The sequence below is a fragment of the Nelumbo lutea genome, chromosome 5 (genome assembly GCF_056320005.1).
Source record: "Nelumbo lutea isolate HS-2025 chromosome 5, American lotus-T2T, whole genome shotgun sequence".
In the NCBI taxonomy this organism is placed as follows: Eukaryota; Viridiplantae; Streptophyta; class Magnoliopsida; order Proteales; family Nelumbonaceae; genus Nelumbo; species Nelumbo lutea.
This window is the reverse complement of record NC_142688.1, coordinates 22,333,152-22,405,240: the sequence shown is the minus strand read 5'-3', so window position 1 is coordinate 22,405,240 and position 72,089 is coordinate 22,333,152. Positions and strand designations below refer to the sequence as shown.

Below are 72,089 nucleotides of genomic sequence, written 5' to 3'. Positions count from 1 at the left end.
TGAGTCTCTATAAATGTCCACTTTTAGGGTTTTACACAGAATTAAACCAAACAACATGAATCAAACATGCACTTTATTTATTTCCACTAAATAACAAAAGTACATCAAATCAGATTGAAGCTAAGGGCATATAAAACTGTCTAACACGTACCCCGAGCTTGATATTAGTGCAATATCCACTTCGCGTATAACTCAGGAGATGGCCAACACTGCTGACGGCGAGGCAGGACCTTCGGGTGTCGTTGAAGTGCTTTCTGATGAGGAAGAAGTAGCTCCAGGCTTGTGAATATCTTTTTTTTTTTTAATGTACTCTTCCTTATCTTGCAATGGAATAGATAATCTTTTGGTTAAGTGTTGTTCTTTCTCCCGAACTAATAATACGCCCGATCTGTTTCTTGCCCGGGTTATTGCACTCGCGCGACCTGTTTCGGTGTTTTCCGCTTTGCTTTAGTCTTTTGGCTCTTTCCTATGCCGAAGTTCCTCTGTTAGCTCGGCATCCTGGCCCTTAGGCTCTTGTAGCGATTTCGTCCACTTCGCTTGGCGGTCTATAGTTAGTATCGCCTCAAGTTAACGATGTTCCACGCTCAAGGTACTTGTTTGTCTTCTAAGGTTTCGAGCTCGTATGCCCCTTCGAGCGCTCTCTTTACTATGTAGGGGTCCTTCCCAATTTGGTCTGAATTTGCCCACGCCGGGTTCGGGCACCATAATCTTACGGAGAACCAAGTCGCCAAATCGGAAGCTTTGCTTCTTTACTCTGGCATTGTAGTACCGAGCTACTTGCTGCTGGTAGGCCATTATCCGGATGTGCGTGAGGTCTCTTACCTCATCCAGTAGATCGAGGTTGGTACGTAGCTCGTCTCCGTTTGTTTGATCATCGTTTGCTTCTAGTTGCAGTGTAGATATTTCAACTTCCACTGGGATTACTGCTTCAGTGCCGTAGGTGAGGTTGAAGGGGGTCTCTCCCGTGGCGGTTTTTTCTGTAGTCTAGTGAGCCTATAAAACAATTGGTAGCTCATCCACCCACAACCCTTTAGCTCGGTCTAGACGTGCTTTCAGTCCGCGCATGATGGCTCTGTTCATTACTTCTGTCTGACCGTTTGCCTGCGGGTGTGCGACCGATGTGAAGTTCTAACGAATTCACATATTCTGGCACCATTCTTGGAACTTGATATCCTCGAACTGCTTGCCATTGTCGGAGATCAGTACCCGGGGTAACCCGAAGTGACATACTATGTTCTTCCAAAAGAAGTTTTGTATGTTTCGGGCTGTAACTATTGCTAGAGGTTCAACTTCTATCCACTTTGTGAAGTAATCTACTGCCACCACTAGGAACTTTCTCCCACCTGTTGTTGGCGGGAATGGCCCCAGGAGGTTGATGCCCCATTATGCAAAGGGCCATGGGCTGGCGAGGTATTTGAGGTCGGAAGCAGGCTGATGGTGGATATTGGCGTGCTTCTGACACTTGTCGCATTTTCTGACGAGCTCGACGGCTTTTGTCTTCATCGTTGGCTAGTAGTATCCTTATCGAAGTGCCTTTTGGGCGAGTGCTCTGCCCCCAAGGTGTCCGCCGCACAGACCTTCATGATTGTCGCAGAGTACGAGCTCGGCTTCAGCAGGTCACAGGCAACGCAAGTAGGGGAGTGTGTAGGACCATCGGTACAACCATTCGTCTATTATGACGTATTTGGCTGCCTGGCGCTGCACCCTCTTGGCTGCATTGCGGTCCACAGAGAGGGTTCCATCTAGCAAGAAGCTCGCGAGTGGGTCAATCCAGCTCGGCTCTGCTTCAAGGACGAGAGCGATCTCCTCTGCCCCACCGAGAATGCTAGGCAGAGGTAAGTCCTCTATGTACACGGTTCTCATGGTGTTGTGACTCGTGCTGGCTAACCGGGATAGAGCGTCGGCCTCAGTGTTCTCTGACCTCGGGATTTGCCTGATGAAGTGTGACTGAAAGTTGAGCAGGGCCTCTTTTACTTTCGCTAAGTATGCGATCATGGAGAGCTCGCATGCTTCGTACTTGCCCGTAACTTGGTTGACCACGAGCTGGGAATCGCTGCAGATGACTATGTGTTTTGCTCTTACCTTTTGCGCTAGGTTTAGCCCGGCTATCAGTGCCTCGTACTCTGCCTCGTTGTTGGATGCCACGAACTCAAAGCGTAGTGTGTATTCCAATTTTGTGCCACCTGGGCCGCATAAGACTATTCCAACCCCGTTGCCCTGCTGGTTCGAGGAGCCATCTATGTGAAGGATCCAGGGCTCCTCATCCCAGTTCGCGCTCGGCCTAACCAGGAGAGATGCCACACTGGCTGCTACTTCACGAGGTTCAGACTCTATTGGCTTGGGAGCTCCGGGTTCACCCGAACTGGGGATCTCGGGCTCAACCTGCTCAGGGGCTTCGAGGCTGAATGTGCACTCGGCGATAAAATATACTAAGGCTTGGGCCTTAATGGCAGTCCGTGGTTTGTACTGGAAGTTGTACTCGCTGAGCTCGATGGCCCACTTCGTCAGCTGACCGGAAACCTCGGGCTTGAGTAAGACTTGTCTCAGAGATTTGTCAGTCAATAAGACGATAGTGTGAGCCTGGAAATATGGGTGGAGTTTCCGAGCTGCAATCACCAACGCGTATGCTAGCTTTTCTATCTACGGGTATCTCGTCTCTGCTCCCTGCAGAATTTTACTGACATAATAGATGAGTCACTGGACCCGATCTACTTCCTTTATTAGTACCGAACTGACCACCTCGTCGCTCGTTGAGAGGTACAATTCCAAGACTTCGCCCTCCTCGGGCCGGGCTAAGGTTGGTACAGTGGCGAGGTAGGTTTTCAGCTCGTCGAACGCGAGCTGGCAATCTCGAGTCCATTCGAACCCTTTTCCTTTGATTGCCTTAAAGAAAGGCAGGCAGCTGTCTTCCGATTTGGACATGAAGCGGCTAAGGGCGGCTATGCGACCGTTTAGCCTCTGGACCTCTTTTACTTTTCGGGGTGGTCTCATATCTAAGATGGCCTTTATTTTGTTCGGGTTGGCCTCAATACCTCGCCGGTTGACAATGTACCATGGAAACTTACCCGAGGTGACACCGAAGACACATTTGTTTGGGTTCAGTCTCATGCTATATTGACGCAGAATTTGGAAGACAGAATCTAAGTCTTTTATTAATTCCTGCGAGAACTCCGTTTTGACAACCATGTCGTCTACATAACATTCTATTTTCGTGCCAATTAAGGGCCGAAAAAGCTTATTTACAAGTCTTTGGAAGGTCGCCCCAGCATTCTTTAGTCCGAAGGGCATGACCTTGTAACAGTACAGGCCGAACTCGGTTATGAAGCTGGTTTTTTCCTCATCGGACTGGTCCATCTTGATTTGGTTGTAGCTTGAGTAGGCGTCCAAGAAGCTTAGCAGCTCATGTCCCAAGGTCGTGTCCACTAGGCGGTCAATTCGGGGCAGGGGGAAGCAGTGTTTTGAGCAAGCTCGGTTCAGGTCGGTGTAGTCGATGCACATGTGCCGCTTGCCGTTTGCTTTTTTCACCAGCACTGGGTTGGCTACCCAGCTCGGGTAATGAACTTCCCTTATGAAGTCCGCTGTGAGGAGCTTTTCGACTTCTTCGTCGACCGCCCTCCAGCGCTCCGGGGCTAAGTTGCGTTTCTTCTGTCTAATGGGTCTGACTACAGGGTCAGTGTTAAGTTTGTGAGTTATAAGGCCAGGGTCAATACCGGGCATATCGGCCACGGACCATGCAAAAATATCTAAAATTTTAAGTAAAAAACTCACCAGTTCAGTTCGTAGGGGCTCCTTGACGGAAGCACCGATCTATAGCGTTTGTGTCGGATCTGTAGCCGAGGTCGGGATCGCGACCATTTCCTCAGTGGGCGAAGCTCGTTCCTCGCCCTGCTCCGTAGGCCGCTTCAGTTCGAGGTCATCGACTGCTTTGGTTTTTCCCTTCAGGGCAGCAACATAACATTTGCGGGACTCAAGCTGGTCGCCCCACACTACCCCCACACCAAAGTCCGTGGGGAACTTCACTGCCAGATAGTAGGTGGAGACCACTGCCTGCAGAATATGCGTGATTGGCCGCCCTATTACGGCATTGTATGGAGAGAGGGTCGCAACCACCAGGAAATCGTGGTTGAGTCTTACCGCGCAAGGCCATGTGCCGACTTCCACAGGTACTGTTATCTTCCCCAGGGGCCTGACTTCCTCTCCGCTGAAGCCCACCAGAGGAGTGTTTGCGGGCTTCAACTCGCTTCTCTGCAACTGTAGTTGGTCGAACGCCGATTTGAAGAGGATGTCCGCCGAACTGCCTGAGTCTACAAGAACGCGCCGGACTTCAAAGTCGCTGATCCTTAGTTTTATGACGAGCGCATTATCGTGGGGATAGTAGACACCTCGCGCGTTGTCTTCCATCTTCGGCCTCTTTGGAGGGTTCTATTCTTCTCGGGCTGCCTTGCGAACTGACGTCCGTGCTGCTGCCGAAGTGTAACCTGCTACCACCGAACCACCAACTATCACATGGATGGTTCCCCAAACTGGCCTCTCTTCTGGAGGAGGTCGTTGCAAGGCTTCGGTCGGTCTATTGCTGGACTCGGGGGCATCCTTTCCGTGCTCTCCTTGCCGACCTGCTTTATTATTATTGTCATTTTGTACAAAATTTCTCAAGTATCCGCGACGGATGAGTCCCTCTATCTCATCCCGGAGATTATTACATTGTTCAGTACTATGACTGTGATCTCTATGAAAACTACAGTATAGGTTTTTATTCCTCTTGTTTGGATTACTCTTTAGGCGAGGTGGCCACTTTACGTAGGGGGCATCCTTGATCGTCATCAAGATCTCGGTCCGCTTTGTGTCCAACGACGTGTAATCCGTCTGAACTGCTAAGGGAGCTCGGGATGGCTGGCTTGGCTTCGCCTCTCGGGTCTGGCTTCTTCTGTCACCTGGGTTGGAGGGTTCACCTTCTCTTTTTCTTTTCTCGCCCCCGCCTTCGGTTCTTTGGTTGATTTCTTCCTCTGTTTTCATGAACTTGTCTGCGAGCTTGAGGAAATCGGCCACGGCTGCCGGCTGGCTGGCCAGCATGTGCCATTTGAACTCTTTGTGCGTTACCCCTCTTTTGGCCGCCGCGAGCTGTACCGCGGGGTCTAATCGCGGTATCTACAAGCATGCTTCATTGAACTGCTTGATGTAGCTCTGGATGGATTCTCCTTCCCTCTGGATTACCCCGAAGATACTTTCCTCGGTTTTGGGGCACCGCTTGTTGGTAACAAAGTGTGCGGTGAAGATCTGCACGAACTGGGCCCGGCTTCTTATTGACCCGGGAGCTAGGTTCCGGTACTAGGTGCGGGCCACCCCCCTGAAGGTGGTGGTGAAGGCCACGCACATGCACGACTCACTGGCCCTAGCGAGATGCATTTGTGACTAGAAAGCATCAACGTGGTCGTTGGGGTCAAAGGACCCATCATACTTGTCTAGAGATGGAAGTTTGAAGTCTCTGGGCATGGGGACTGCTAGAAGTTTTTAAGTGAGGGGGGAAGGAACTGAGAGAATTGAGATAGTTTTTACCTCGTCCGAGCTCGTCTCTTCCTTGCCTCTGAGCTCAGGTAGGACATGGGTAGAAGTTTGGCGACTTCGCCGGTGCCTTCGTTGAGCGGGCCTGGTGCTGGCGCTGCTGGCCTCCATGTTGCTGAGCTCGATGGGCCCGGAATGTTGGTTTGCTGCTAGGGCGCTGAACCGGTTCTCCGTGAGTGGGGGGAACTCAGGCTTGGAGCATCGAGGTGACTTTGTGGGCGAGGTTTCCGACCCACCTGCGAGTTGCGAGACGGGGGTAATTTTTCTTTGCTTTCGGCCTAGGGATGAGGCCTGACTATTAGGGGGGTTCTGGAGTTGGGAAGCTTCTCCTCGGTGAGGGCGTCCACCTTGAGGGGAGGCCTTAACCGGCTTCAAAACAGGGTGCTGGGGGGGAAGTAGTGACTGGTTTAGGGGTAGCTGAGGGAACTGCTGCTAATAATGGTGTTGGGAGAGGTGGTGTAGTACATGGTGTTGTTGGAGTTGGTGCCGCTGGAAATGTTGCATTTGGGCTTGCATTGCCCGCATGCATTGCATTAGGTCGTCCAGCTGGTTCTGGCGGGTCGCCAGTGGGACAACAGTTGGTTCAGTGAAGGTTGTTTCGATAGGGAGCGGAAGAGGGGTGTTCAATGAAGGAAGGTTCAGGGGCGCCACTGCTTGTGGCACATTCAAACTGGGGATCCCATCCACTGAAAGAGGGTTGGTGAACTGCCCAATGCACACTACGGGAACTTGGAGTTGCTCTCCGGTGGTGGTCGTTTTTGTGCCACGTCCGGCATTGGTGGAGGAAGCCATGGGTGTTGGAGTTTTTTTGGAAGAAGAGTAGGTAAGAGAGGTAAGAGAGATTTAGAGGGAGGCTTTTAGAAGCGTTCCTACAGACAGTGCCAATTAATGGAGCGCAATCTGGCTGGTCTTAGCTATCAACGGTTTTGCCTCTGACTGGAGCAACGGGGAGCCTGAAATGGAGAAGATGAGGGAACTCTGGGGGGAACCCGGTGTTATAACTCCGAAGCTCAAGTTAGTATTCTCTCAAAGGCAAAGTAAAGACCAGATGGCGCAAAGTTCACATACCTTGTTGTTGGGGGTAGGGGGTCTTTTATAATTACTTCGCGCACTCACTCTGAGGCCTCTGACAGGTCGGGTATGATTATCTCTGTTTCTGCCAGTTCGGGTGTCATCATTTCTGATGGAACAAAACCGCCACTGCTCCTTGTCGGAGCCGTCTCTGTAATTGGAGATGGCGGTGTCAGGTGGCGATGGTAGGTGGTCGTTTGAAGTGCGACCGTCAAGCGTCAGATCCCAAGTCGGTTAGGTGCACCGCCCCTGGGTACGAACTTCTTCGGTGTCAATCATGGTATGATTTGTTCAGTTTGGCGTCCTGGAGGCGAAGTGTTGGAGTGGTGAGTGAGGTGAAGTCTCGAGTTCGTAGGTATGTCCTGAACTGTCATAGGGCAGGCCAGTTCGGTGAGGTGTGTCCCAAACTGTTTTAAGGCAGGCCAGTTTAGTGAGGCGTGTCCCGAACTGCTATAAGGCAAGCCAATTCAGTGAGGTGTGTTCCGAACTGCCATAGGGCAGGCCCGTTCGGGTTTTGCTTGGGGCCTAAGGGAGAGTTCGGGTTCCCAGTAGTGAGTTCGGGCTCCTAGTAGGGAGTTCGGACCGCTGGTTGTGCTCTTGCCTTAGGCGCACTGTTTGTGCTGAGTTGTTGCCTTTGCCACGTGTTGCGTAATTACGAGGTCGGGCCAAATCTTCCTTCATCAGGACCTAATCACTTTATAATATAGTATAGATAGATAAGTAATGTAGTATTTTTTCTATTGTTTTTATTAAGCTTATATTATTGAATTTTAAATTTTAAATTACTATTTGAATAAACAACTATTATTGAAATTGAAATTTTAAATTGCTATTGAAATTTAAATTTTAATTACACGTATTGCGTAATTATGAGGTCGGGCCAAATCTTCCTTCATTAGGACCTAATCACTTTATAATATAGTATAGATAGATAAGTAATATAGTATTTTTTCTATTGTTTTTATTAAGCTTATATTATTGAAATTTAAATTTTAAATTACTATTTGAATAAACAACTATTGTTTTCAGTATAATTGGGTCTATAATTTTGTCCCAATTAATTAACCAAATTGGGGCTTTTTCACTATAATTATTTATTATTCATAAACAATATAGTTATAATTGTTTTATTTAATAAAAAATTATCTAATTTATTATTATATATTCCAATGGCATTTCCCCGCTAGTTGTATGTAGAAAAAAGGTAAAATAGATCGTTTCGGTTGAGAAAAGAGAGAGAGGGGAAAAAATAATCTCGATTCAGACAGATGATATATCTACCACACTGGCACACGGGGACAACTGACGAGACCTGTTCAACAGTTGGGTATTTGTTCTCTTGTCGCACGTATGGTAGTCCACACACATACAACTATCTCAATTCTCAACGATCGCTTTCCTTCGCCCGGAAATATCGACACATCACTCTACGTGGAGTGGGCCCTATCTGCTTCTCTCCCGAAGGGCGAAGAAGAGGCTAACGATGAACGCCAAATTCAGTCCACCAAACAAGCCTCGACAATTTATATCGGATGATTGTTGATTTATTTGAAGTTTTGAAAATATCGACCATAAGGCATAAGATTAATTTTATTAATAATAAGTATTAAAAAAATGAAAAGAATAAAGACAAATGTGATAATATAATGGGTAAATTGCTGAAACCTCTCTAAAGTTTGGTAATTGCCATCACCTATTCTCTAAACTTTTTAAAAGACCCCTTCTTTTAGAATCCTCTAATATGAGGCATAAAATGTTTAAGATATCCATACAGTTATTTTAATTAAAATGTTTATTTTTAAAATTTTTTCTTTATATCAATTGCTACCTAAAACCTTTTAATTCTTTTTTCAGAAATGATTTATTTTTAAATTTTCCCTTATTAATAATTGTTCAAAGGTAAAACAGCAACTTAAGCTTTTGTTTTTTTCCCATAAAGTTTATATTGTTTTTCGGTAGAAACCAGCCTCAATAATAAGTGCATGGATAGTTTGGACATTTATGTGTCTTGTATTAGAGGATTCTGACAAAAAAGGTCTACTTGCAATTGTATCATAGTGTTTAGGGGAGGTGATTGCAGTTACAAAACTTCAAAGGAGGCATTTGCAACTTTGCATGAATAGGAATGGCATTTCCCCATTTGAGGGAATGGTCATTCCCTCCCCACCCTTGGGAATTAAATCCCATTCTTGCTTATTCCAATTCCCATTCCCATTTTTATTTGAACCAAATAGACTATAAAAATAAACCATTTCGATTATGATTTTCAATGATTCCTATTATAATTCCAACTACAAACCAAGCATACCCTAATTGTTTATTAGCATTGTCTCGCTATATGTTACTTTGAATGCTTAGGGGATATTGGAATCTTCTTTCATCTACATGCTTCATGCAAGGTATTAAAAAGCACTAGAAAGTAGAACACAACCGATACTAAAAAGGAAATTTTAAGAAATTTTAGCAAGGCTCTTGTGTGATGCATGAATTTTGTTAAATCTAAGTTGAAAGACTCTTATTAGGGGTGTCAATGGGTCGAGTCTTCTTGTTCGTTCCAAACTGATTCAGACCTGAAATCAATTATTTTATTATAATATATATGTATATATTATATATATAATCTTTTTTCTTATTTTTATAATTTATACCATAATTTATGTTTGAAACGGTAAATTTGATATGCAACAAATAAGATGACATTAGTTAAACATGTTTAATTTATTAATATATGAATAATTTAGTATTTTTTCCATCATTTTTCTCAAGGTATTATCCAAATTTAGATTTTGAGTTATAGGTTTGTGATTTTATCCCAATTAATAATTGATGAGGGATAATTTGGCCCTTCAAATGGTGTGGCGACACGTGGAGTGACAGAACGATGTGGTGACACTTTAGTGGCCTCGGCGACCCTAGTCACCTTGCGCACCTCAAGTCATCCAACTAGACTGAGGCTCAAATATCTCAATTATATGCACTGATCTACCAAGGTGTCACATAACCTCTATCTAGAAGCAAGCCAATTGTATCCGATCTCCTTGGGATCATGACACCACATCAACGGATTTCATATTCTCCCCGCTCGATTCAGATGGACCTGGATAAGCCTTATCAGGTTACGTGGAATCCATTTTTTGGTGTGAAACCAACTTTGGACTAGATGGGCCAAGGATTCCAGACACACATCGTGAGGCCCATGACAACTCGCCTATATAAAGACCTTGCCACTAATCTCTCAAGGTACGCGTGACTCAACTCTTTCAATTCTCTAGCAACATTGTTTTCAACTCTCTCAAAACCTCTAATTCGCTAACTTAAGCATATGAGTGCCCACATCGAGTAAAGCACCCCGGACACTCTGACACCCTTTTCTTGCAGCTCGACCAAGCAGCTTCACTAGCCTGACGTCTTAATTATCCTCTAGTAGGAGGCACCAGATCACGCACCAACAATAATCAATTAAAGACTGGTTCTATGCCTAGACATGATCTTGTCAACCCGTTGACAAACCTAACCTTTACGATATTTTCAATTGTGTGAAGCAAACTAATTCCAAACCAAATTGTTAGATGAACTTGTATCAATTTGCATATCACTACTTGTGTGATACATATACATTGTTAAACAAAAATGAGGTATGGGATATGTTAAATGAAATTGTAGAAGGAACCCTATGATATTCTCAATTTAGCTGAAGTGCTGAACGCAAGCTCAACTTAAGCTTTACTTTTTGGGTTATACATATAGTTTATATACATATATGTCTAGCGTTATGCAATCAAATTACTACCCTAGCAAGAGTGGCCATATCTTGATTTAATTTTAAATGGAGCTGAAGGTTTTGACGATCATGTACACAATCACGAATGAAGTAAACTTTGGGGTTAAGGCTGTATTTGGTTGCAATGTAAATTTATTGGTAGTGCAGATGATTTCAATGTAAATTATAATTTATTTTTTTATTTTAAAATTTATGATATTTTATTTGATTACAATATAAATAAAATAAAATAAGATTTAAAAACAGAATAAAGTAAAATTCAAAACAAAATTATATTAAAATTTGTATTTTTTTCTTTGCATTCCATGCATTTATATTTATGTAAATAAAATTGCACTGCAACCAAATACAGCATAAGGCTCAATTAGGAAAGAGTACAAATGCAACCAAACACAGCGGGGCTGTGGTGTCATGTAAGTAGGGTAATGTGAATAGGAGATATATCGCTCATTTGTGGGCTCTGTATGATATTATACAAGTCATTGTTCGCGCAGATCCCAACGCACGTGAGGGTGACCAGTATTCAACTTTTGATGCTTATAAAAAAAAAAGATTCTAATCCAAGCATAACGTGAAATTGGACCCAGAGTAATAACGAAATCTTATATCCTTATTGGGGCGCACATCTCACTAAGAGTTGGTTTATATAAAGATTCTAATCTCACTAAGAGTTGGTTTTTAGTATTTATTCTGTCATTGATTTGGGTTTTATTTTTCAGGCTTTTCATTTAACTGTCATTGGATTGGAATTGCTTATTTCCTTATCAATGTTATCTAAAACTTATGTTTTTGTTTTCCCTGCAGCTGTCCTTATAATTTTTTTAAAACCATCTAGAGCTTCTTATCACTGAGTGTTATTGCCTAAAATTTTATTAGATTTTTGTTAAATGAGATCATCGTTAATGCTTATTTAAAAAATTATCCACGTAGGCATTTGAATATTTTACACGATTAAGCTACCTCTGAATAGCCAACAGTTTTGAGTCCGAATTTTCTGCCCACAAGAACTCTGTTTATATTAATCACAGCCACACATGAAGAATATCTCATTCTCTATATAATATTATGTAGGGAAGATGTTTCCAATTCACAGAAGATGATGTATTATGAATAGGCGTGGGCAGAACATCTGGAGTCAACAGTTTCATGATAAAATTGTACCTAACCAGAGTTCCAACTCACACCAGGCCCACAGTAATTAGGGGTAATTTTATAATAAAAATATTTTAATAAGAAATCATTCAATGATAAATTGATCATGTAAAATACTCAAATACTTGTATAGAGATAACTTTTTTTTTTGATAATCACTAACTAACGAAAATCTTAAATTCTTAATTGAAGCCTTCAAGGTGAATGTGGGACAATAAAACTCACTAACAGGGGCGGGCTGGCAGGTTTTGAAAAATCAACAGAAATGTAAACAAGTCAGTGAGTCACGGTCAGTTTTGAATAATATCCAAAAAGCAGAATCGCTTTTTTTATGCTTGCATATCCAGAGAAACCTGACAGCTGGACACCTTTTGTCGGCCACGTGTCAAATAAGAAACCCTAGCTCACAGAGGATTCGACTGAAAGACTGAAATGGGAGATCAAATGAGCCCTACAACGTCCCACAGTACATCTCCGCCGTGTATCGAGAATATCTCCCGATATTATCATCGGGAGATGTTTCCAATACACAGCAGAGATGTGCTGTGGGATATTGTGGGGGCTCATGTGAATTCCTGAAAGGGAGTCCTGTTTCTTACAAAAAACAAAAGAAAAGAAAAGAAAGGAGTCCTGTTAGAGGAGAGAAGAGAAGAATTCGGACTCGGACTGACCTGGGACTGCCGGACTGGGGTCGGAGGGTCTGAAATTGGGGGAATTGCCTCGGGGAAGGGGGGTCTCTGTGGCTGTTGGCTTGGGGCCTTGGCAGTTGGGTTTGTTTTATTTCGGAATTGGAGTTGGACTCTCGACCATTTGTTGCCTAGTTGGGTTGAAAAATGAAAATAAATATAGTATTATTCTAAGCCGTACAGAACAATTACAGATCCAATTTCGTTAGGACTGGACAGCTGCCGCTCTGATTCAGCAGCCGTTGTCTCTCAAATCAACGCAAAGTCAAGTAGAAATCGTTTACGGCCGCTCGTCACTTCACTTGTACTCTCTAATCTCTATCTCGCTCCTCGTCTCGTCTGTCCGTCCGACCTGGACTTCCACCTCACTTCATCTCCTCCCTGTTTACGCCATGAAGACAGGTCAGTCTTTCCTTCTATCTCTCTATTCGTTCTTTTTTTTTTCTTAATTAATAATTAATTATTCCCCTTGCGTAGTTTTATGGTTTGATGATCTCGTTTCTTTTTCTTGTTTCCTGAATCTGGATCTGAAGGATGGATGTTGTTTTTAGACTTGGTTCTAGCAATTTCTTCTCGCTTCGTTTTGTTTTGAGGGGAAGGCGATGCTGTTAATGGTGGCCTTTTTTTTTTTTTAAGATTTACAGGAATGGGTCGTATTACTCTTCTTCGGTTTCCATAAGTAGACTGTGTGTTAAGTTTTGTAGTTTTTCTTTTTTTTCTCAGGAAGGGAAGTTTGTTTACTTTTTCCTTTTCCTTTCAAATAATGCATTTGAAATTTAGAGAAGGAAACCTGGCTGCCCGTTGGATTCTAATTAGTCCCGGGTCGATTTTATTTTTCTTTTCCTTGAAACTGGGCCCAATTTTCCGTTGTAGTACTGGGTTTTCGTTCAGTGGTGGGCAAGCCAAGCACCCTGTAGCGAATCTGTGCATTTGTAATTAATTTGGCCACAAACTTAATGCTTGATTTTTCTTTTTCTTTTTAAATCTGGAAAGTATTTATGGGATTGGGATGGTCATATCATTGAAACCTTCAACTGGGAATGATCTTTTTAAGATGTATCAGCTTAGAATCTTTCCAAAACAACGTGGGTTTGTGGCTGGTTTCCTATTTCTTGCTTGTCGGTGATATCTTCCATCCTCGATGTCTAAACGAAACGGTCGTTTCAAAGCTTCCTGCTCAACTTGCCTTTGAGACATGTCTATGCTCCATTTATTATCAGGATTTGCTCTCTCAAATCCCCTCATTATTTGGACATTTGATGTACCATCCCCATGTTCATGGTCCTTTCTTTCTTTCTTTCATCTAAGAAGATGAAGTTTCGTTAACAAGAAAGCATCTAGAGCAATAAAGAACTATCTTGGATGAACAGAGCCCCAATACAATTTGATCTCAACCCTATCTCTAGCAACATTGTTCACTCTGGATCAAAGGCTCTAGCCTCCTTATGTCATGATGAAGAACCAGGAGCTGTATGCTGTTGGACCCTCAAGAGGCTCATGAGACTGAATCATGTCAAAAGTAGCTATACTCATTGCTATTGCTTGAACCGGTAGAGAGAAAAAAGTGCCAGGTTGTTTTGCTCATTTTCCACATATGCAACATAGTATACAAGGAGCAGTACTATAACAAAAACTATTGCTAGACCTATCAAAATCAGAAACCACTAACCTACAACTCTGATGTAACCGTTTTCGGCCACGTACCAATGTTTTGTGATGTAAAATTTTTTGGCAAAGTACCTCGTTATTTGACTCGGTGGTGGCCTGCCTTAGTGACGAGCTACTTGGTGGCGTTCTCCCTGGGGGAGAACTGCTTGGTGACGAACTGCTTGGTGGCGAACTGCCTGGGGGCGAACTGCCTGGTGGCGAACTCCCTGGGGGCGAATTGCCTTGGTGGCGAACTGCCTGGGGGCGAACTGCCTTGGTGGCGAACTGCCTGGGGACGAACTGCCTGGTGGCGAACTCCCTGGTGGCGAACTGCTTGGTGGCGAACTGCCTGGGGACGAACTCCCTGGTGGCGAACTGCTTGGGGGCGAACTGCCTGGTGGCGAACTCCCTGGTGGCGAACTGCCTGGGGGCGAACTGCCTTGGTGGCGAACTGCCTGGTGGCGAACTCCATGGTGGCGAGCTCCCTGGTGGCGAGCTCCCTGGTGGCGAACTACCTGGCGAACTCCCTACTAGGCGGCCGATGCCTTAGAGAATGCTGGAGCTCCCTGGTGCGGCGCAATCCGACTGCCCTCAGCATGAGGTGGTCTTCTTTCCTTTGTAGGCTGCGGGAGATGAGGGACCTGCGAGAACTTCATCTTTTCCTCCTCTTTGTAGGTGGCGGGAGCTGAGAGACCTGCGAGAACTCCATCTTTTCCTCCTCTTTGTAGGTGGCGGGAGCTAAGGGACCTCCGAGAACTCCATCTTTTCCTCCTCCTTGTAGGTGGCGGGAGCTGAGGGACCTCCGAGAACTCCATCTTTTCCTCCTCCTTGTAGGCGGCGGGAGCTGAGGGACCTCCAAGAACTCCATCTTTTCCTCCTCCTTGTAGGCGGCGGGAGCTGAAGGACCTGCGAGAACTGAATCAGAGGTCCCAGGGGTATTTTCCCGGTGGGGGCTCTCCGATGCTTAAGTTAGCACTCTTATTGTAGAGAGCTTTGAAGATAATATGAGAGAGCTAGAGAGCAGGGTTACTTCCCTTTCTTTTTCATCCCCCTCCCCTTTGGGGGGTGAGGTCTTTATATACCGGAGTCCTCGCGGGTTAGGTGGGTGAAAAGCCTCCAAACGGTAAGACTTGTCGCATCCTGTCAGAACTGGGGTACGGTGGTGAACTCCTCGAGGTCGTCAGGCTGGCGCTTGTATCAGGCGGCTAGGTCGGCGCCTGGGCCGGGTTGTCAGAGGGGTGCCTGCGCCAGTCGGCGGGTCAGTGTCTAGGCTAGGTCGTCAGGTCGGCGCCTGTGTCAGTCGGCGGGTCAGTGTCTAGATCAGGTCGTCAAGCTGGCGCTTGTGTCAGTCGGCGGGTCAGTGTCTAGGCCAGGTTCGTCGGTGGGCGCCTTGGCCAGATCATGCGCTACGCTGGTCCAGGTTGGCCAGGTCGCGCAGGCCGTGCGCAGTTCGCGCAGGCCACGCACGCGCCGCGCAGGTCGCATGTGCCGCGCGCAGGTCGCGCCAGGCTGGCCAGACTGGTGCCCGGGTGGGTCACCAACTTCGTAAGTTTGTTGGCTGGGTGTTTTCCTAGTTGTCACGAGGTGCCACGTGTCACAATTTCACTGGAGGGCCAAATCTGCCCTCATCAAACTCTATTGTCCAAAGAGAATTGGAACTATAATTTCTGGAATTGTTGTGGTGAATAGGAAATCATGTACTGCATCTTAAACAACCATTATGCTTGGGATGTTTCTTATAGCATTTTCCCTGTAATCTTACCAGGCACAGTGCAAAAACTTCATGTTGTTATTTCTTAAGATGATATTTCCACTTTACTGGGGAACAAAGAAGATCATTGCCTTAAAAAATGTTTTCTGGTCTGAACTCTGAATAGTAAAATAAACACAACAGTACAATTGTTCATGAACAGCATATGAATAATTTCTTCTTTACTGAAAACACCCACCGTCTGATAGTTCCTCAACTGATATGATCATCTCAGATGCTTTACGTAATTGCTGATAGTATAAGGGATCTTGTATAATATTTTATAATCCTGTTGACTCCAAATATATGTGCTACGGCCTACGGGACTGAATGGGATCCGGGGAAGACAGCACGCCTGCCAAGCCTTTCAAACCAACTGCTTCAACTCAGGTTCTCTCTCTTTCTCTCTATACCAATTACTATAATTGTTATTATTGTTGTTCTTGTTATGAAATATGTACATAAATTGGTAAAAGGCTTCCTAATCATGAAATGTAGGGGAATCCTGTGGCTAATCTGAACTGTCATTTAGTGATCCGGGGAATCTCTGGATCAACACTTTTTACTCGCTCAGTCCATATCAGCCTACCTCATAGGCCATCCAATATTTGATATTTTATTTAAAAAATCCCCACATGAGGGCTTATTTCAGCGGCATAGCTAGAGAGTAGAGATTTAAGCTGAAATTGGTTCCATGAACAGAGGAAAACGAGAAGTCCTTGAGGTGCCCCAGCCAGCTTTACCATGTGGTTGGTTTATGGGTTGTTCACATGAAATCAACAATGATACGTCTAGTGAAGCCATCCCCATATAATAATTATTATTATTGAAAGTTACTTTTTCTCCTTTCAATAGATTTTACGTCCGAATATATATCCATAGATATATACCACTTTTTCACTGTGCTTCTAATTTACAGGAGACACCAACAACACCTTCGTATCCTGATTGGTCAACTTCTTTGCAGGTCCGTGATAAAATTATTTGGACTTACTTTCTTGTTTATGCATCTTCATGGATTTTCATCGAGTATCTGGTTGAATTATCTTAGTAGCTTATGGTTCAGCTCTTTTAAATAGGCGTACTATGGTGCTGGAGCCACTCCACCTCCTACATTTTTCACCTCAACTGTTGCTTCTCCAGCTCCACATCCTTATCTCTGGGGAAGTCAGGTGATTATCTCTAAAATTCTAAGCTTTTATAGCTTTTATTATTTTATGACCCTTTCGCTATGCCAAATGATGAACACTTATTTTATTTTTCTTGATGGCTTTCAGCATTTAATACCACCCTATGGGACTCCACTTCCATATCCTGCCGTATATCCTCATGGAGTATATGCTCATCCTAACATGGCTGCAGTGAGCACAATCTTTTTTATATCTTTGCATATTTTGCATGCTAACAAAAACATGTCATATTTTGCAATGCCAACAAAAACATTTCACTGCCTGTGCATTTATAACCATGCTTTATTTTTGTATATAGGCTCAGGGTGCAGCAGTGACAACTACAGAAGCAGAAGGAAAAGCCTCTGAAGGAAAGGAGAGGGTTTCAACTAAGAAATCCAAAGGGAGTTCAGGAAAAGAAAGTGGAAAGGCAGCTCCAGGATCTGGAAATGATGGTGCCTCACAGAGGTTTGTTCCATAGCAAAAGCCTTGCTTTTTTCCTAATCAATACCAAAGTAGAAATTTTAATAATGGATAAAGAAATAGTTGGGAGTATTGTGCTGCAACCTGCCCTGAAATAAAGGGATTGATTTGATAAGGAATACCAAGATTTCTTTGGTGAAGATGTTGCCTTACCTAGGCATCCAAGAGAACAGGACATTCCTCCTTGATTTTAATATGTGAATTTGTCTAAGAATATTTGCTAATTTCCAATTATCCCATGACAGAGTTTTGGTGCACCCAATAACCTCTATTAACCATTTTATTTTGCATATGTTTTCCATAAAGCTTTTGTGGTTTATAACTTTCTATAAATCATTTGGTTCTTATAGTGACATTTTGACAATATGTTTGTAAAAACTGTTTCTATACAGTGGTGAAAGTGGAGGTGAGGGTTCATCAGATGCAAGTGATGAGAATGATAACCAACAAGTATGTATTTGCCTTTCTTTTCTATTTTTATGTGACTGTATACTTGATTCAAATATTAAAGAAATTGCTGGAGAGGAAAGATTGCCTAAGCTAATTAGTTCTGGACAGGCTGAATACATGTCTTATATGTCTGATTTTCTGAAAAATTAAAGTTGATCTTTGACTTGGAAACTCTGAAAACTTTTCTTACATGACCTCAACTTTGGCTATTGAGATACTAATTTATCCATTCAAGGAGCTATTGTCCATTTTCTACTCTTTTCATCATTTGTGTCAAACACAATTCTTTTCTCTCCAGGATGATTCTGATACTAAGAAGAGGAGCTTTGACCAGATGCTTGCAGATGGTACCTTCTTATTTGAAGTACTTGCGTTCTTATTAAATTAGTTGTATTATCTTTATAACTCAAAGAATTCCATCAGGAGCAAGTGTGCAGAACAACGGTAGTGCAACTGTTGAAACATCTTTCAGTACAAAAGGGCAACCACTTGCAAAACTTCCAGTTTCAGTGCCTGGAAGGTCTACAGTAACTATGCCTGCTACCAATTTAAATATAGGGATGGACCTATGGAATGCAACCCCTGCTGGATCTGTACCCTTGAAGGCAAGATCAAACGCATCTGGTGTCTCACCAGCACCTGTTGCACGTGAAGGGGTTATGCCTGATCACCTTTGGATTCAAGTAAGCACTGTTGTAGTTTTTTGCCAGATTGCTTGCTCTATCATGTCCTCGATATTTCTTCCTCTTCCTCCCCCCCCCCTTATTTATTTTTCCGAAGTATTGAGTCGCTATTATAGACTTTCAAGTGAGTTTACAAAATGATTACTCAAAACATCTATACAATGAGAACCTATACATCCACATAAAACCCCTTTTCAAAGGAGCATTGAAGAGAACTCTTGCTGCAGATAACTAACTGTATGTTATTGTAGTATTATTTCTTAGCAACTCATCCTCTTGAGAAGTTTTGTTCTATAAAGTTTTAAAGTTCCTTCCCCCTCCCCACTTAACACAAGGTCAGGACACTTCTGTGCTATGTTGCTCAGATACAGTTGGATTGCAAGCGTTGGATAAACCTCTTTGTTTAAATTGTTGAATTATTTAACAAAGAACATGACACATCTATACCATGTTCTGGCATGGTAGGATTTTGAGAACCTGATATGGGCTTGGATGTGCTACACTTTTTTGTGCTGCACTTCTGGTGGAATTCTATTCAGTCTGTGACAGGTGTCCCATTACATGTGTGGTCTCATATGCATTTATTAATGGGACACCTATCACAGACTGAATGGAAATGCACCACGAGTGCAGCAAATCCTGATGGATAAGGATAGGATTCATGAATTTCATGTAATAATTTTGAAATTTCTACCATAGGGAGATTTTCTTGGACTATAAATTTTGCATGCAATAGAGCTTTATATTTAGAAGGAACAGTAACACTGTGCTTTGTGTACTTTTATGGTACATGAGATCCAATAAATGGGTAAAAATTGAATAATCTGAACCCAGGAGTTTCAGACACTGGAACATAGAAAGTTAGATACTTCTGTAAGCACATGTTGTTCACCATAACTGCGATTGACATGAAGATACTAAACCAGAGCCATTGAAACACCCATGGCAACTCGTAGGACGACATGGATCTGCGACGAAGCTCATAACTCGCCACGGAACTTGCGATGAACCCAAAACCCATCAAACACCCACAATGAGCTGCGATGAATGAAAACACCATCAACCAAGGTCACTCGTGGCAGAACATCTAGCAGGCTAAGCAGGACATGTCAGACCAGTCCTGACGTCGCCTGCGCCATGCCAATATAGGAGACCCGCAAAGGGAAGTAGCACATGTGTACCATGAGAATCCTCAAATAAAAGGAAACTTTGTCCTAGAAAGATCTCATGAGTCATGTGGTGAACCCCTTTCCAAATAGGAGTCAAACCCCTTTTGGCTCCTTCCTTTTAGGGCGTTTTGATCTCCCCTTATATCCATCAAAATAAACACACGAATCTGTCGATATAGGATCATTGCCTACTCTTGTTACCCAAGACTCACAGCCTTTCTTCGTCCTTCAAGGAGACCACCACGCTCAGCCTCACCACATCGCGTACAACTCTTTTTTAACTGCCATTTTTGTTTCATGTTTCTAGTATGACAATGAATGAGTTAATTTCTCCTTTAGTAGTCAGGATTTTATGGTACATCTTAATCTTTTTTATTTTCTTATAACATGTAAAGCATGTTCCTTTTGCTTCTTTAATACTTTTTTTATTGGTATTATTTTATATATTTAATAATTTGTGACTTTTGTTTCTTTTTCTTCTTAAATATTTGTAATGACATGTAACTGTTGTCCTGATAGGATGAACGTGAACTAAAAAGACAGAGGAGGAAGCAGTCTAATCGGGAGTCAGCCAGGAGGTCGAGATTACGCAAGCAGGTATTCCACATGTTTTTGTTGAGTTGGGCCTAGTCGTTTTTTTATTCTTATTTTAAGCTATTTAGTTAGGAAGTTGTTGGGCTTTAGGCCCATTAGTTTATGTTTTTAAGTTGTGACTGTTCAACTACATTAGTAGCCGCCCTACTAAGGGCATCCTTGTAATATCTCATCCTTTAAGTTAAGTATAAATATAATGAGGGGTTCGCAGCTAGGGTTAATTCAAGAATCCTGGTAGACTTCCTACTCTTTTCTCCCTCTCTTTTCTTCTCTACTACTGAAATCTTTATCTTCCTCCCCTTTTCCTTTCACAAGAAATTCAACTAAATCTATAATCAGCGATTTCTACTTGGTATCAGATCCGGCTGAAGGTTCCTTGAGTTGTTTCCTCATGCAGCCCATCGGCCGACTGCGTGGTGATTTAAGAGGCTGATCGAAGTTCTCAGGTAAGCCCAGTTTTTGGATTTTTTGGTGGATCTGTGTGCCCTGTAGCTGGTCTAGGGTTTCTCATCAAAATCAGGAAAAACTGGAGAAAGGGGAAGGGTCATGTTTTTGTTGGACTCTTCAATTTTGACCTAGGAAGTGGTGCCCTAATTTTTTAGGGTTCCTTGGAGTTTTCTATAAAGGGAGGTTCAAGTCTTGCCTGATTTTGAGGCTTTTAGAGAGAGCGGCTGCCTCTTCTCTCTCTTCACCCGTCTCACAGAAAAGGAATCTTTTGTGGAAAGACAGTCTAGGACACCAGAAATGTGTTTTTGGTTCCAGAAGTGTTTCGTTTGATCTTGTTACATATTTCAGTTATTTTCTTTACATTTTTTGAGAAGCATGGAGGGTTACGGAGTTGAAAATAAGCTCGTGAGTGAAATGAAACCAGTGGGAGGAGGTGTTGGAGACCTTTTCGGGACTGAGACCATTACTACAATTAGGTTGGATGGTGCAAATTACTTAGAATGGTCACAATCTGCAAAGATGGCCATTGATGTTCGTGGGAAATTAGGGTATATCACTGGTGAGGAAGTGAAACCTGAAACTAGCAACTCCCAGTGGGTATAGGAGAATTATATGGTGATGACTTGGTTGTGTAATTCCATGTTGCCTCATATAAGTAAATTTTTTTTATGGGCAAATACAACTAAGGAAATATGGGATGGGGTTGCAGAAACCTATTCACAGAGGGAGAATGTTGCTAGGGCTTATCAGTTGAGAAATCAGATTATTTCTACAAGGCAGGGAGATAGACCTGTTTCAACTTATTTTCCAGCCCTTAAAACCCTGTGGCAGGAGATTGACCATTTAGAGACATTTGCTTGGGAAACCACTAAGGATGCAGCTACCTATCAGAAACATCTAGAGAAGTATAGGGTGTTTGAATTTCTTGCTGGCCTTAATCCTGAGTATGATATTGCAAGACAACATCTTCTTTCCAGGGACAGTGTTACCCTCTCCCAGACATATGCCTTTGTGTCAGGGGAGGAGAGAAGGAGAGATGTGATGATGAAAAATCCTGTTTCTGATCAGTCTGCCATGGTGAGTACTGTGAAACCTAAACAAAGTGGAGATCAGGGTGGCAGTGAAATCAAGAAGGAAGATAAAACAGATTTGATCTGTGACTACTGTAAGAAGTCTAAACACACAAGAGATACTTGCTGGAAGCTTCACCCACATCTTGTGCCGACTAGACTGAAAAATAAGAAGGGAAATGCACACATGACAGTTACTGGTGACATTCCGACCCCTCTTACTACAGCTGCTGCGGTAAGGGCCGAACTTGAGAGGTATGGGCAACTTTTGAACCAGCGGGATACAGCCAGTTCCAGTTCAGTAGCAAGCGGACAACAAGGTACAGGTGGCACTGGTGGAGTCTACTCTACTGCCTTTGCTCTCACAGGTAGTTCACACGTCACTACAAATTATGTTTCTACTTCAGGTAAGGAGGGACCTTCTTGGATTATAGATTCTGGAGCCTCAAAGCACATGACCCATAGCTCTACTATTTTTTCTTCTTACCAGCTTTGTTTTGGAAGAGATTGGGTCTCCACAATTGATGGATCCCATGTTCCTATTGCTGGGAAGGGATCTGTCAAGATTAGTGATTCTATTTCTCTACCCTCGGTCCTTCATGTTCCTAGATTGAGCACTAATTTGTTATCTGTTTGTAGTTTGATTAAGAACCTGAACTGCTCAATATTTTTTTCTCCTGGTCATTGTATTTTGTAGGATCTGGATTTAAAGAGGACAATTAAGAGTGGTCGTGAAGTGAATGGGATCTACCTCCTGGATGTTCTTCCTCCTCATTAGAGTCATCATGTTAGCAGGGATAGTGAGTTAGGGTCTGTGGGTCAAATTATGCTTTGGCATAATCATTTGGGCCATTTACCTTTTTCTTCTTTGAGTCTTTTGTTTCCAAAACTTTTTGAGTCTATTAGTTTGTCAAGTCTGGAGTGTGAAGGTTGTCAACTTGGAAAGTATTGTAGACATTCATTTAAACCTAGTAATAAAATGTGTTCTTCTTTTGATGTTATTCATTCGGATGTATGGGGACCTTACCATGTTCCTTCTATGGGAGGTTATCGATATTTTCTCTTTTTTGTGGATGATTTCTCACGATACTCTTGGATTTACCTGATCAGATCTTGCGATGAAGTACCGTCCTTAGTGAGGCAATTTCATCAGATGGTGCTAACACAATTTGGAACAAGAATAAAGGTGTTCAGATCAGATAATGCCAAGGAATATTTTAAAAAAGCACCTTGCCTCATATATGCTAGAATATGGTGTTGTCCATCAGAGCAGTTGTCCCTACACTCCATAGCAAAATGGTGTTGCAGAAAGGAAGAACAAACACATTGTTGAGATTGCAAGAAGCATGATGAGCACAGCTACAGTTCTAGTTCGGTTTTGGGTTGATGCAGTTCTCATAGTAGTATATCTGATTAACAGGGTGCCCTCTCGTATACTTGGATTCAACACCCCATTCAGTCTCCTTTTTCCTGAGGGGGAGATGTTTCATATTCCTCTTAGGGTGTTTGGGTGTATATGCTTTGCACATGTCCTTGGTCCTCACCGCTCGAAGCTTGATCCCAAGGAAAAGAAGTGTGTCTTCCTTGGATATGCAGAAAATCAGAAAGAGTACTGCTGCTTTGATCCAGTCACTGGGAGCCGGTATGTTACCATGGATGTCACTTTTTTTGAATCCACATACTTCTTTTCAAACAATCCTTCTCAGGGGGAGTGTTTTGGGGAAGTGAGTCAGCAGTCTATTCCTCTCCCAGTTCCAGTCCCTGTGTTTACTCCTGTGCTTGACCATCCTGCGTCACCTACCTTACCACCTCCTTTGCATCATGCTTCTCAGCATTACTTACAATAGAGACTTCACAAGGAGGTTGATTCCACTACAACAGAACCCACATCACTTCCTGTCGATTCCTTGGAGACTCCAGATTCGGCTGACATGGATTCAGGTATTCCTCTTGGTCCCGCTACTGTTTCAGTTCCCATTGATTCTACTAACTCTATTACAGATAACCTCGATCTTCTTATTGCTCTCAGAAAAGGGAAGGGAAAGTGTATTGCTCATTGTATTTCACAGTATTTATCCTACAATGGACTTTCTCCTTCCTACCGTGTTTTTCTTTCCTCCCTTGACTCAGTGTCTATACCTAAGGATGTTAGTGAGGCTCTCTCCAAACCTGAGTGGAAGACAACTATGCAAGAAGAGATGACAACTTTGATTAAGAATCAGACATGGGACATTGTGGATCTACCAGAAGGCAAGGAGACCGTTGTAGGAAATATTTTGGTCTAAGAGAGACTAGTGAGATTTGAATTGATGTCTTATATTCATTACTTTCACCAGGCTAAACCCTTTTTATATTTTAAGAATGATTTCAATACATATATATGCATGAAAAACACATAAAACCAAAAGCTCTTTTAAGGCAAATTCCCCAACTCCGTGGTTAATAACAAGCTTGACTCCTTTAACTTGGGTTATTGACAATCCAAATTACCAGCCTTAGAACTAAATCCTTAAATAATAGATCATGACCAAGAAACCAGTCCAACAACCAACTGCATCTTACAACAATACTTCTTCCCCTTGGAAGTGATAATGTGGCTTGCATTTGCATTAGCTCTGTTTCTTGGGCAGGGGAAAATTAAGGGGTGGTGCTTTTTTACTATTTCTTTACTTTACTTTGTTAAGTAATCTCCAATACAAACAGTTGTACATAATATAATTTTCTTCCATTGAGATTCTTTCTCAGCTATTGAGTTTTCTTTGCAAGTTATATGGCATTTGGGGAATTGCATTTACAAAGAACTTCTCGTATTTTTAATTATACTCCGAGGGGCCATTACTTAGTGCAATGGTAAAACTGCTGACAAGCATGAGAATGCATATTTGAGTTTAAGAACAGCCACTTTGTGAAAAATATGCCAAAGGATAGCCAGAACCAACTGATGTAACTCACCAACCTTGGGTAATGACCCATTTCTGATTATACTTGTACAATTATTTCATATGATATTATTGTTGCCTATAGCATTTGGGGCCCCATCTGAGGAGGCATTTAGAATCTGTTACTATATGAAGAAGTCCTTAGATGCCTACTTTAGCAAGCCATCTCCAACAACTGAACTACAATACCACCTGATTGCCTTTGAATAATCACCTTCAATGGAGAGTGAGTGGAAGCAGCACTGCTTGGCAATCCTTGCACCCATAAGTAAAATGGCAACCTCACCCTTAGAAGAGCTGGAGTCTCCAATTGTTCCACCAAACACCTACACGATGTTGCTTCCTGTGCTAGTGAAAACACCACCAGTACAGTTTGCACCCTGAGCTCCCATTAAACTGGTGTCTCACCTCATCGTGGACAGCATGAGATCAAGGGAGACTAGAAGAGACCTTAAAATGGGACCTCCATGAGATCATCCAAGGATAATGCTAGCAAGGCTCTCCTAAGGTCATCTTGAGAACTCCCCCACCTCAAGCTCTTTGCAGAAACCCATAACTTGGGTAAGTTCATGACCCTGCAAATCTTAAAAAAAAGCTCTTTTTGTTGTCAAAGGTACATCTATTCCTCCCTTCCCAAGCAGTCCTCCCTCTAGATCCCACACTATTTCCTCTCCATTTCTTTAACTATTTGCAAAATTAGCAGGAGCAACCCACTCCAACCCGACCAAGCTTAAGAAAGAAAGCCTAGAGCTTCCTTGGGTAGTGCAATGCAAAAGAAAAGAAGATAACTAGTTGGTTCTCCATCTAGGCACATAACACAAGTTGGGGGGGGGGGATGAAAAATTGATTTCCAACTTGCACCAAAGCACTTGTTCCTACTGCTTTTCTGCTTGTCTAGTGTCTACTCCTGCATTTATCATTTTAAGTTGGGTTCAAGCTAGTCGAGTTGAAGATTATTAAGTAGATGAAGAGAAGAATATCATCTTCAGGGGATAATTTGAAATGATGGAATATATAAGATTTGTATTATTTCTGATGATAATAAATTGTAAACCCCAACAATCAATAAAACCGGAGGCTTTATTAGATTGAATGATCTAGTGTCTACTCCTGCATTTATCACTTCAAGTTGGGTTCAAGATAATCAAGTTGAAGATTAAGTAGATGAAGAGAAGAATACCGTCTTCAGGAGATCATTTGAAATGATGGAATATATAAGGTTTGTCTTATTTCTGATGATAATAAATTGTAAACCCCAACAGTCAATAAAACCGGAGGCTTTATTAGATTGAAGGAGGTTGACTGGGGACAGAAGTCACTGTCTGCCTTTACTAGAGGAAGAAGAAATACCAATCACCAATAAGAAAAGAGGCAATATCAATTCTTACCTGGACATATTTTTGGAACAAACTGCAAAAGTGTTATCTTTAAAGCTGAGGCATGTTTTGTTTGGATCTTCTTGTTGTGTTTTCCAAGTTTCCTCTGTTGCTTGAGAAAATCCATTTATAAAAAATAATGTTTTATATTTATTGATAATATTGGTAGTAGTTGTTCTTTAGAATTCTTGAAGCTTTATTATTCCTGCAGAAGCTTATATGTACACCTGATTCCTTTCCTTCGCCTGTGGTTACCAGGCAGAATGTGAAGAGCTGCAATCAAAGGTAGAGACATTGACTACAGAGAATCACACACTCAAGACTGAGTTGCAGAAGCTTTCTGAGGAATGCGCAAAGCTCACATCAGAAAATCAGTCACTAATGGTTCACTACAATACTTATATTTTCTTTTCATTTTCCCCCTGGATTTCTTAACATTGTGTCCTCCGTTTTATCATTTTGCTTACAGATTTACAGATATTAACTACTAAAGAGTATGCATTGCCCAAATTATTAGGGGCTCAATAAGTAGTAGTATCTTAATCTAAAAAGGATAACAACAATTACAGAATAGACAGGGTGGATTGATATGCTTCTAATGCTAATGAACGAGGAGCTAACCCATAAGACTAAGAGCTTTATAAATTCTTCCCCTGTGACCCTGTCTTTGGGGATAGTTTTTTTTTTTTTTTTTTTTTTTTCAGTTGTGTGTTTGGGGTAGGGGGTGGGGCCCAAGCAATTGGTGTAACCCTTTCAGGGAGTGGATTTTTTTTTCCTGAAGCCTCAAAAAAGGAAAACATAACAACTGAACAGAAAAAGTAATACTAGCCTAAATAGTAAAAATGATAATAACAAAAACTAATAGTAGTTAATAGTAGTATGTTTCTAGTTCTGTCTAGATTGTATGAATTAATTTTCTTGTAATTAGGTTTAGTACAGTTTAAATTTGAATTAGCATGTTTAAACAGGTTCAAATTTAAAGGTAATCACTATTGGGTTAATTTAATTTGGGCTTAGCGAGCTTTTAAGTAGAATCTTTGCAACTAGGAGGCATACACGTGTCTCCACTAACTTGATATGAAGACTTGGACATGTTGCCTTGACAAGTTTTAAATTTATCCACACGTTTATATATTTTATTTCATATATTGAGTGGTTGGTGATATATGGGACTTCTTCCCGTATATTACAGCTGTCAAGCAATTGTCAGATGAGACATGTCAATGAATGCTGAAAACAATGCTGGATACATTCGGACATGTCTAGCTTTATTTACTTATATAGATAAAGACACATGTTATGCAGTTTATCTTGTGTGGCTCACTATAAATGTTCTTCAAGTAAATTTATCAAGAACCAAAGTGCAAAATTGTGTATATTTATGCCTAGATACTTCTATATATGAATTTGTATATGTGCATATGCATATACCTAGATACTTCTATACATGAATTTGTGTATGTGCATATGCATATGTGTATTAATGTGGCCTTACATCCATTTTTTTTTTCACCCACCATTGAGAGGGAGGGGAGAGTGCATGTGAATTTTAGAGCTTTCAATGGGTTGGGTCTGGTTCGAGGTAGAGTGGATCAGTCCTGAACTGATTATTAATCAGTTTTGTAAAATAGACCTAGAACCAAACCAATTACTAATCAGATTCAGTTACTAATCATGAAACAAACAACAGAACCAGAACCAACATAATCAGTTCAGTCAGTTCAGTTCTATCAGGTGGAGCAGACCTTTTGACAGACTTTAGAGGGTTCTTGGTTGACTTGGTTGTCAGTTGTTGATAGTTTTTATCTAGTTTGAGAATATTTGTGCATACTATAGACTATACTTCAACTTCTCCCCACCCGCACCCATGCACACAAGATAGGGATTAGGAGAGATAGTGCTCGTAATTTTTTTAAACCCTTATAAGAGGGGGATTTTGTGTAGCTGATGCAATGTTGCACACCTGGAAGATGCTACGGATGAGGTCTAGATTGATGCAGTCGTGGAGGGAAATGTGGTTGTAAAAAAAATGGGTATCTATGATCCCTTTTGAAATTCATGAGAGATTTCCTATGGGAACCTGGGGAGGAGAAAAGGGATCACAGAGTTAGGTGGGATTTGGTAAATAGAGCTAAAAGGGATGGTGGCCTTGGCTTGGGTAACTTGTAGAAGAAGAATGAAGCCTTGTTGGGGAAATGGTTATGGAGACTATCAAAGGAAAATGGTAATCTGTAGGCTAAAATAGTCCTAAGTATTCATGGGCAAGAGGCAGACAACTGTCACACAGGTGTTTCATCTAGGGCTACAAGAGCTTCCCCCTGGAAGTCTATTCATACTATTTTTCCATCCTTCCTTCCTTCTATCAGGTATGCCTTTGCTCTGGTAATTCTGTAAGATTTTGGGAATACATCTGGGTGGATAACTCACTTTTGAAAGAGCAATTTCCTTCTTTGTTTTCTCTCTCAAAGTTTAAAAATGAGTTTGTTGCTACTTTCCTAACCTATTCTACTTCTGGCCCTGTTTGGAACTTGGGCTTCCAGAGGCCTCTTAGAGACTCTAAATTGGATTCCATATCTAATTTGATTAAGATTTTGGAGGAGGTAGTTGTTGACTTCTCTAGATTGGACAGTAGGATTTGGGCTCCTAATCCTTCGGGTATTTTTTCATGCTCTTCTTTCTTCAAGGAATTAACCCATTCCCATTCGGCCCTTGATCCTCCTTTCCCGGCTCCAGAAGTTTGGGGTAGACCAACTCCTCCCAGAGTAGTAGGTGCTTTATGCTGGGAAGCTATCCTAGGAAAGTGTAACACTTGTGACTTCAAAAGAAAAGGCCAAGATGGTGTTTATCCCCGCATTGGTGTATCTTATGTAAGAGGAATGGTGAGATCTGTTATCACTTATTTGTTTCTTGTCCTTTTGTTTCAGAAATCTGGTGTTGGTTTTTCTCTTTTTTTGGTTGCAGGTGGCCCACTCCCCCAATTGTACTAAGCTTGTTTAACTTTGTTCCAGTGAGGGGTTTAAAAAAGAGAGGTAAGATCTTGTGGAGATGTGTAAGAGCAGCTGTATGTTGGTCAGTGTGGGAGGAAAGAAATCGACGAACTTTCCAGGAAAAAGAAAGGAACAAAGAAGCCATCATTGATTTAATTTACATTAGGGTGGTTCATTGGGTCAAGTCTATGGAGCTTTTTGAATGTTTCTCAACAGGAGATATCATTAGAAATTGGAAAGAAGTTGCCTGGTCTGCTCGGTTGTTTAATGCTCCTGTTCCAACTTGGTCTCCAACAATGGGGTTCACTAAATTGAATTTTGATGGCAGCAGCGAAGGGAACCTAGGCCCTTCAGGTATTGGAGGAGTGTTCAGGGATGAAGAAGGTCGAATTATGGCTATGTTTTCAAGGCCTATAGGTTGGGGGGATTCTCTGAGAGCTGAAATTTCAGCAGTATTAGGAGGAGTTAAAAGAGCCAAACAGCTGAATATTAGGAAGCTGCTGGTGGAGGAGGATTCTAAACTAGCTATTAACTGGCTGTAGAAGGAAGAGGCTAGTTTATGGAAGTTCTTGAATGAAAAAAAGAAAATTTACCCGCTCATTCAAGACATGCAAATTCAGTTTCAGTGGTCCAAGAGGAGCGCCAATTCTTTTTGCGGATTATCTAGCTAAACAAGGGGTGGGAAGAACTAGTTTCTTTTGGGCTGTATTGTAATGTGATGTTTTTAGGGTGGGGTAAGAGATTTTACCCCCCTTGTTGTATCTTTTCTATATCCCTTTAATTAATACAAGTTTCTGTTATTGATAAAAAAAAAGATGGGTATTTAGATGCTTGATATTTCTCCTCTTGTAGTGGTTTTCATTCTCAAGTGCTGAAGTTGACCTCCTTGGCTCAACTCAATTCAGCAAAGCTTTGTCCCTACTATATGTGCCAGCTACATGAATCCTGCTTCACAATTCCACTTGTAAGTAGAATGGTGGTCAGGCTAGGTGGAGATGGTCTCCTTGAAGGACAGAGGAAGACCGGGATCAGGGAACCAACCGAAAGGCTAGGAGGTAGGGAATGAAGAGACGGCTGGGTAGGAAATCTAATGATAGGGTTGATCAATGAATGAATCTCGTTGTGAGGGGGACCCCTATTTATAGGGAAGGATCCCGAGATCCTGAAAAGGAGCCAAAAGTGTTTGTTTTCTACTAGGAAAGGGAATATTGGATTTAATGTTGGTAATTAAGGAGCATTGCTAGGGTTTTGCCATGTGTTCTTATGGGATCTCTCGAGGGTTGACTTTCCTTTCACCCGAAGATCCTCATAACCCACATGTACTACCACCTTTTGCACCTTAACCGACGTGGTGCTAGTGATGTCACTGCTTGGCGGGCAGTCTCTTATTAAAGTCACTATGTACGTACACCACTCTATCAAGGGCCTTAGCCATTGTGTGCCCTAGCACGAGCTTAACATGGAAGTCTAGGTAAGAAGTTATATCCTGGCTGCTAGCTTGACACAACCCTTCGCCCTTAACAGTTTAGAAGATGGTCAGGTGAAAACTTTTTCATGTTGGGAAGGAGAAGGATATTTTGTTGTATTCACCCTCTGACATGTTGAGAAAGCTTCATTTCAGCTGTTTTGATCCTTGGGCCTGAAGTGCTGCCAACTCAGAGGTTAAGGAGCTGGGTAAATGACACCACTCAGAGGTTAAGTGCTGCCAACTCAGAGGTTAATGGAATTCAGATTAGCTGAATGCTTTAGCTGTTCTACAGGGTGTGGAACAAATGACATCACTCTATGCCAGTGATAAAATACATGGGGTCGACACTGAGAGGTTGAATGGTTGTGGGCCCCATGTATTCTATGACTGGTGTAGATTATTGGTTCCACAGCCTGCTGAACAGCTAAAGTGTTCAGCTAATCCTATCTCGGATTAATGAAGATGTGGCTGAGTGCTTCTATGAATGTGTTGTCATAAGGTGAAAATTTACTAGGGGAGTGGCTAGTTCCTTTGTAGCATCTGATGTTAGTATTAATATGGGTTATCGATTCTTTACTCTTGGCTGGTCCGATTGATAAATATTACTTGGATTATTGTTATTATTGTTGTTGTTGTTACTGCTGCTGCTATTGTTGTTGAAGTTGTCTTACAGGACTTATTTGCTGAACAGGAAGAGCTGACTCGGTTGTATGGGCCAGAAGCCATTGCTAACATTGAAGATAATAATGCCAGCACAGTTCTTCAATCCACTAATGGTGATGGAAATGACCATGGGGAAGAAACTTCAAGGGAAAATGACTCCGTTTCCAGCCAGAAGAATGGAAACTTTCTTAACTCTAATGGGAAGCTCGACTCTGGTTCTAGCTGATGACCAACTTTTTTGTCTGTTTGCACTACTAATTTAGAGTCTAACCTTTCCGGTTTTTAGCTATTTCACTATGTTGAAAGCCTTGTTAGATCTGTATACATAGTTGTATAATTAATCGAACCCGGAAAATTCGGTGTCTCTTGCTTCTCCATTGATCGAAATTGATTGTATTAGCACATTGCTTGGTATGCATGTTGATTACTGACGGATGAGGTTTTCTGGAGAGTTGCTTTTACACCCTTTGGTTTATGCTAATAATTGATATGGGGGGTTGTAAAAAAGCGGCTGTCCGTGCTCTTGCTGTAGGTAGAGGCCAAGTGGTAAAGAATGGGTCCAATATAATTTTGTTAAAAGGGCAGCCCACGTCTGGGGAGGGACATATGTATGCAGCCTTACCCTGCATATACAGAGAGGCTGTATGTTTATGTTTTTGATCCTTTCTGATAGAAAATAGAAATATATCTCATCATCTTGATGAAATGGTATTGAAATAACAAGCAAGATGCTAATGGTCCCCATAATGATTATTGATCTGTTCGCATTGGGACACAATTTCTTTTTATTTTTTCCAACACAAGATTTCAATAATGATTTTCAGTTTGACATATTCAATTGAACATTATGCTGTACATTCCTAAATCTCTACTACACACACCTAAAAAAACATGCTATACTTTCCTAGCATCTAAACCATCCCAACATGCCTCAAAGCTTGTGTTTCTGGGATCCGCACAGCAAGGCGTATTTTGCGATGGTGTTTCTGTTGATTAATAAATTTTGATGTTTCATGTATAACCAGGATACTCACTATACCCGACTTCAGTCAGAGCAAAGCCCGCTCCAACAACCTTTACAGCCTTGCGTTGGGAATATCTCTGTAGTTATGTGATTTATTTTATGGGAGATATTCCCAATACAAAGTTGCAAGGGGCTGTTCGAAGGGTGCAAGCACCGACCTGCCCTGATAGAAGCTGCACTCCAATTCTAGTCGAGTTTCAATTTGGCACCTTCCATGAAAGACGTAAGTGTCATTTAAAGCACCCAGTTAACAGACATTAGAATGGTTACCTTATGATGGGTATGCCTTATCCAAGGTTAAGGTTCGTACATCAGTTGTCGTCTTTAGATGTAATCCACCTACTAGTAGTTTAAATTTAATGATATCTGGAGATACCACCATTAAACTTGCCCATTAACTGTTCTGTCCAGTTACAGAATCAAAAGTCCGTACGTGCCCATTAACATGAATGATCAGCAGAAATGGGCTTTTAAGTTTTAGGGTCCATTTGATTGTAGTTGGAATCGGAATTGAAATTGAAATTCTTTAGAATTGGAATCAGAATAAAAAAATTAAAATCCTCCAAAATTGGAATTGAAATTGAAATTAAAATCCTCCAAAATTGAAATTGGAATGATCCATTTCCATAGTCTGGTTCAAAGTTCAAACAAGAACGAGAATGGAAATTAGAATCACAGAAATGAGATTACAGTTGGAATCAGAATAACCCTTCCCATTCCAATTCCATACCCCTATTCCTGCAAACCAAATGAAACCTTCAAAAATTTCCCATTTCATTCATTACAAGGTACTTAGATTCCAAATTCCTCTTGATGTAACCATTTCTGGTCACGTATCATTTTTTGGCTAAGTACCTCGTCTGCTCCCAAGTGGCCGATGACTCGGAGGTTGAAGCGGAGCTCCCTAGCGTAGCGCAACCTGGCTGCTCCCGAGCTGAAAGTGATCTGCTTATCTTTGTAGACGCCGGGAACTAAGGAACTCATCCTCCTTGCAGGAGATGATCTGCGTGAACTAAATCAGAGAACCAGGGGGTGTATACTCAGTGAGGTCACTCCGATGGCTAAGTTAACACTTAGTAGTGAGCTGAGAATGATATTAGAGAATGAGAGAGCTAGAGAGCAGAGATTACGCATCATTTTCTTGCCTTTTTGCCTCTAGGGGGTGAGGTCTTTATATACTCGAGTCCTCGTGGGTTTGGTGGAGCAGTTCCTGGATTCCCACAGTGATGGGACCTGTTTTCGTGTTAGGTGGGCATAAAGCCACCAACTAGTAAGGTTGCCCATTTTCGCCTAAATCGGGAGTGGGTGAACTAATACAGCCGTTACGAGTCATAATCCCGTAAAACGCGGGGTACGGTGGTGAACTCCTCGGGGTTGTCAGGCGGTGGTCAGTCTGACTAGGAAGCGAGCTGTCTATAAGGTGCCAGACTGTATGATGGCGAACTACCTGTAAGTGTTGCATGGAAGTTAGCACTTAGTTGTCATGAAGCTGCACCTAGTGGTCACGAGGTATCAGGTGTCACATTGTCATTGGAGGGCCAAATCCGCCCTCATCACCTCTCATTGTAAAATATTCGTCTATTTCACCCCAAATTTATGAGATTAACTAACGAGAACTAAATGCAACTGAAATTTGCACATTTATGGTTCTTAATTACAACTTTACAAGCATTAAAGTTCAATGCAGAAAATGTTAATTGTGCAATTTGATGGGCGTGGCAAATGCAATAACTCAATTATAACCCCAGGCTGCCAGGCAATGCACGACTACAACATCTAAATATATAATACAGAGAGGAAAGAGGGGGAGGTGAGGGGTCTTCGCACCACAACCAACAGATCCCTCATTTTTCATACGTGGTTAGTTATTTTAAAACTAAATCGTCGAAAATGTAAAAAGTCGAAACAAAAAACCCTCTCCAATATTAATTGTCTGTAATAAAATCCATCCACTAATCAAATAAAATCCCTTTTACGTCTTAATTGTTTTTAATAAAATTCATTACAGCTCTTGCCAATCATCAATGCTTGTAACATCTTCCTTTGTTTATTGACTAGTTTTTTATGTTTCTTAGTTTTTTCCTTTATTCCAAACATGTTCATGGCCTCAGGGAGGGTCGGTTAAAGGCCTGGCTACCCCTTGAAACAAGTCTTACCCCGAAATTCCTCTTATTTCACGTATCAATGAACCACCGATATGATATGCATTGATTAATACAGACGGATATGTATCGATACTTTAAACCTTGATCTCTAATAATTATCTCCACTCTCAAAAAGTCGATGATAGTTAACTCCACTAAAAAACACCCGAGCCCTCTTAAGGCCCACGAGAAGGAAGCATCTACATCCATGGCGATACACCCGATCCCTCTTAAGGCCCGTCTATGTGTCCACACACCTGGATTTCCTTTTTGCAACCAAGAAATTATCAGTAGTGAATCTCCTTCAATCTCTACCCGTCTTAAATTTAACTGTTTCAACAGCCTCATCCTGAATAACAGAGACTCTAAGAAAACAGGTTTGTTAATTTTTATTAATTTAAGTTTTTAGAACCTATAGTAGTTTTTTTTTTTGGTGGTGCAGGAATTCATGGCCTAGACATGTTTGCGGTGCCAGCCAAACGGCAATCATATCCTAGAAGCAATGTTCAAAATATTGATACGGACGTATTGGGCAAATAGATAGTGTTTTTTTTCAACTTTTTTTTTATATATATATTTTTCTGAAACCGGTTCAGGGGGGCCAATTTAGGGCTCCACCCCTGAACCAGTCAGACCCCGATACATCTATTATAAGAGTGTATCGGAGGGGTCCCGGAACAATACATATCGGCCGATACATGTCGATATTTTGAACCTTGCCTAGAAGTTTCCCAAACTGGCTAAGGGGTTCCTTTACATGGGGGAAAGGATAACGAGGAAAAGAAAAGGGACTGGGATGCAACCACCAGATTATGGACCTGGGGGGTCATGCGTAGGTATGGTGAGACAATAGAAAAGGTTGATGAATGGTATTTACTATTTAGCAAGCATCAAATCTTGTTTTCCCCAAGGGGCATCCGGGGTGTGTGTGGGTGGGGGGGGGTGGGGGTACCTAACGAACAATCTCACAATCTGCAAGTTTCGTCACCTCTTTGACCATAATGAGATTAAAATTGCTTATGCCACAGAATGCTAAAGAAGGGACAAATCTCTGGTGGATTTCTACCGGTCAAGCAATGAGACCCAATGGAGACAAAAGTGCCCCAAGAGTCCATGGATGGTAGGTACTGAGGGTTTAAATTCCTTATTTTTGGAAGGAATATCATAAATGCTTTTTGATGAATGGGAATATCATAAAATGTTAAATCCCAATTTCATTTGGTTTTCACTAAGACCATGTCTGAAGAATTGTAGGTAAATACTTAGTTCATGCTTTTAAGATTCCTGAGGAGATGAAACATGTTTCATCTACAATGTGAACTGTAAAACTCAGCTACTAATAGCTGTCTTCTGTTTAAAGTTAACCGTTAACATATAAAATGAATAGAGTATGGATACTGGACATTCAGATAAAGCAAACATCTAGTTGACGTGCTCAAGTAGATGCACTAGGGCTCAACTAATACATGACTACTAAGTACATTACACCACATTACAGGGAACACTCGTCTACATCCAGAAATACAAAACAACATACTCACCCTTTTTTTGTCTTTGCATAAGAACTATGGAACACTGGGTCATATATGGCAGGTGGGCTAACTAAATGAAAACAAGAATCAGTTATAGTGGAAGAGAAAGCAAAATTCATAGTGGAAACAAACCCAGTGGAAATGGATAGACATAATTCACAGAGCTCTTGAAAGGTGAAATCAAACTGACTTACATGTATATTTTTTTAATACATTAAAAGCCTGTTAAGCAAAGGGCTGTCTCAAGGAAAAAAACAAGATTTCCTACTCTGAACCATCTGGAAAGGATTTCAGTGCATCTTGATTACCATTAACGTAGTATTCCACAATTGCTTTCATTCTTGGAAACTTATCTGGATGGTAATTCACATGAACAATTACTGGCTTTAACTTTCTTAGTTTATCATCTTTCCTTACAGTCTTAAATAGGACTTTGCTATTCATAAAGAGATAGAAATCCATTGTTCTCTTGGAAGCATGAAGTCCATCATAACCAGGATGTGAAGGGAAAAATAGTTCCTCATTGAAGACTGCCTGGTCCCATGCTTTCTGCCAAGAGAGCCGATCAGCAACACGATCCAAAAGCTCAATTGAGGGAATCGTGGGCCTTATATAAAAGAAGCCAGAATTGTAAACCCATATTCGCATGGTATGTGCATATCGAGCCCAACCCATGGCGGGTTCATCAAAGACATCATTATATCCATAAGCAGTCATGTTATTGTGGCCATCAGTCATAGACTCCACATCTGAATCCCGATAAAGATGATCAAATGGGTTCTGCAAGTATATAATATCAACATCTGAAAGGAGAACACTGTAACCCAGCTGCAAGAACTCCCTCAATATATGAAACTTTAAGCCTGAGACAGCATGATTACCACCTGTCCTTGCAATAGAATCAATACCTTCATCAGGGTCTCTTCTGTACACTGGGACGTCATTTGATTTGCAAAAATTTACAATCTCATCATCCAGAGCAACCACCAAATAATTGCGTATGCCAACTTTCTTGATGCTAGTGAACCACAGCTCCAACATATTCTTCACATTTGAATTTGCAAGTGCAACTATAAGCTCTTTCCGGACAGCAACTTGCTCAAGCATCTTTGCCAATCTTGGGTTCACAGATTCATCAGGAACAACAGTTGGGTTTGTTCTTAAACCTTTAACAGTGCCAAAAGGCCCAGCTTTATGCTGTTCACCTAAAACAAAGAACTGTTTCTGAGCCTGATCCTTCCCCTGTTCAGCCAACCGAAGCTTTTCGGTTAGTTCCCTAACCTGCTTCTTCAGCTCCGCATTCTTCTCTGACACTGAGACAAGCTCCGACTTCAACATATTAATCCTTTCGGGTGATTCACACATGGACGAACCGACCTAACAAACCAAGAGAGGGAAGAGGATAATGGAAACCATGGTTTTCAAAAATCTCCTACCAACACCCAATTTCATGCCACAGAAACAGTAAAAAAATCATGGATACCAACAACAAAACACTGCTGATACAATTCAATTTACAAACCAATATTGTCAAAAGGAACCTAACGAAAACATCCCAAAGTGTGGGATTTTGCCACATGCAAATAACACCATTTGCAGCACCACTAGGATGTGACCTGTTGCAGTTGAAGGATCTAGGAGAACTTAAGGGCAAGCCAAAAAGAACATAGATTGAAGGTTGAATTAGTGAAAAATGATTTGAGGGATCAGAGACAATAGTTTGACAATGAATATGACTGTATAGTTGAAACAGGCCTACTTAAAAATGCATGTATGGAGGCTGTTTGTAGAAACATCAAATTGATGTTTCTTGCTCCTGGGGGGTGGGGAGTTGAAGTGACTCTCATATGTGATGCAACAACACATATCTCTCATCAGTTTGCATTGACCAACCCAAAACATTTCAGGTAGAAACAGCAATCGTACCAAACACAACCCATGTATTCACTATTTTCCATAGCTCAAGGAACCCAAAAAATATTAATATAATGATTAAAACTGAGTTTAGAATCCGGTTATGCACCTTCTAAATTCTGTTCAAATCCCATCAAATCATCTTAGAATTCATGCAATTCAATGGGGTTCAAAAGAATTCAATCATAATTCTGGCCAAAATGGGCTTTGGTGGAAGAACTGAATAATGGGGGTTTGATTCAATTCAAATCATACAATTTGAATCGCGTGAGTCACACTGATTTAACAACATTAAAAACAAATTGTCCAACATTTTGTGCTGATAAAAAAAGTCCAATTTTTTTATGGATATTAAAAGGCAATTATCTTTCTAAACTCGATATCCCACATGATAAGCATTTCACTTTTCTTTTCCTTACAAATATATCAAATTATCAATTCCAAGCCCCAATGAATCAGCACTAAGGTTTGTGTCCAGAATGGATTCAAAAACAGTGTCATTCAGATTCAAAATCAACTGAGAAACCAAGGTCGACTTTCTCATTTTCAGCACGGGACCAGGGAAGTTCCAAATTTTAGAGATCTAAACCCAAAGCATCATCAATTCATAGCAGACTATTCTACGGAAAGAATTTAAACGGAGATGATGCAATCTCGCTATAGATATGAACCGTTATTTTCCTGCTCGATCTTGAGTCTTCCACAACAATCTTTTTCAGTGTACTATCAAGCAGTAACTTATCAATTCCAATAGTAACCACATGCTATTCGAATCACTTCCTCTGAACCTATAACCGTACCTAATCTCAAAGTCAAACAAAATCCACATGATTCTCAGAAGTCGAATAACATGCAAAGGGAGATTAAATCCTCAAAATGAGAAGTGCAATAACCATTTCAATATCTTTAAAGAAAGAAGTACGTATTTAAGGAATAAAATTCGTACCTGAAGACTGGTCCTTGGAATTCTACGACCTTGAGCCGGCGGATCGGAAGCAGAGAATCCATGAGGAAACAAGAAGGCGAAGACGCATCCTAGAAGAACTCCAGTTGCAATCGCAAGGGCGATTCTCGACCCCCGCAGTGACTGTCCGCTGTTTCTCATCAACAGCCCATCTCTACGCCCCGTCATGTCTTCGTAACCTCACGTTCCACAGAGAAGAGGGAACGACAAGAAGAGGAGGTATCGACCTTCGCTCCTTTTCTTTTATAGTAGCATATTATAACAAATAGAAAATGAAACTTTTTTTTTTTTTTATATCACAGAGAACGTGAGCGTTTATGTTCTCACTCTAAAGTCAACTGCAATTTCGAAACCCTAAAACATGTTTCTAACATGCCCTCTCTCTCTCTCTGGCTCTGATTCACACTGTACAGAGAAAGAAATTGTCACCGAGAGTGGAGTAGTTGCTTGACTGAAGAAGGAAAATCAGGCATGATTTAATTTCAGAGGGAGTGATTCCAATAGCCTGAGCTTACCTGCGGACGACTTTTCAACTGCCGGACCAGAATGTGAAAAATTAAATTATATTATGTTAACAAAATAAATGATATAGTATAATTTTAACAAATATTAAAATTATGAAAAAATAGGAGTTTTTTCAAATACATAAAAACATTGTGTTTGGAAAATGTTAAAAATGTATAAGAACATTGTGTTATTTGAAAATGGTTGATGTTACATGAGTTAATGAAATGAAAAGTATGTAGGAATTAGGAAAACAAATAGCAATCCGTTAAATGCCCAACATAAACCAAGAACATTGGCCCATTGATGTTTTGCAATGTCATAAATATGCCCTGCAATGACAACGATTAGTATAAAAATTAAGAATACAATAATAATAAAGGGTCTTTGTTGACTTCCAATCAATAAATTTTTATGGATTTGTATAATTGAGAACAGTGACAAATGGAAAAATCTATCAAAATAAAAGGAGTAATGTAGCATAACACACTGAGGTTTTAGAAAATAAGACCAGAAAACCAATAAAAATTTAGGGGAAAATTCAGACTAGTATTATGTACTTTGGGCCTAATGTCATTTTGGTCCTTGAACTTTAAAATGTATCGATTTAGTATTTAAACTTTCAAAATGTGTCAATTTAGTATAAAACTTTTAATGACCGTTAAAATGACACAAACATTCTTCAAGTATCATCTAATTTTCTTTATCAATCATTAAAACTAACTTTCCTCCTTTGCGATACCACTCTTTATCAACCATATCCACCGTCCCCACATGCTCTTGGAACACACCTATCCCACACCTCTGTAACGATGGACAAATCCCCACTCAAAACCATGGTCTTGTTAATAGAGTATTCTACATCAATGGGCTGATGGGTGTTGTTTCACGTCTTGACCTCTCCACCTTAAAGATCTCGTGCTTAATGTGATAGATGCAGGCGTGCATCGCCAGTGGCACAATCAAGGTGCAGGTAGGGACAACTACCAACATTGGCTTAGGTTTGCTAATTGCCATTCTCAATGGCTTAGAGGTCATGAAGATGAGCAACTGCGACAAGAGATTGGATGGTATGTTCTGTGCCGAAGGGTCATGAAGAACTTCAGTGAAGATTGTTGTTGGTATTGATCTGGTCAAGGGGGGTGACCGGATCAATACCCTTACTATGTTTAAGCCTGAGAACTTCTCACCATGGCTCCTCCCCACAATCTGCTTTACCCTTACTATGTTTAAACCTGGCTAAAACCTAAAAACTACTCTTTAAAACCAACACATTTCTGTAGTATTTTAAAGGCAACCAAGTTTGGCCGAATTAGAACTGTCTGAACCTGACTCTCTCTTTTGAGAAAGAAACTTGAATTTTAACAATAAAGAAACTTGGAATTTTAACAATTTGTGGTAATGCTTCCACAGAAGTTAGAAATGAAAAAAGAAATTCGGAAATAACTTCAAATTCAAAGTTCAAACCCACTTGAAATTTCTCAGCAAAGATAGAGTACAGGCAGCAGGAAACCCGGTGCTCCCTCTGATACTATCTAGTCTTCACTAAGATGAGCCTAGAGCATTTCTAATGGAAACCTGTTGCAGGAGATAGGAGAAACTGAAAGTTTGGAAAATGTTTCATAATCATTTGTTCCTATGGTTCAATTTGGAAGGAGTACAAATAAAACCTTATATTTTATATTATTTTCTATATATTTATACTGTATATATTTGTATTTATACTCTTTTCAAACTGTGCTTATATAAAAGTAAATTTATAGTTGAAAAAAACAACAAGCAGTTTCCATGAAGTGTTCCCAGCATATTAACTAATTCTTGGGTTGAATCGTGAACATTGTGTCAGCTTACCTTTCAAAACTTTCCCCATGGTTATCTTCTTCCATTTTTACAATGGATTGACATATTCATTGAATAAATCATCTGCTATCACTTATTTGCTCATAGTTATTTATAGAGAAGCACACAAAGATTATCCCTCTAGAAATTGAAAGGTGTTTTTAAGAGTTCAAATGCTCTCTCAATTACATTTCACAACATGTTGATTGTAGTGTTCCCAGCATGAGAATGTGGAAAATTTGTTACCCAGGTACCACACATTTTGATAAAGTATAATAAAGGTTGAATGCAAAAATAACCTAGTGGACACAAATCAAGTTCCCACATGGACGATTTTTTATTTTTTATTTTTGTGAAGATTAAGAGGTAGCCCTATTTGAGTATTTTCAGTAATTATTCCAAAAAATAAATTTGAAAGGATCGTAATTTGATAATCATATTAGATCGTTGGATTGGTGTCTCAAAGTTTTTTTTTTTTTTTTCTATCTGAACCAAATTTGTACAGATAGAAACTAAAGGAACACTATATCATGTGCTGTTCAGTATAAGATTATTTTCGTTCTGCACATTATGTATTCTAATTGGACAAAAACATAATAATAGAATACCTAATCAGGCGAAATTTCAGCTTCATCATGTGATTAAAGCTGCTCTACAATAGAATAGACTGACCTGTTCTGAAAAGCTTCAAAAGTTTCTTAAAAAATCAACCTGGGGATACAAATCCAGCATATACAGCTAGCCTTGCTCTTATTCGTTAAAGTTGGTTCAAATTGACAAATACTCTTCCTAAGACCTTTTACCCAAAAGAAAAACTAAAAACAGTTGCCCTAATCAGATTAACATAGCTCATGTGATGTCTGCATCAAGGTTTTAACTCGGAACCAGAACCGTTCTATCCACTGGTTTCCAGATCAATGGCTCAACCGTCCAGTTTAAGTGAACGGCGGACAGCTTGTATCAACTTAAAAAAATAAAAAATAAAAAAAGTCAAAAGCCATTAAACAGGTCAAGTAAATCAACAGTTTGATCACTGAGCCAATGGATCACTGAGCCAACATTTTTTACTAAATTGCGATAACATAGTCCACTGTTGAGCGCTACTAGGTTAAGAATTTGTTAAGATTTGATGGATCCCGGGTCCATGCCGTTGATACCTGATTTTCGCCCGTCTGAAACCACCGGTTAAGGCCATGTTCTTGATTCTTGAAACTTGAAGCTCACAATTGGAGTAACAAAAATCCAAATGAAACTCATGATCAGTACCAATTCTCGATCCCAAGCCTCGGCATGGGGAACAAGCTTACTTTCCCAAAGACCCGACCAACCTTGCAGTAGTTCCTCATTCAGTAAGAACAAAGAAACCATACGTATCCAAGTATCCAACAGCAAACCAAGCTGATAAAGATGTTGGGATGTATGTGTAAATGATTGTGTCTTGCATTGGAAAAGAATAAGAGTTGTAAGAGATAGGGCTGTCAATAGGTCAGGTTTCGGCGGGGATCAGCTAGAACCGGAACCAATCCGATAGAAAATATTAAGGACTTGGAACTGAACCAGACCCAATAGGGTTTGTAATTTTAAACCAAAATTAAATTGATTGGTTCTCAGGATAATTGAGTCTGACTCGACAGACCCGATTATAAGAAATACACAAACAAACAAACAAATAAATAAATAAATAATATTATGTTATATTATATTATATACATATTATTTGTATTATATGAATATAAGTCAAGTCAGATCTAAATCGATTCAGGATTGGGTGAAATCGGTTTTTAACCGATAATAATCGAAACAGTATACCAGGACCTGAAATCGACCCATCGGTTCTAATTTCTAGAACCAGAACCATCTCAATCGGTTCAGGTCCGTCAGGCTAGACCCAACCCATTGACATCCCTAGTAAGGGAAAAATAGATCAACTTAATATTTTAAGCTTTTAGGTCAAAAGGCAATATCTAATTCTTGTGTATAAATGCTGCATGCATATACAAATTCCCCAGCTTTCAAACAAAAGAAGATAACCTTAGTCATGCATAAACCTGTTCATGGGTTAGGCTCAAGTTTGATTTTAATTACCATTAGTTTACAAATTTCTCATTTACCTTACTCAAGTAAGTGCATTCATCCAAATAATGTTTCCTAGGTAACACTTATCCATATTCTTTTAATTTTCAGGTAAATAAAATAATAGCATTTTTACCTATAAAAAACTAATATTAAAAAGGGCAAACTTGCGCCATCATATTTTATAAACTTTTCTCCATAGATAAATTTTACTCATGTAAATGAAATTCTCTTTATGCGAACAGTGACCAACCTTCCCCCTCTTATTTATAGGTAAAGAAACGGGACATTAGACAAAAACACAAACCTGAAACAATGTAAAATCAAGCCCATGCTGTCCAAGCCATCTTACTCAAATTTGTGGGCTAAATGGTGACACAAACACCAAACCCATCAATGATGCCTAATGAGATTGTTAAAGCGAACGATTGGATGATCAAGTGCAAGTGTACAACCACAAAGAATCCATGCAGTTACATGGTCATGGACAAACCATTTGGTAGGCTACCTTCTAAATTATTCAGATGAGATGGGCCCAGAAATGTAAAACAATGAGACAACGTACACCTTGGTACAACTTGAACCTATTCACCACCTAAATTCTCCTAAAGCTAAAATTGTTGCATGGAGCCTTTCACAAATTACAAGGCTGATTATTATGCCGCGATTTCTCTGGCGGTAAATAGTCAGTCTTAGGCCGAATTTGATTTGATATAAGAATTACATAAAAGTTTACTTCGACGTATCTGTCAAAGGGGCAGACAAATTGCTGATATTTGAGTAAAAAATCTTTCTTCCCCTTTTACTTTCGAATAAATGAAGCCAGGTATATAAAAAATGCAAGGCCAGAACTGCGGTCCATGCCAGAAACCGGTTGTAGTTTAATATTTTAAATTCTGCATCACAATTATATATTCATACTCTTTAGCATCTTCATGTTTGGGGTTTTTACCTACTCATACTTGAGGGCAATTCAAAGTATCCATACATATTGGCCCGTATCAATTGATACGTATTATACCAGGAATTTCCCAATATGCCCTTATAGGGGTTGTATCGGGTCAAACCATAGTTCAAAGGATAGCCGAGACTTAAACCGACCCCTCTGAACCGGTTTAAACAAAAAAAAAAAAAACATAAAAATAAGCACCAACATAGGCCAATACGCCTGTGTCGATATTTAGAACCTTGCCTGAGGGTTGTTAAACCAATATAACACAACCCAAACAAAGGCAACCTAACAACGGAACCTGCACCGCATTCAAAGCAAGCCAGGACTGAACTTTGCCATAGGATAACAAGTAATGCTGGACAAATAGATGTTATCTTGCTAGAGCAAATGGCATGGATATACAAAAGCTAGAAAGTGAGAAAACCTTTACATCTGTAGATTAATTTGTCAAAACGGACTCCTTGATTTGGCATTGGAGATGGAAACTTCAGTTATCTACGTCACCAGCGCAAGGAAAGGAGAATCAATCAATCGTTGTCTCCTGAGTCTGCATCTTGGATTTGTCCCGTGGGGCCCTCAATTGTGCTCTGACCTTGTGGCTCCACTGGGTTAACAATGCACTTCACCACTTGATTTGCTGAAACAAGAAATGTTGAATTTTCAGTCACCAAACAAGGCAATTTTCAAGTCTTAGAAACCACCAAATATCACAAGCTGGAATAATCCATACCTGATCCCATAAACTTTATGAGAAATGTCCTCATAAACTGGAATTCTGCTTGGTGTGCACTAAAGAATTTGGCCTACACCAGTTCAATAAATTTTTTTTTTTTTGAATTTGTATTTCATGTGTGAACTATGACAATCTAAACAAGTATATATAGAAATTGTAAAAAATAAAAGAATGAAAACAAGCTAATATCCACGAATTCTCAATTCAGATCTGTTTGCACTTTGCACAATACATTATCAATTTTTTTTGCAAGTAAAATGAAAATTTTATTAAAAAAAGGATTACAAGGAAGGTGACAAGAAATCCACAAAACATTCTCATCAGGGTCCAGAAATTAGGGGTGCCACTAGGACGGGCTTGGGTTCAGCTTTCCTTAAAATTTAAGTGCACCCAACCTGATGACCAAGGTCCAATGTGGTGCAAATTCTTCAGATACCCAATTTTCAACCCTATCTAGAATAGAAATCTTGAAGGTACATCCAGCATAAACTAATGAGGTCAGCTAGATGTTATCTGATGAACCATATCAAGCATCTCCGAGGTCAATAATTATTGCACAACGCTGTGGCCACAAGTCTACAACACTCCTTTCAGCATTACATGGAGGACCTATGGAGACTTTGTGACTTGATATACCTTATTAGTATAGTTACCTGTGTGATTTTACCTCTGGAATCTCTCTATTCATATTCGGAGGAGGGGCTCTGCAAGTCCTTACTCTTTGAGGTGGGGGTCATTAGATTATTCTTGCTCTTTTCTCTATTCGGCCAAGGGTGTTGACATGGTATCAAAGCAGGTTGCCCTCTGATCTATTTTCTCACTCTCTTGAACCTCACTAGAAGCAGTAAACATGTCGTATTAGGGCTGTCTTGATCAACCCTTTTCTGCTCTTTCTTCTTTGCGCAACCAGCAGGAGAGATTTCTTTAGATCTCTCTTGGGAGACATTGGTTTGAGGCCAAACTTCAGATCTGGTGTCGCCTAGACCTGATCTATTATTCCTACAAACAACATCTGATTTCATGAAGTTTTCGAAGAAGTTCTGATCTTCTTCTTGGGGCGACAACACTGTATAGTTTCCTTTTTTGGACTGCAACAACTTTGGACTTCAGATCTGGTGTTGCCTAGACTTGATCTATTTCACCTACAAACAGCATCTGATTTTGTTAAGTTTTCGAAGGAGTTCTGATCTTCTTCTTGGGGCAGCAGCACTGTATAGTTTCCATTTTTGGACTGCAACTCTTTTTTGGACTTCAGGCCTTCTACATCAGCCTGCGATTTAAGTTTTTCTCTCCAGATTGAAGGGTTCTCTCAAGCTCTCCTTAACCCTACACTCAGTTTCTGGTTTGCAGTTTTTAAGGACTGCCTCAATCAGCATAAGATACCTCCTTGTTCTTGAAGAAGACGCCTGATGTGTTGGTAAATCACAGATTTCTCTCAATCGGCTGACTCGATCAACCTATACCCTAGATTTGGTGTTGTCCTAGGGTTTTCTTGCCTCCCATTTATTTGATTCAGACTTCAGATTCATATTTGAACGGCCTTAGACTCAACAGTCTTAAAAACTTGCCTTGTTTGGACTATCATATTGAGTTCTTGATTGCTGAATTTGGTTGTCATCCTTGTGCCTGGACTGCTGTTCTCTTGCTAAAATGGCCTCCTATAGAGTCAATACTATTCCTTTAAAACTGGAAGGATCTACCTATGGAATTGACATTGCTATTGTATCAAATGGGAGTAAGAAATCTACTACTAGTGGCGATTCTTTTGTTAAAGGTGATTCTCTAGCATCTATGGTTGAGCAAAACATTCGACAACTGGTAACATTTGCTATTCCTTTTGCTCTTTCTGCCATTGGCCTCACCTAGTGAGTTTTTCGGTTATTGTGCTTCTCTTTCTCATATTTGGATCATTGACTTTGGAGCTACCAACCACATGACAGGAGCCTACCCTAACCAACCAAGTAACCTTACTAAAACCCATCACAAACATATTGTTACTGCCAATGGTGAAAAGTTAAACATCATTGGTAGTAGTGATTTGTCTCTTAAGCTTTCACCCACTGCATCTTTCCCTCTTACCAAGACCCTTCTTGTTCCTAATCTCACTACAAATTTGATTTCTGTTGGCCAATTAATTGATGAATGTAACATTCTCATCTTCTCTTAGGATGGATGTTTGGTTCAAGACTAAAACACTGGAAAGGTGAAAGGGAAGGGGCACAGGTTGGGCCGTCTATTTGTATTGAAGTTCGAGACGCATCAAACAGCAACATCATTAGTTTATTTCAGTTCCTCCACTTCTAGTTCCTTTTTGAGTCAAAAATAATGTTTGGGACTTATGGCATAAACGTCTGGGTCATTTACATTCTGAAAAATTAAAATTTTTGTTTGATTCAAGCCTTATTAAGAATAAAGTTCCTTCCTTGCACACCTTTGATATATCTTGTGTTTCTTGTTGCTTAAGTAAGAGTCGTACCTTACCATTTCCTCACATATCTGAGCATGCTACCTCTCCCTTCAAGCTTATACATAGTGGTGTCTGGATTGCTTCTGTCTCTTCTCGGCTTGGATACAAATATTTTGTGTTTTTCATTGATGATTGTACCAGGTACACACAGATATACTTCACCACAAGTCTGAGGTGTTCCCGACATTTAAGTTGTTTCATGCTATGGTGCGGGTTCGATTTCAATCACAAGTGAGTATTCTTCATTCGGATTCAGGAGGAGAATACACTGAAGGAGATTTTTTATCCTATTTGAAGGATCATGGACTACAAGTGCAACGATGTTGTCCAGATACTCCTTAGTAGAATGGTGTGGCCGAGTGCAAGAATGGACATACCCTTAGTGTTGTGAGGACATTATTGCAGGAGTCCCATACTCCACCTTCCTTTTGGGTAGAGGCGGCCGGTACAACTGTGTTTTTGATCAACTATATTCCTTCCTCAGTTCTTGGTAATATGTCTCCCTTTCAGAAGTTATTTGGTCGTTCTCCAGATTATCTATGCTTCATGTTTTTTGTTGTGTGTGCTTTGTTCATCTTCCCTCTCGTGAACATTCTAAATTGTTTACACAGTCTGTCATGTGTGCCTTTGTGGGTTACAATCCTGACCACAAAGGATTTCTTTGTTATGATCCCTCTATTTGTCGCATTCGTATATCACGTAATGTTGTTTTCCTTGAGCACATTTCATTTTTTGTTGGAATTGCTAGACTGTTTGCACCGTCTGTTTCTATTTTGCCAAACTTTGATTCACAGGATGCTCCACCTCCTTCTGCTGAGAAGGATTTTCTCGTCTTCTCTCGCAAGCAGTTACGTGCCCCAGCCCCTGCGCCTGCAACTCTCCCTCCTCCTGGTTCAGATCATCATCCTACCACTGCACCTATAAGTGATACCTCTACTTCAGACACTCTTCATACTTCTATTCCTCTTTGTCGTTCTACTCATATATCTAGACCTCCCGACCGCTATGGTTTTCCTTTAAACCATAGCTCTTTGTCTGTTGTCCTATCCTCCACAGATGTTCCTCGCTCCTACCAGGAAGCTAATAGTAGCCCTCATTGGAAGGAAGCCATGGATGCAGGGATTCATGCTTTACATGAGAATGACACTTGGGATCTTGTGCATGTTCCTCCAGATACATCCATTGTTGGGAGTCATTGGGTTTAAAACATTAAGCTAAAGTCTGATGGATCTCTTGATCGATACAAGGCACGATTGCCCAGGGATATAGTCAAGAGTATGGTATCGACTATGAAGAAACTTTTGCTCCTGTTGCAAAGATCACCACAGTCCGTGTTCTTTTAGCAATGTATGTTGCTCAATCTTGGACCATATGCTAGATTGATGTGAAGAATGCCTTTCTTCATGGTCAGTTGAAGGAGACGGTCTACATGAAGCCTCCTTCTAGATATTGTAGTGATCCTTCTTTAGTATGTCGCCTCAAAAAATCTCTATATAGTCTAAAACAAGCTCCCCGGGCATGGTTCGAATGCTTTTGCGATGTTGTAATTGCTGTTGGATATAGCCTGAGTTCTTCTTATCACTCTTTATTTGTTAGGCGACAACCTCAAGGTATTACCATTCTCCTACTATTACTTCATAATTCCTTTCACATGAAGGACTTGGGCCCTCTCACATATTTCCTGAGACTGGAAGTACATCGTAATGATTGAGGGTATTTTGTTTGTCAACAGAAGTATGCCTTTGACCTTGTGAAACTTGCTGGTCTTAATGATGAAAAGCATGTTGATACACCTAATGGAGCTAAATCTTAAGCTATCTAAATCTGAAGGTCCATTACTTCTTGATGTTACCTTATATCGCCAGCTTATGGGGTCCCTCATTTATCTCACTATGACTCGGCTTGATATTTCTCATGATGTTCAAGTTGTTAGTTAATTTGTTTCTACTCCGCGCCAGCCTCATATGACTGTTCATCACATCATTTGATATGTTAGCACAACTTCCCAGGGATTGTTCTCTTCCTGCTCTCCTATTCAGTTGAGAGCATATGCTGATGCAGATTGGGCTGGTTGTCCAGACACTCGTACGTCCACTTCTAGGTGGTGTGTTTTTATGGGTGATTCACTCATCTCTTGGAAGTGTAAGAAACAACAAACAGTCTCCAATTCTTCCACTGAAACAGAGTATAGGGCCATGTCTTCGGTTTGCAATGAGATTGTTTGGTTACAATCTCTCTTTATAGATCTTGGCATTCAGGTTCCTACTCCTATTCCTCTCTATGCAGACAATATGAGTGCTATCAAGATTGCATCTAACCCTGTCTTCCATGAGAGGTCAAGCACATCGAGGTGGATTGCCACTTTATCCGAGATATCTTCACTATTGGGTCTATATCACTTCCTCATGTAGCCTTGGACATGCAAATTGCTGATATTTTCACCAAAGTTATGACTAGAGTTCAACATCTCTTTCTTATAGACAAACTAATGCTTATGATGAGGCATCAGTTTGAGGGGGGGTGTTGAGACTCTGTAATTTGATGTACCTTATTAGTATAGTGCCTGTTGTATATTACTTTTACATCTTATTCTTCTTTTCTCTTTCAGCCCTATATGGGCATTCTTGTAATTGTACATATCTTTTAATATATAAGAGACTCTTTGAGGTGGGGGCCATTCATTCTTGACACCTCTAAGATTATTCTTGTTTTTTTCTCTATTCGTCCAAGAGTGCTGACAGGATCATGTAGTAGAAGAAAAGGAGAACAAATGGAAGGCTAAGACTAAGATCCTATGAAGTCTAACCAACAAGATCTCCAAGGAACCCATCAAATGTAGGGACGTAACTGGGTTGGATTCAGGTTGGATCAATTTGCACATTAGTTTAATTCAACTACGAGAACCCCTACCGGATTTGATTCAAAAAGCCAATTGAACCTAGGGGTGATGGACTGAATTTGACTTTCTATCGGATATTCAGATCTGATCTGAGTCCATTGCACTGCTTCAAAACCTTTGAAAAAGGAGGGGAAAAAAGAAAATTTAGATAATCTATACATAGAAAAAAGTTTACAATAATATATAATATTACTAATATATATAACCAAGGTTAACTTTATAACCTCTCTCTATATATGATAGGATTGGATGGGAGTACATCCGTATTCCATCTGTTACATGGGTATACTTTCCTAATCTGAGTCCAAAATAGTTGGACCGGATCTCACATTATCAAGCTAAGTTGACAGCCCTATAATCATATGGAGCCCTTTCCCTATAGCATAAGCCTTACTTTTCCACAATGGAGTAAATGGACCATAGTGTACACTAGTGCTTTAAAAGCGTAAGGCACAAAAAAGGCGCAAGGGCCATTTTTCACTTGAGGCACAAGGCACAAGGCGCAAGGCAAGGCGCGCGCCTTTTTGAGGCAAGGTGCACAATTTAAAAAAATGCAAAAAATTCAAAAAAAACAAAAAAAAATTATAGAACATAATATTACTAAAAATATTAACTTAAGTTTTAAAATAAATGTTTCAAAAAACCTATTATCTAAAATTAAAATACATAAATACAATATGTAAAGCATATTCAAATGAGAATTTAAAAATGAAATCAAACATATAAAACATTTTCAAGCATAAAAAACCCACAATCTCTTTTTTTCTCTCAAATGCATCAAGTAGCTAATGTGATATATTACATTCCTAATTCTACGAGCCGCCTTTGTCCACACCCCTCGAGGCAAGCCCAAACAAGTCCATGTTAGGGTCTTAAATTCTTAGATTTCACACAAAAAATAATAACTTTTATGGTTTAAATTTTCAAAAGGTGCACGCCTAGGTGCACCAGGCGTGTGCCTTTTGCATGGGCTGCGCCTAGGACCTGGGCGAGGCACCTACCCTAAAATGTGCCTCGCCTAGGCGCGCCTTTTAAATCACTGGTGTACACAATTTCTTACTAGTTAGGCACTTATGCGCCATTTGCAAGCTATGGGTTATAACACGCCCCAACCTGGGAACCTGTCCTCTGTATCAATGTCAATACAATGGTAATCTAACACAAGCATGGCATGTATAGGATCATCAACTGAAGCAAATCAAAGTACCTCCAAAGTCCATCCCCATTGGGTAAACCACAACAAAATACAAAGCAGCAATCAAGAATATCAGAAATAAAGATTATTACCCCAGGAAAAAAGCACCCACTTCAATGAATTCTATATTATCTTCTTTGCATCACATACATCATTAACATGAGCGCACACCTTGGTAACATCAGAATTTCGTTGCCAAGTAAAATTCCAGATGTTTCAATTAATTTGAAAAAAGATTCTAGAGATTTACCATTTCTCCATATGTAAAATCCACTACATAATCAAATATAGCCTGACGTCTCAAGAGGAATGGACGTAGATGGTTTGCATACAAATGCCTTGCCCCCTGATAAACAGCATGCAATAGATGAGGAGTAAGAGCAGAAACCGTAGGAGTAGCATATTACATGAATTATACAGAAATTCAGACATAACCAAGGGGTACATAAGGTAAGACTGTAAGTACAGAGGATCTATACAATAACAGAAGTGCAGGAATTTGAAATGGGGAGCCAAACATTGCTGTCTCAATAAGCATTAAGCGACTAGAAATAGAAATGAGAATAACCCAAAATACAAAATTTTGCTTTTCAGAATTTTTTTTACTGTTTCTTTTTTCCTCTGTAACGACTTTTATACTCGAAAGATTTTGAGGCTAAAGTAGCTTACAATATTTACCATGACCAATCCATTCCCAAGTCATATGTATGCATTTAAACATACACATCAAAGCAAGTGTTAATAGCTAACTTATGAACTTGATCTTTTCAAGGATCAACAGCATACTAGATAAATTGACTATTACAGATTCAGAAATAACTATCAACTAATAATTCTTGCAAAAAATCTGGCAAACCTATTATCTTATGCTTACATTGGAATATGGTAATTGAAGCCAAACAAGAAATGCAAACTTCATGTGGTAGTACAATGGAAACCTGAAAAAACAAAAGAGGCTAGGTTTAAAACCTTATAAAATACAGATGAGTAGCAAAATTGAATCAAAAGGTTGAGTTCTGAACATATAACAAGTAGTTAGGATGATTTTGTAGCAATATCTCATCAAAAAGAATACAATATGCATAAAGTGGGCATTGATTGAAGTGGATATTTATACATCCAAACATGCCATAATAACCACTTCTTCTAAAGTCATGCAATTGGATAATAAACATCCAAAGGAGTTTTTTATACATAAATGTGTATGCAACAAAACATATATAATTGAAGGGTTGCTACAATATTTATTCTGAAACAAGCACACAACACATTTTAGCAAGGAATCACAATAAAAAGTTAAACATCTGTCTAGATAAAACTTTAGTAAACAGTACTTGTGTTTAAGCCCAACAGTTTTCACATTTGAACTTAAAAAAAAACATGATAATTAGTCTATCAATGTCGCATCGTACAGACCATACATGGCCTTTTAGGGCAGGTTTTCTGCCTTGATACCATGGTACTCTTATGTTGGTAGTCAAAAATGTTCAATTGGGGTTTCCCCCATAAAAATGAAACCAGATTTCTATCCTTGTTACAAACTAAATAGTTGTAATTTAAAAATCATGTCAAAGTATTTCGAAGAGCAAATAAGCCACCAAATAACATAGTGACTCAATACATGATTCCACAAGTTTGGCTCCCAACCATTGCAGTAAGTATACAAGATACTTAAGACTTGAATATGTGGTTTTTTTTTAAGATAAATAAAGAAAAAAATTATTAACTGAGAAGAGAGCGAAGAATACAACTGGTGATAAGAAATCACCGGAAATGGAACAAACAAAAAAACACCTACTCATGCAGAAATCAAAATAGCCCACTACAAACCCAATCCCCAACAAAACTGGAAATGCCCCACACCACATCCATACAACCAAAAAAGATCACAAACAAACCCCAGGCTTGACCCCCAGCTCACCCACTATCTGAGCATCTCACACCCAATCCCCAACAAGACTTGAATATGTGTTTCTCTGAATGCAAATGACCACTCATGCAATTACCACACAATCACTTGACCATGCAAGAGTCATGTTATGGATTTTGGACCAGCTGTTTTTTATGATTCTTTCATTTTGGCAAGCTATTTTCTCATTTTTCTAGATTGCATTTGTAACATAAAGGCTGCAGTGGAACACAACAACTAGAGCAATGGTGCCAAGCCACCCTAGTTGTCACAGAGATGTCCTATAAATCCTTTGACCCTAGCAGTCAAAATATCTTATCCTTGGAAATTATTGAATTATTATTTAATATGAATCATTGAGGCAAGGTAAAGATCGAGGAATGAAATAGTATCATGAAATGGGATAAAGAGCAGAAATCAAGGTAATAATGGGATTGCAAAGGCTTTTGACATGGAATGCAAGAAACTAACAAGAGGAATTAAAGAGGCTTTACATGCATAGGGATCTCTTGTTGACAGTGGCCCAGGTGTACAGGTATTCTTAGGCTGTAACAGGTTCTTGTGCCATTTGTCTGGTTGAAGATTTACCTAGGTATGCTTTTTAGGCATAACCCAGCTCATACTGGATGGGTATGCTTCCATCCTAGATGAGCATTTACTCATTGGCAATGAATGTATAGAGTTCAGGAGGAAGAAGGAAAAAAGGTTGGTGTGTAAGTTGGACTTGGAAAAGGCTTATGATATGGTGGATTGGTTTTTTTTTACTAGTTCTCAATCGTAGGATGAGTGAAGGGGTGCATTTCTTCGTGTCATTTTTCTATTTTGGTGAATGGAGTAGTTAAGGATTTCTTTCTAGCTAAAAGGGGCCAAGGAGACCCTTTGCCACCCTTCCTTTTTTACTTTAGTAGTTGATGTATTGAGTGAATAATTTTAAGGGTAGATGCTAACAATTTGATTAGAGGGTGGAGGGTTGGGATGGAGGAGGTGGTGGTGGTCACACATTTACAGTTTCCAAATGATATCATACTTTTTTGTGAGGGGGAAGTGGAAGAGCTCTTGAACTTAAAAAGATTAATGCACCATTTTGAGAAGATCTTCTTTATTAAAGTAAATCAGGGAAAGAGTTGTGTGGCAGGACTGAGTTTAGGGAGGGAAGAGGTGGATATTCTAGCTAGAGTGACTGTTAGTATACATGGATTGGCAGACAATGGCTAGGATGTGGGTCTCGACCCTAGGGCTTCTCGGTGTTTTCCCTAGAAAGCCTACATGGTATTTTGCCTTCCTTTCTTCCTTTTTTCAAATATGATGCATGTGCTAGAAACAAAGTTTTGTTTTTGAAAGATGCTTGGGTCGATGAATTGTCCTTAAAAGATAGGTTCCCTACTATTTATTCCCTTTCACATAACTAAAGAAAGGTAACATCCTCGGTTTTTATTGACAACTCTTGGGATCTGGGCTTGAGGAGAGGGCTAAGGGAGTTGGAAATGGGGCTGGTTGATGTACTCATTGGTCTTTTAGGGATGATCTACTTAAATCAATCTTGCTTAGATAGTTGAAATTAGGAAACCTTCTTATTCTGGTTATTTCACTTGCTATTCTTTCCATAACAAAAGAAAAGTAATACCCTCAGTTTTTACTGATAATTCTTGGGATCTGGGCTTGAGGAGAGGGCTAAGGGAGTTAGAAATGGGGCTGGTTGATGTACTCATTGCTCTTTTAGGGATGGTCTACTTAGATCAATCATATGCTTGGATAGTAGAAATTTGGAAACCTTGTTCTGGTTATTTCACTTGTTCTTCTTTCTATAACATCCTCCTTCGGTCCTATAATACTGTAGGGAACTTTCCAACAAGGGAGGTATAGTGCAGCCCTGTACTGATAAAAATTCGAGCTTTTGCTAGGAGGTGATACTTCAAAAAATCAACACCTTGGATTTGCTACAAATAAAAAGGCCAAATCACTGCCTTTCACCCCATGTTTGTAGTCTCTACTTGGGTTTTGGTAAGACAATCACACACCTAGTAATCCCCTATCCTTTTATGCCATTTATTTGGTCTTGGTTCTCTTCTCTCTTTGGTTGCAAGTGGAATCCTCCCCGGGAATGTGGCAAGACTCGTTGACCCAATTTTTTTCAGGCAACCAAAGAAGCGTGGAATTATGTAGAAAGCTACAAGAGCATCTGTGCTTTGGGCAGTCTGGGAGGAAAGAAACAACGAATTTTTAGAAGTGTGTCTAGATCAAAGGAGGAAGTTGTAGAAAGAATAATTATTAGGGTTATTCACTGGTCAAAGATAATTGAGTTGTTTTCAACCTTCTCAGCTGAAGATATATAAAGGAACTAGGGTTTTGTGGCAACTACAACTTCTTTCAAGCCAATTGTACAGGAGCAATGGTCCCCACCAATACAACAAAGGGTGAAGTTGAACATTGATGGTAGCTCTATAGGCAATCTGAGCCCTCCAGGTATCGGGGGTATTCAGAGATGGAAAAGGCAAAATTGCATTGTATTCTGGACCAATAGGAGAGGGAAACTCTTTGAGAGCGGAGGTCATGGCTTTGCTCCAAGGTGTAATATATGCCAAACGGTAGGGGCTACACCAAACTGAAATAGAAGGGTATTCTAAACTTTCTAAGTTGGTAATAGGTTGGAATGCAGTTAGGTTGTTTGGGCGCTTAGGCACATAGACAATTGATAAGAGAAACTCTTAGCTTTAACAAGGGAGATTGGTGCTTGCTTCAAGTGGACAAGAAGATCAACTAATGGATTAGAGGATACCTTAGCCAAACAAGGACTGTTAGGGACATTTTGGGTAGTATTGTAATTTGAGTTGTTTTTTGGATCAACACCCAACACTTGGGTTTGACAGTTGAACCCTAAAAAGGTCTTGAATGAAGTTACCGTTTCCAATAAAAAAAAACCAAGCTCATTGAGGTATTTTTCACAGAATAGATAGAGATGGATACTAAGAACTAAGGGTTTGTTCAGTTCTGTGGTTGGAAAAGGTGTGGCTCATCTCAGAAAACACCACACTAGCATGGTAAAGAACCATGGTTCTAGAATACACCATGCGTTCTGTATGCTGTTGCGTGGTGTGTTGTGGGATTAGCCACAATAAATAATATGTTCTACACTGCAGTGAGAAGCCGGGAATCAAAGATAAACACAGAGGAGGGGTGTGGCACATTTGAGAACACGAGAAATTAGTGTGGTTGGACTGGCACGAGATTTTGTGTTCCAGGACCAGCTGCAACTCATTCTGGAACAAGATACACCCCTGAAAGAACGCATTTTGCCATGGCTCATTCCAGAATGGGCTGAAACACATTAAAACCATGTTCTGAACACCTCCTAAAACAAGCACATCTATCACTAACATGCACAAAAGTAGTTACAATTAAAAATTCAAGAGGAAAAACATACAGAAAAAAAAAGGGGTTCAACAGGGTAAAAAGGACAATAAAATATTTTCTGGATGTGCATCTAAAGATATATAAGTTAACATAAACAATGTCATAATAAATAAATGTTAAACCGACAAACATTTTAGTTCCAAGAAATGAACCAAAAAGCAAGGGGTTAGCCCAAGGCATGAGGAGAGTACCTCAATAAAGTGAGGTGCCACTATTGAAAAATTCAAAAGAAAACACAATATTAAAAAAAAAAAAAAAAAAAAAGCTATTAGCTCAATTAGTTAAACCATCTTGTTATTAAACTATAAAACCAACATAGACTAATAAACTGTAAACAAATAACAGAAACAACCTACAGCATGGTAAATTACCTATTGAATATCAAAATCAAGATTACTTAATCAAAACATAGCAACAAGTGAGGTGAGACAAATAACAACAAGAACAAAACAATATTAATAATAAAGATGGGAATATAGCCGAAGCACCCCCTCTTATGAAACACAGACAACCTACCACAAATCCCCCCTGCACCCGTAGACAAAAAAACAAAGAAACAAAAACAAAGTCATCTCATCACCAGAAGCAGACAAGACTAAATTGAATTTTGATGACTGCTATGTTAGGGTAGAAGGCCAACTGAGATGGTGGGGTATTCTTCATGGATTATTGAAGAAATCATCAAAACTATGGGAGGTTTGCAGACATCCACTAGGGTGTCTTGGCAATATATTCTGAAATCCAACGACTTGGCAATACATTCAGCAGCATGCCTTTCTGGATACAGGAAAACAGAATGCTAGTCATAAAGTAAATAGCTGAAGATATATAGTCACCCAACCAAATGGAATACGAGAAGCAGACAAGTGAAAAGCTTTTTTAGAAGAGCTTGTGGACCATTGCCCTAATATAAAATCCCCATTTATTACTATGAAAAGGTACATTTAAACATACAAATTTCACATTTTGAAAAGTCCAGAAATTTATAGCAAGACAAAGGGGTGAAGGACTGTACCAGGAAATAATTTTGTCTGCAAAAATTTCTGCAAGGCTGAAAGATCCATAAGCTGCAATGTTGGAGATAATAATCAATATTTGCCATCACAAGATGCGGGAAAATATGGTTAAGAAATTAAATAGCACGTGTGCTTGAATATTCAATCAGACAAAATTGATAATGCTGTAAACATATAATATTTAGATCAATAATGTCTAGCACATTGGTGTCAAACATGAAACTAACCAAATATGAGTAATACTAATACTGCATGGACACTTTTAGATGTACTCTATACATTAATACTTATAAAATAACCAAAATGGAATGTTTTGACAGATTTTTTTTGAAGAAGGATAACAAGATGTTATATTAAAAGTAAAAAGAGGAGTACAAAAGCCCTTTATAGACTGGGGCAGAGAAGCGTTGCTATACAAATGATCTCTCGAAGATCCAGATTTAGCCAAAGAATCAGCAACTGAATTGAGCTCCCTAGGGATCCAATGAGAAACGGCTGACATAGCAGAAGCCAGGTCTCTAGCTTTGCTAAGGAAGTAATGTTTTGACAGATTAAACTATAAAAGAATATGTTCATGTTAGAAGTTTAACTAAATTTGGCAAGACATAAGTTCTGCCATATCTCTGCTTCTTATATCTATGTCTATGTTCATGTTTGTATTGGACTTTTTACAAAAAAAAATAATAATAATAAAGTTTAACGAATTTGCAAAATCAGATATGTTTTGAAACATATGACGAAAACAGTGGACAGGACAACAAATAAGGGAACCAGCTAAAACGATAAAAGGGTTAGAGACACTGGGTGATCCACTGCAGCTCCTCCAAGGGACTCCATCAAATGATGCAGCTACATGTCATGATTTTGTGCTTTCTGTAGATCAGAACAAAGCTCTTAACAATTGGGAAGCGGCTTTGACTGGGAATACCAGAGGCTCTATTAATCTGGCCAGCACTCACACTGTCACACACAGGCTTACATAGACGTCTTTGCAGGTTGGAATGTGACAAGTAGCTTCTTTTTCCCCATCAAGTGTTCCAATATTGGACAAGGACCATCCACCTCTACTAGCTTGTTGCTTGCGAACCAAGACTTCCATGAGGAAGACAATGTATGGTAACTTAAAGAATAGACAATTCATCTATTCTAAGAAGGGTCGATTTGGTCAAAAAATTGCTTTATGTCCTGCTCACTGTTTTCACAATATGTTTTAAATTGTATCCGGTTTTGTAAATTCATCAAACTTTATTAATTTTTTTTGTAAAAAGCCCATTTGTATTTGGGCATCATAGTCACCAATCAAGAGAGGCCGTCCAGGGTTTCATTAATTTGGAAAAGGTACCTTTTGTTTTGTTTTTTGAGAAAAGCTAACTATCATATTAAAAAAAAAAAGAAAGAAATACAAAGAGGATATACAAGAAAAGAAGGGCCTTCATACCATTCAAGACATATTTAAGCTATTAGCACTAATAAAAAATCTCTCCAGACCCGATTTAGATAAGAAATTCACCATTTGATTCAGATCACTCAAAATCCATCTTTAACAGCAACCAAGGGAAACAGAAAGATAACCAATTTCATGCAGGAATTAAGCCAGCTTCCAGGGACCTGTCCCAAAATTGATTGCCCAGCCAATCACAATCCTTGAATCCCCCTCCACAAGCAAGGAACTAGAGAGAAGGTCTTTGGCAAATCTGACCCTCAAGAAGTGCTCGAACTTCAGTTTTAGATGAACCCTTGCTGTGGCAGGACCACTAAAAGCCAAAATCAGATTGCCATCAGCTCCCAAGATATCCCCCCCCCCAAAAAAAAAGGAAAAGAAAAATCCAGCCTTAACCTCACCAGTATTTCTCAAACTGCAAGATGAAAGCAGTAGAGGGTCTTGGGGCTAAGTAGAGAGTGGGTTGAAGAGTCAAAGGGGAAGACGTTAGGATTTCTGTAAGATTTCTATTAAGATAAACATAGCTGATTCCAGGAAAACTCTTATCTGTCAACATCCACTAGTTAGCCAAAGAAAGGATATGCCTTCTAAGGTCTAACAAGGAACTGCTTTAATTTTCAAAAATTCCTCTATTGTATTCTTCCAAAATGTCCCACATTATTGCATGAATTATTGATTTCCGGTAGATCCTTCCCCTTTTCCCATTTTACTTCCTTTCCTCTAGTGGATGAAATCATAAATGGTGTTTGGAGGATGCTAAGAGAGGCCTCAGGAAAGAAGGCTCTCTTTCCCCTTTCCTTTTCACCTTAGTAGTTGACCTGTTGAGTGAACTGATTTCCAAAGTTGATGTGGACAACTTGATTAAAGGCTGGAGAGTTGGGAGGAAGGAAGTGGTGGTTACACATTTTCAATTTGCAAATGGCCTCACCTTGTTTTGTCATGGGGAAAGGGAAGAACTAGTGAACTTGAAGAGATTGGTGACACTTTTTGAGAGAATTTTTAGCCTCAAAGTAAACCCAGGCAAGAGTTGTGAGACCGGGTTAAACAGGAGAGAGAAGTAGAAAACCTTGCTAGTCTCTTAGGTTGTGAGGTAGGGGAGTGACTGTTATAATATTTAGGTCTACATTTGAGAGGGAACCCAAATTTTGAGAGCTTTCAGTACCCATCAGAAAGATTTTCTAAGAGCTTGCTGGTTGGAAGAGAAAATACATTTCTTTGGGTGGGAGAATTACTTTAATTAAGACAACACTAGCCAACTTGCCGGTGTTACTTCCTTCAACCTTCAAAGTTCTTGTTAAAGTGGCCAACCAATTGAAAAAGATTATGAGGGACTCTCTTTGGGAATCGGGAGATACAAAGAAAGATCATTTGGTAAAGTGGGAGGTAGCTTCAAGGAGTAGGGATAATGGGGGACTAGATATAGGCAAAATCAAACTTAGGAATTTAGCTTTGCTAGGGAAATGGATGTGGAGGTTGCCTTTGGAGAAGTACAGACTATGGCACAAAGTAATTGTGAACATCCATGGATTGGCAGATAATGGGTGGGCTGTTAGTCTTGACCCTAGGGAATTTGAAATGGGGATGGTAGATGAACTTATTTCTCTTATAGGTTCGGTATTTCTAGATCAATCTTGCTTAGACAATAGGATTTGGCCGCCTTCTCTTTCTGGTTACTTCACTTGTTCTTCCTTTTACAATACTCTCCTTTAGTCTTCTAACTTGGAAGGACAGAATTTCCCAACAAAGGAAGCTTAGTGTAGCTCTATACCTCCAAAAGTGGGGGCCTTTTGCTGGGACGTGGTGCTCCAAAAAATCAACACCTTGGATGTGCCTCAAAGAAGAAGGCCAAACTAGTGCCTTTCACCCCATGTTTGTAGTCTTTGCTTGGGATGTGGTGAGACAGGTAGATACACTTATTAATCTCTTGTCCCTTTGTAAAACAAGGGGACAAGAGGTTAGTAGGGATCATTGTTTCCGGACTTAGTTGTAAAGGTGAAAAACCAAATTTGAAAGTTGACATGTCAAGTTTAGTGGGGTAGCCAAGTCTACTCAGAATCTGTAATCATAATTTTCTTCATGTTAATGAAGTTTTCTTTCACTAATCAAAAAAAATCTCTTGTCCCTTTGTGCCTTTTATTTGGAATTGGTTCTCTTCTCTCTTTGGCTGCAAGTGGGACCCTTCCCTAGATGTGGTGGGCCTATTTCATAGTTGTCAAGGCAACACTTAGGCGTTTAGGTGCTTTTTGGGGCTCACCACACCAAAACGCCATGACATTTATATATAAATTCTTCAAGTTTCTTATATTTTTATATTTTGAGCTTATAATATTAAGATAAGATACACTGAATAATTTTTTTATTTCTTTCATAAAATAATATATTTTTATTAGTTTTCGATGATAGCCATTCGAAGATTAAAGAAACGAGGATAACTGTTTGAAGTCTTTGAAGAAACAAGGAAAATCAATAATCATACAAGGTATGATCCACCCTGGAGAAAAAACAAGGGCTCTGCCCCTTCTTTTTCTTTTTCTGTTTTTTTTTCGGGGGGGGGACAAAAACAGGGGCTCCACCCCTTCTTCTTTTTCATTTCCTGGAACAAAAATAGGGGCTATGCCCCTTCTTTTTCTTATTTTGGAACAAAAATAGGGGGTCCACCCTTTCGTCTTTTTCTTTTTTTTTTTTTGGAACAAAAAACAAGGGCTCTGGCCCTTTTCATCTGGAATAAAAGTAGAGGCTTGGTTCCACACCTGGAACAAAAACAAGGTCTCCACTCCTTTTTATTTTTTGGAACAAAAATAGGACAAAGCCCCTTCTTTTTCTTCTTCTACAACAAAAATAGGGGCTCCACCCTTTCTTCTGTGGAAGAACTACTGAAGGGTAGTTTTGTAATTCTACCATTCTGTACTTTATTTTTTCTTTCTTGTACTATAATAGGCGTGTACTTTAGTGTACAGACCCTTTTTATTCTCTTTGTAAGGACAGTCTTGTCTATTCACATAAGTTTAATATAAATACATCTTTTCTGGGTTGGTTCAACCAGACTGATCAACCCTAACAAATCTGGACTTTTGTCTTTCTCTCTGCTCTCTCTCTCTTTCTCGAGCTGACATCTTCTTCATCATTTCTAAGGATTTTATTCATGCTTTCTTTTTTCTATGACAAAAACAGGAGTATGACCCTTCTTTTACTAATATTTCTATGACAAAAACAGGGGCCCAGCCCCTTATTGTTCAGTCCTTTTTTGAACATTAAGTGACGCCTAGGCGACTAGGTGACTAAGCGCTCTCTTGTCGCCTAGGTTCACCTTGGTGCCTTGAAAGGCCTCTTTGATCTAAGTTTCTTTAGGCAAACGAAGAGGGGTAAAGCAATGTGGAGAGCTACAAGAGCAGTTGCCCTTTAGTCAAATTGGGAAGAAAATCATGGAAGTCTTCCCTTTATTGAGTAATGGTCTTTCGGTAAAGTTGGGGAATGGCTGGAGGATTAGGTTCTGGAAGGATGTGTGGTGCACTAATAGACCCCTTGTCGAGGTGTTCCCTCGGCTGTTCCAAATGGAAGAAAACCAAGAAGCCTTGGTTGCTGACTGCTATGAGATTAGAGACAACACTTGTCTTTGGGGCCCCTCTTTCAGAAGACACTTCCAGGACTGGGAACTAGATCAAGTCTCAGGGCTGTTGGAGATGTTATCTACTCAGTCTCTGGACTTATCAGAAGAAGATTCTTGAATTTGGTCTTGGAGCAAAGATGGTCTGTTTTCTGTTACTTCGTTTGCCAAGATCCTTTCAACTGATCAAGGTGCTGACTTCCCTGCTGATAAAGTCTGGAAGCAGACTGTCCCTTCAAAGCTTAATGCTTTTATCTGGGCTGTGGCTCTGGATAAGTGCCTTACCAAGAAGAATTTGGAGAGGAGAGGTATGCAGCTGCAGGATTATTCTTACGTGTTATGTAACCAAGGGGAGGAGGACAGCAGCCACCTATTTCTGCACTGTCCTATCTCCAGTAAAATCTGGAACCACTTCTCCTCTAGGCAGCTATCTTGGGCCATGCCTGCAACTGTTCTGGATCTCCTGTGGTGCTGGGGCCAGAAAGGCTTATCTAAGTTAGGAAAAAGTGTCTGCTCTCAATTCCTGTGGCTGTAATTAGCACCATTTGGGCTGAAAGAAACAAAAGAATTTTCCATGATAAGCACAACACTGTGGATCAACTGTTGTCCTGTACTGTTGGTGTTGGAAAACTAATCTCTTGGAATGCTGTAGCTTTAGGGGTTCAACCAAGGGTTTTGGGAGCCCAGCTGGTTGCTGGCAGTTTCTGACTGTAACATTTTCTGGCTTCTTAGTCCCCAGATTTATGGTTTTGGGGCCTCTTCTATTCTGTAATCTGGTTCTGTTCTGATAAAATTTACTTATCCTTCTTCAAAAAAAATCTAAGGAATAAGTCATTGATGGAATAACCATTAAAGTTATTCATTGGATGAAAATATCAGAGACTTTCGGGGACTTCTCAGTTGATGACATACTAAGAAGTTGGAATGCAGTGGCAACTTCTATTTCCTTGAAGGTTGGAGCCCAGGATATATGGACTCCTACAATCTAAAAGGTGAAGTTGAATTTTGGCGGGGGCTCTTTAGGCAACCTGGGCCCTTCTGGAATAGGTGGAGTTCTGAGACATGAGGAGGGCAAACTAATTGCTATGTTTCCAGGGCCAATAGGAGTGGGTGATACACTGAGAACGGAGGTGATGATTTTACTTCAACGTTTTAAGGTTGACTAAGCAGATGACTCTTCACCAAATTGAGGTAGAAGGGGATTCTAAGCTACTAATTCGTTGGATGTAGTCACAAAGGTTAGGGCTTTGGGTCTATAGACAGCTCATGAGGAAAATAAATTGTTTAGCAAGGGAGATAGGGGTCCCTTTCAATTGGGTCCAAAGGTTAGCTAATGGACTAGCTGATATGTTGGCAAAGCAAGGGGCTTTCAGGGAGAACTTGTTTTCAGTTTTCGGCAGTACTGTAACTTAAAGACTTTTTTTTGAGGTCAGCACCCTTGTGTTTGGGTGATTGACAGTTGTAATATTTTTGTTAAATTAATTCAATAAAAGTCACGGTTTCCTATCAAAAAAAAAAGAAGCAAGTGGTAAGAGTACATACCAAAAGGTGATCATAAATTCTAAACTTAAGTACCAACCGTATACTAACCTGCCCAGTATAATAGCCACCTCTGTTGCTCATTCTGATCTTTCTTCTCAATAGCCTTGAATGTAGAGTATACAGGTAAAACAACACCCACAGAACAGCTGCACAAGCCAACAATTTATTACAATACTTCATAAAATGGATTTTGGACATAAGAAAAAAATGCCAACCTATGTATGTATTATTTCAGAAAGACGAATAGAATATCCAGAAAGTATTTTGATCTATCATGCCAAAAACATGTTTTATCTGGATACAAATCCAATGTACCAAAACTAGCATTCATCCATTCCATTGATCCATAGCCTTAGACCTTATTGAATGTCGTTTCTATGTGCTTCAGTGCTTAAAAGGTGCAAAATGAATCAGAAAACACATAAATAAAGATACGGAATTCAACCTTTATAATAAGTGTGAATCTAGAAACTTACCAAGCCGTTCTGATGACAACATTAGAACTCAGTGGGCAAAGGAGCAACCGCAACCCAACCTGCATTGGTAAGAAAGCATCATTACCATTGAACTTAATTTCAGGTATGTAGCAAATTAGCAGGAGAAAAAGGATCCTAATTTTGTTTCTACAGAAATAAATAATTGATAACCTAAGAGATGTATTAGCCATTGTTGTTATTTCCTGTTTTCTCTGTGGCAGTCATCACTGAGGATGAATTTCCACCACAAAATGCCAAAGTCTATTTGCCATTGAATCTTTCATTTCAAATTCTGGAAATCGTCAGCCGCCATGAGAGAAATGTTTCCAATACCTAGAAACAAAATGTCAAAGTCTATTTCCTGTTTTGCTTATTATTTGCTACTTTGCTTACCTATTGCTGGTGTACTATATCAGACTACAACTGAAAATGAAAACTTAGAGCAAAGAATTATGGGTTTTCATACTGTGATAATACTATAATAGTGAAAAGGCATTAATTACATGGGACCGATTCTCTTGAGAAAACTACCTCAAGGATATCAGAAATCCAAATTAAAACACGATTAGTGTTTACATTATTGTTGTGACAATATTAAGTTACATCGGTAATATAGTTAGAAACTCTTTGTTACTAAACAATATTCAGTTTCGGTTCCAAGCTAGACCGATATTCCACCCAGATAATCTTTGAGACCAATACAATTAAAAACCAAAAACGCATACAGAGATACAACCTTGCTCGTGACAGCACGCCCAAACACGTATTAAATGAGAATAATTTAAGTATCGAAGATATTTTACCGAAAAAGCTTGAAAGAAAACGATACGAGTTCAATAACTAAACCAGAAATGAATATCAAATTCAATCAAGTAATCATTAACAATAATCACCATAAGTTCATAACCAAATAAATCCACCAAACAAGACTAGACATAATTGAAATAATCAACAAACAGTATTTAAACTAAGCAATTCAACAATCAATGTGGCAGGGAGAGGAAAAAAAAGCATACAGATTAATTGTATTAGATGGTAATGGGTAGGAAAGATTAAAAAAAAGAAGAAGTAAAGATCAGAATTCAAACCCTCAAGGAAAAAAAAAAAAAAAGAGAGAAACAAGGAGGAAAGGAAAATTAAAAATAGAAAAAAAAAAAAAGAAAGAAGACTGATCCTCAGAATTTTCTACCTCGCTTGGAATGCTAGAACCGAGAAAAGCCATTCGATGAATTTGCAGATAAAACTCGAGAAAACCTGGACTGAGAGGTCCTTCACATGCTAGCAATGGTTTGCTGTTCAGAAACCCTGTTCAGTATTTATGTACAGGTGTACCCTCCCCCTCTAATCCTCTTTTGAGTTTTGATGTTTCCGCTTTGCTTTCTCCGGGTTCTTCGTCTCTCTCTCTCTTTGAACCGAAGGAGGTAAACCAATTTGGAAGAAAGGATTTAAAAAAGTGGCAGGAGATTTATATCCATGCTTCAAAAATATACCGAACGCTCAAGAGCTTGCTGAATCTCCTCCGCACATCTGGTGCTTGTGCCTCGCATCATGATTCACAAATTCTCGATTCGCAAGTAGTGGTGAGCAAGAAAAAACTGAAAAAAATAACTGAAAAATCGAACCGAACCGGAAAACCGACTGAAATTAACCAAAAATCTGGTTAACCGAATCCATTGGTTCGGTTTTGATTCAGTATTTTAAAATATAGAAGGTATTCGTTCGGTTTTGATTAACCAGTATAGAAAACTGGTGGTTAACCGGATCCATCGGTATACATATAATTCTATATATTTTAGGTATATTTATATATATTATATATATTTTATATTTTCTATATTTTTAAATTAATAAATATGTATCATATATAAATATATTTTTATAATATATTATTTATTATTTAAAATATAATATTATATATTTCTTATTTTTTATTATATCTTTATATATTTTTATAATATACATTATAAATATAAACAAAAAACAAAAAAACTAACAAACCAAACCGGTTAACCAATCGGCTTCCGTTTGGTTTTTGTTACCGATTTTCCAGAAACCGGTGATACTAGCTCAATTCCAAAATTAAGCCCAATCGAACTATGAACAACCCCTATTTGCAAGGTGCCAATTACATAATCACTAAGGTTCCATCTGGGATGTGCCTGTGAGGTGTATTGTGTGCGGAGCAGATCCCATTGTAGCAAAGACTTATACCCGTTTGGGAGGAATTTCGGGAATTGGATTTTGAGTTTTTGAGCTGCCCCCCAACCCCCACCACACAGGTCTGAAGCTTCATTTGCTATTCGATGATTTTTGGCATGGTTTTTAAAAATGAATTGGTGACCGAATCGGTCAAGGGTCCAATTACCGATTTGAATGGTCTAATAGTTCAATTCAAACGGCCAGCCCGTTCTGATAAAAAATTAAAAAAACAGAAAATTGTCAAAACCGTTCGAACGGTTAACCAGCTGGTTCAGCCGATTATTGAGCAAAATCAACAGTTTTCGGGGAAAAAGCGGGTTTGGGAGAAAACAGACCAGTTCCTGGTTTTTCCGGTCCGATCCGATTTTGAAAGCCATGATTTTTTGTTTCATTTGTACCATTTGCCATGTAAGTCGGTTTTTTAGATAGCGGCTTTGAATGTGTCTGGTACTGATTCTCATGGGTATATTATTTTTGCATTTGAGTTATTATTCAATGTGATGTTGGATATAATGTCATCTTCAAACAATTGTAATTAGCTAGAAATTACCAAATCACCAAAACTGCTCAATCAAACAGAAATTTCAACACCAATTCCTCTAGTGCTAACATGGCTCCACATGGTAGTGATTTTTAAAAAATCTCACAAAACCTATTTTTACACCGTGCCCTCACAACCCTTACAACCATGCATTGGGAATATTTCCCCTACATAAAAAACATGGGAAAATTTTGCCGATTAATACCTTGTACTTTGGGCCTAGTGCCACTTTGATCCCCAAACTTTAAAACGCAACAATTCAATACCTACCTAGGCTTTCAAAATGTGTCAATCCAGTACTTATCGTTAACCAGATGTTAAGTGGCATTTGAAAAGACACAAATACTTTTTGAATGATATATATTTCTCTTTATCAACCAACCATTGATAAAAAATGAACAGTCCCAAATTCTTGCCTCTTCTATTCAAAAAAGCTGGGGTTACATCTTAATGGGCATTCTAGTGATTTTGGATAAAAGAGGCAATGATTTGAGACTTCATTTTTATCAACGTCTAAATGGTTGATAAAGAGAATTAGATGACACTTGAAAGGCTATTTGTGTCTTTTCAAATGCTACTTAATGAGTTGGTTATGACCGCAAGGACCGTGAGGACAGCATGAGGACCACATTGTGAAGACAAAATCTAAATTCGATTAAAGCATTGAGCTACTAAGAGCCCATTTAATATGGCTTCTACATTGAATGTGAGTTGCAATGATAGAGTTATGGTGGTTGAGCACCAGCGTTCCAAATAAAGCTACTATAGTATTTTTGTATTATAGTCGCATTTCTCACATTTAGAGTGCAGGATTTTCACCAGACTTAACTTCTAGCATTCATGTGTTGGACCCAACTCAAAACACAAAAGGTGCATCCAAGAGCCCTCTCAAACAATTATGGATCTCCTGCGCCGACGAGAACTCTGCCCACATTTATTGCAGCCACACATGGAGAACATCTCATCCTTTGCATAGCATTATGAAGGGGGAGATGTTCCTAATTCACGGGAGTAGTGTATTGTGGGAAGGCATGGGCAAAGTAGTGTATTGGTATTTGGATTTAACATGCAACCAAGCCAATAAATGCATTATAGTTGAACTCAAAAGACATTTTATTTGTTGATTTAATATTATGTTTCATATAGCATGTATAAATATAATATTTTTGGGTAAATTGCTAAAACCTTTCATAAAATTTGCTAATTGCAATCACCCCCTAAATTTTTCGATACAGTTGTAAGTAGACCCCCCCTTTTTTTAGAATCCTTTAACAAAAAAAATGAAAATGTCCAAAATACCCATAAAATTACTATTCAAGTTAGTTTATATGAAAAAAAAGAAAATAATATAAACTTTATAAATAATAAAAAATAGAGAATTTAAAGTGGAAGCTTCACCTTTAATTAATTGATATAAAGGATTAGAAAATAATTGAATTTAAGAAAAGAGATTAAAAATGCTTGAACTAATGATATGATTCATATGAACTGAAAGTTTAGAAAATGGGGTTCTACTTGCAATTATGAGAAGAGATAATTATAATTAAGAAGTTTTAGCAACGGTCAAAAACTTTAGGGAAGTATCATCAATTTACTTTTTGAAAAGATACTAATACCTACTATATTTTAGCAACAAATGATGTTATTTTTATTTACGCGTTTAACCGAATTTCATTGACATGTTAGTTGGTATAATGTGTAGAAACTTTTAATCAATACTTGCAAGAGGGTGTATTAGAGATTTTGGTATTTGTGCCACACCATATAACCCATGTCAGAATTGTTAAAGTCAAAGGATGTTTTTGTTTTTATGAATAGTCAATAGAATAAAGCAGGACAAATAAAATAAATGAAATAAGGTTTTTAACGATGGTGTAGACGTGAAATCCAAGTATCCACCTTATATATTTAATATCTTTGTATTTTTGCTAGTTTTCATTAATAGTATTTTTTAAAATCAAATTAGAAATGGTTTGACTTTGTTACCGAAGCTCAGTTTGAAAGAGTATAAATACAAATATGTATAATAAAAATACATATAAAATAGAAGATTTTATACTTTACATATTTGTATTTATATATATATATATATATATATATATATATATATATATATTTATCTTAAAAGGGGCTGGGAGAATTAGTTAATGAGAAAAATTATCAACAATTGTTTTCATTGACCAATAATCCTGTGTTTGTTTTCAGTAACTTGGGTTCTACGCCAAATTAGTTTTTCATTGATATCACTTATTTGAGTGGGTAAAAAGCTTTTTCATCGGGAAGTTGTTAAAATATTATGGGATAAACCTGAAAAACACTTTTAATACAATCCAAATAAATGATTTATCAAAAATTAAGTAGGCCTAAATGAGATATATTCCCAATGCTGCGATGGCTATATCGGAAAAATACAAAAAAATAAAAAACCCTAAATTGGGACCTGATCTGGACTCTTGTATTAGATAGATGCGCATGCGGTCAGATCCAACACATGTTTGTAATTCAACCCTCAAACCTAACCTAGCTTGTGTCATTGGAGGGCTAGAAATTCTTTGTATGTGTTTGAAATCGTTGGCATTTATTCAATAACAAACCTTTTTATTGACATTTAGGTACCGCTAGACGCATTAAACATCACATCCGCAAAACAACGAATAAATCTACTCATTGGGAAAAGCGCTAAAATAAAGCTTCCCCCAATAATAAATGCATACTTAAATCAAGACCTGCTTTTCCAAATCTCTGAGTACAGATCTGCATAATGGGAAAATGTTGAAATGATGCATATGTATCGGTGTTTATTCAATAAACTTTCACGACTCTAAACACACGCTTTGTTAATTTCTCTTTTTCTAATTAAAAAGAATTTCTTGAAACCCTATAAAAACCATAGTTTATAGAGAAACATCCCATCAACCATATATCTTCACTTCCTTTCGCCACCTCTTTTTTATTTCCCATCATCTATACTCTATAGTCTGGTCGACAATGCCTAGGGTGATCATGGACCAGGCCGAGGCCAGCCTCGGTTAGATTTTGCACCTATAATAATATACTTAACCTATGCCTTTTAACTTCACCTTCTAAATTGGGATGATATGAGTTAAGGTTAAATTAGGGTTAATGTTGATACCTTGGGAAACCTCATATGTACATTCATATTTTCACATCAGTGGGGAGATGATTGCATGCCCCTACCAATGCCTTTTCTTTTAATTTATTTTTGTTCAAAAATATTGTAAAGTTAAAATTCCAAAATCCCCCACTTTCTCTTCCAGCCCTTATTTTCTAAAAATTCTGTTTCCTTATATTATCCTCACTCCCTTTGGCAATGAGGCCCACTCTCTTATATTTTTATTGGTTTTTGTTTTATTACCTATGTCATTGTACGCATAAAATACACGTGCTCTGATACTAATTTAGGTGCATGTATGTAAGTATGAAAGAGTGTGTATCTATTTATGATGTATGATATGCATCAACAATTTTAGATTTAAAGGCTGAGATTTGTTTTTTAGTTGGAATCATTATAACATAAAAGTACTCCTCTAAAGCACTTAACTTTATATACACTAATTTAAACCTAATAAATTAATCCTAAGTTTGGCAAATGAGAATATTTTTATTAAAGCAAAAAAGAAGCGAAGAACAAGTTAGGTCAATCCAAACCAAATGTTAGGTTAGGATTCAATTTTGAAGGGGCTAGGGTTGACCCTTACCTGACCTAAACAGGGTCCGACTTGCACTTCCATGAGGGCTGGCTCGTTGATGTGTTAGTTGGTTTGTTTTAGTGTTGATGCAGAATCGAATCTCACATCAGTACTTTGGAGAAAAAGGGGTCAAGGGGAAAGTTATTAATGGTGCACGGCACCGAATACCAACAAAAAAAAATAAATGTTAGTGAGAAATGTATTTTGCTCTTAAACTTTTGGGTTTAAAGGTTTGAATCGAGGTTTAGGGTTTAAGGTTTAGGAAAGTAGGAAACCTAAAAAAAGGTTTGAGTACAAACAAAAACCTCCCTTGAGGTTTCTGACAATCATAAAACCTTTCCCGTAGATTAAAAAAATCTTGTAGTTACCTCCCTACTATCATTGTCTCAGTTCATAATCAAGAAAAAAAACATTATTATCTCCATAATAGAGACTTCAAAATTATAAAATTGCCCTTACTAATTAGGAAACTTTTCGATATGATCAAAATGCCAGATTTGCCCTTTTAGACTTCACTCAATCATAATGAATTTACAAAATTAAGTTACTTTACTCTTTAATCTGACATAGGAAATTTTTTTAGTTAAAAGTTATTAGTTTTTGTTGAGTATTATAGTAAATCTCTATCCAAATTATAGATACAAGGGTGGAATGGGCATTTTCAAAAAAAAAAATAATGCATTAAGCCAACGTTTTCTGGATGGGACAATGACGAAAGAGAAGTAACCGAAGGATTTTTCAAAACTATAGGGGAAGTTTTTGTTAAAATGAAACTTCATGGGAGGCTTTTATGATTGTCAGAAACCTCATGGGAGGTTTTTATATTTTACGCAAAAGGTTTTAAGGATAGGCTTTA

General features: G+C 39.4%; 3 protein-coding genes across 3 annotated transcripts; 1 reads left to right on the top strand and 2 right to left on the bottom strand.

The window, feature by feature from the left end:
* The first annotated feature begins 12,021 nt into the window (after positions 1-12,021).
* GBF1 (G-box binding factor 1) lies at positions 12,022-31,508 on the top strand. Its single transcript, XM_088946520.1, has 12 exons — positions 12,022-12,651; positions 15,882-16,036; positions 16,566-16,613; positions 16,726-16,818; positions 16,924-17,007; positions 17,135-17,283; positions 17,691-17,748; positions 18,047-18,095; positions 18,172-18,431; positions 20,120-20,197; positions 26,285-26,410; positions 31,173-31,508. The coding sequence occupies exons 2-12, from the start codon at positions 15,977-15,979 to the stop codon at positions 31,368-31,370; spliced, it is 1,203 nt and encodes a 400-aa protein (XP_088802646.1). The 5' UTR covers positions 12,022-12,651; positions 15,882-15,976; the 3' UTR covers positions 31,371-31,508.
* A 4,454-nt stretch (positions 31,509-35,962) lies between these two features.
* On the bottom strand, positions 35,963-39,285 carry LOC148850948 (arabinosyltransferase RRA3-like). Its single transcript, XM_088944259.1, has 2 exons — positions 38,705-39,285; positions 35,963-37,221 (listed from the first exon to the last, which is right to left on the bottom strand). Exons 1-2 carry the CDS (start codon positions 38,888-38,890, stop codon positions 36,109-36,111), a joined length of 1,299 nt encoding a protein of 432 aa, XP_088800385.1. The 5' UTR covers positions 38,891-39,285; the 3' UTR covers positions 35,963-36,108.
* A 5,113-nt stretch (positions 39,286-44,398) lies between these two features.
* LOC148850947 (HVA22-like protein k) lies at positions 44,399-66,440 on the bottom strand. The gene is made up of 8 exons (XM_088943855.1): positions 65,973-66,440; positions 64,784-64,842; positions 64,356-64,453; positions 57,720-57,771; positions 52,259-52,322; positions 51,635-51,730; positions 44,821-44,893; positions 44,399-44,727 (listed from the first exon to the last, which is right to left on the bottom strand). Exons 1-8 carry the CDS (start codon positions 66,003-66,005, stop codon positions 44,618-44,620), a joined length of 585 nt encoding a protein of 194 aa, XP_088799981.1. The 5' UTR covers positions 66,006-66,440; the 3' UTR covers positions 44,399-44,617.
* Between the last annotated feature and the right edge of the window lie 5,649 nt (positions 66,441-72,089).

What these genes read in the sequence shown, in the direction of transcription:
- LOC148850948 (XM_088944259.1), bottom strand. Translation starts at nt 38,890, where the DNA reads ATGACGGGGCGTAGAGATGGGCTGTTGATGAGAAACAGCGGACAGTCA. An exon ending in TTCCAAGGACCAGTCTTCAG is followed by an intron (nt 37,222 to 38,704) that starts GTACGAATTTTA and finishes TTGGTTTGTTAG; the next exon opens with GTCGGTTCGTCCATGTGTGA.
- GBF1 (XM_088946520.1), top strand. Translation starts at nt 15,977, where the DNA reads ATGGGATCCGGGGAAGACAGCACGCCTGCCAAGCCTTTCAAACCAACT. An exon ending in AATGATGGTGCCTCACAGAG is followed by an intron (nt 17,284 to 17,690) that starts GTTTGTTCCATA and finishes GTTTCTATACAG; the next exon opens with TGGTGAAAGTGGAGGTGAGG. An exon ending in GGTCGAGATTACGCAAGCAG is followed by an intron (nt 20,198 to 26,284) that starts GTATTCCACATG and finishes TGTGGTTACCAG; the next exon opens with GCAGAATGTGAAGAGCTGCA.
- LOC148850947 (XM_088943855.1), bottom strand. Translation starts at nt 66,005, where the DNA reads ATGGCTTTTCTCGGTTCTAGCATTCCAAGCGAG. An exon ending in GTTCTAGCATTCCAAGCGAG is followed by an intron (nt 64,843 to 65,972) that starts GTAGAAAATTCT and finishes TTACCAATGCAG; the next exon opens with GTTGGGTTGCGGTTGCTCCT. An exon ending in ATTTTACATATGGAGAAATG is followed by an intron (nt 44,894 to 51,634) that starts GTAAATCTCTAG and finishes GAACTGGTGTAG; the next exon opens with GCCAAATTCTTTAGTGCACA.